The 57699-nt window shown below is 52.2% G+C and overlaps 2 protein-coding genes across 5 annotated transcripts; one reads left to right on the forward strand and one right to left on the reverse strand.

Annotated features, from left to right (window-relative positions):
• Positions 1–13418: 13418 nt before the first annotated feature.
• RAN (RAN, member RAS oncogene family) lies at positions 13419–18041 on the reverse strand. Its single transcript, XM_028503604.2, has 7 exons — positions 17912–18041; positions 17330–17375; positions 16859–16943; positions 16657–16782; positions 15482–15669; positions 15146–15316; positions 13419–15054 (listed from the first exon to the last, which is right to left on the reverse strand). The coding sequence occupies exons 2-7, from the start codon at positions 17363–17365 to the stop codon at positions 15010–15012; spliced, it is 651 nt and encodes a 216-aa protein (XP_028359405.1). The 5' UTR covers positions 17366–17375; positions 17912–18041; the 3' UTR covers positions 13419–15009.
• A 9769-nt stretch (positions 18042–27810) lies between these two features.
• On the forward strand, positions 27811–55776 carry STX2 (syntaxin 2). Of its 4 annotated transcripts, XM_028503611.2 has the most exons (11): positions 27821–27996; positions 36572–36646; positions 37958–38057; positions 41735–41809; positions 43049–43122; positions 43926–44034; positions 45781–45854; positions 45965–46102; positions 48221–48331; positions 50467–50592; positions 53721–55775. In XM_028503611.2, exons 1-10 carry the CDS (start codon positions 27967–27969, stop codon positions 50545–50547), a joined length of 867 nt encoding a protein of 288 aa, XP_028359412.1. In that variant the 5' UTR covers positions 27821–27966; the 3' UTR covers positions 50548–50592; positions 53721–55775. The 4 variants fall into 4 exon arrangements, with proteins under 4 accessions (XP_035870603.1, XP_028359412.1, XP_028359414.1 ...); XM_028503613.2 differs by lacking the exon at positions 50467–50592 and having other exon boundaries at positions 53721–55776; XM_036014711.1 differs by lacking the exon at positions 41735–41809.
• Positions 55777–57699: the final 1923 nt, after the last annotated feature.

Here is a 57699-nt window from a genome sequence, read left to right on the forward strand (position 1 = left end):
TCACCGCTAACGCTGGTGTTGGCAGTACGCTGCTGCCCGAGTTCGGTCTCCTCCTCTCTGGGGGCCTGCTGCCGTCGGGTCCTTTCCCCCAGCGTGGGAAGGGTGCGAGTCAGGGAGGCCGGAGCGGCCAGTCCCACACCTCCGAGAAGGAGGCAGACACAGCACACGCGGCCTGCGGCCACCCGTCCCCACAGCCGCCCCGGCACCCCAGGGTGGGAGGCTCCTCCGCTCTCCTCGGAGCGAAACTGTGACTTCGTCACCACTCCCATCCTGCACACGTCGGCGTGGGGACTCTCGCCCGGCTTGGTGAGACCCCGAGGCGGTGGGGAGGCAGGTGCCGGCCCTGCCAGCTGTGCCGCTTCCGCCTGGAGACGACAGTCATGCATGCGGCGGGCTGTGGGGTCTCCGGCCTCCACGGGCTCCTCCGCAGCACCAGTGTCGGAAACCTACGGCAGCCCCTCCCCCACAGCCCCCCCCCCCGCCCCGCCCTCCGCTCTGCTGCCCCCGTGTGGGGACTCCAGCCCCGGCTCAGCTTCCAGGGCCCACGTGACCCGTGCCCATGCCGCGCGAGGCTGCGGGTCAAACACAGACGTGTCACAGACACGGCAACGAGAAGGGGCTTGGGTCCCCGCCGCCCTCCCAGCATGAAGTGAGCTCGCATTTTCCAACCAGGCGGGGTGACCCAGGCCTTGGGGGACCCCCGTGTCCCGTCAGGCCCCTGCGTCCACTCCACCCTCGGGCCCACCTTGCTCCCACCCTCACGGCGTCCCAACCACGGGGACCTCCCCGTTCGCCCAGGAAACCCGCGGGCCTCCTGCCCCGGTGCCTCCGCACGCACGGCCCCACCTGCGCCAGACCTGACGCCCCTGCGGCTCCGGCAGCCCGCTGACCCCGCCCACCCCGCAGGCCTGTCAGGTGGGGCGTTCCCTCCCAACGCCGACCCGGCTCAGGCCGCGACACATGCTGCTGTGACCTCGGCATCAGCAGCCGCCCGACCCGACCTGTGACTGCTCGTGCCCGAAGCGGAAACAGTGGCCTCCACCGGTCGGGTCCAGTCTCACGCAGCATCTCTCTCCGGGCACCGGGACCGCCGGGCCTCCTGACGTGGGGTGGGCGCCCAGTGACCTCGGGAGGACCAAGACCTCAGGGTCAAGTGTGGTCGCAGAACCAGCGGCCGCGGCAGAGACAGCGGGGCTGGCGTACGTGCCGAGCGGCCGGCCCAGACCCACCGGGTCAGCGGGGGGCTCTGGACAGGCTCCCGGGTGAGTCCACGCCCGCTGACCGTGCGCAGCTCAGATGTCGCCTCGGGAAAGCGCAGAACACCCGGGAATCAGCGGCGGCTGCCGTCTGGGGGCCTCCGCAAGAACATCGGCCTGACTCCCCCCAGGGCCTGGGGCCTGTGCCCCGTCCAGGCTCGGGGCCCGCAAACAGCAGCACCTGAGGGAGCCCTGTCGTCCGCAAGCCACCGGGGTGCCCTGGGGGATGCCTGGCTGCCGGGGGCTTGCCTGGTGACCCGCGGCTACCGTGCCGCATGCCCCGGCCGGGGAGAGCGCCGGGCAGCCGGGCTGGCTGTGCTGGCGGCACGTCGAGGGGCTGGCCTGCCGGAGACGCAGTTCCACTGATCTCGGGGCCCCGGGCCCCGCGTGTGGGACGGCCTCGCGGACGCCCCCCAGGAGGGGGACATCAGGCCTGCAGAGGACAGCGCTGTGCCAGCTGGACGGCGGAGTCCTGGACAGCACTCCCAGCCATGGATGCTGGGGTGGGGTGACGGCACGGCCCAGATGGCCCAGGGCACACACTGGTGGTCCCTGTGGCCCCCCCCCACCCACTGCGGAGTTTGGAATGTGCAGGACCTCGCTGGTGAGGAGCAGGTGGTGCTGGGTGCTGCACCCGCCCCCCAAAGCCCCATGCAGCCCGGGTGACACTGTCTCACCTGCTCGCACCTGACCCATACCCGGGGCAGCCTGGTCCCCTGCTGACCTACAGATCCACACTGAGGGTGCTCATAACGGGGGGCTCCCGTGTGCCCCCTTTTCAAGAAGGTGAACTGGAGGGGCGAGTGCCCAGGACCAGTTTTCACAGATCCCCGCCACCCGTGTGTGGCCACCAGCGTGGAGTGTGAGCGCCCCCGTGTGGCTCCCAGGGAATGTGCCCAGTGTTCTGGGCCCTGGCCCAGAGCCGAAGGGACAGGAGGGTCCGGCAGAGGCGCACCTCCTGGCGGTCAGCAGGTGTCTGGAACAAGCAGGACGAGCCTGCTGCGTCCCCAGGACAGGAGCCGGGGCCCTGGGACAGGGCGGGCGGGTGCCCGTCACGTGCAGTGAAAACACACGGGAAAGAGAGTGGGGCTGGCAACATCCCGGAGGAGGCTGCTGCGGCAGAGGGGGGCCAGGGGAGGGTGACCCGACCCTGGGCCAGAGTCTCAGAGCTCTGCTGGGTCAGGAGAAGAAGCCGCCCAAGGCGGCTAGAGGGCCCGGGGCTCCTTGGGGGAAGGGACAGTCTGTCCCTCGGTGCGGGCCACCGGGCACAGGAGGACGGCAGTGCAGGTGCTCCGTGGCGGCCTGCTGAGCCACGGCCCCGGCCTGACCCGGAACCCGGGAGGCTGCTGCTGCCTCCAGGTCACGGCTGTGCTGGGGGGACAGTCGGAGGAGGAGGAGCCGAAACGACAGGGGGCAGAGGGCGGAGGGCGGAGGGCTCCCAGGGCTGCAAAAGCCAGGGTGTCTCTGGGAGCCGGAAAGCCGAGAAAATCGGTTCTCCCCAAAGCTTCCAGAAGGAACCCACCCTGCTGACCCCTGACCTTTGACTTGTCTTCAAGAACTGGAAGACCCTGTTTGTTTTAAGCCACCAAGAAAGAACAGGAGAGAAAAAGAGAGAAAGAACGAAGAAGAATGCCCTCGAGGCAGAGAAAGCAGGACGAGCAGAGAGGCTGTCGTGCGTGAGTGGGTCCCGGGAGGGGCCCAGGAACGGCCCCGAGGGAGTAGGTCTGGGGAGGGGCCCCACCACCCCTGCAGGCCCTGGGAGGATGGCCCGGGGGTGGGGGGCTTTGTCCCCCGGGGTGGTACGTGGTGTCGCTGCAGAAATAACCTGAACTTCACAAAGATTGCTGCCGAGGTCTGAACTCATGCCCAGGCCCAGGGGAGCACCGTGGGACTGGCCTTGACCGTGAGGCCGGCTGGGCCGCAGCCCGGGGGGCGTCCAGCACAGGAGGGCAGCACGGGCTTGCTCACTGCCGAGCGACCCCGAGGTGAACCGTGGATGAGGTAGGTGAGCCCCTCCCTCATCGTGTTGGGGAGGGGAGTCGTCGTCTCAGGGGTCTTCCGAACTTGACCGACGGGGGAAGCGGGGGGAACTGTGAAAAGTCCGCCCAGGCCCACCCTCTGACGATTCCGAGGCTCTGAGGACGGGCAGGGCCTGGGGGCTTTCCTGTCCCACCGCGGCCCCCACGGCCTAGGAAACGGCACCCGGGCACGCTGACCGTGACTCAGGTCGCTGCCCGAGACACCGGTGGAACCTCCCGGCCGAGAAAGCCCGGGCCCAATGGCCTCGCTGGGGAGTCCCACCACACACACAAAGAAGAATCAGCTCCGATCCTTCTCAGACGCTTTCAAAAACCAGAAGAGGAGGGGAGACTCCTGAACTCCCTACGAGGCCACAGCCAGAGAACAAACACCACAGGGGAAGAAAGCAACAGGCCAGCATCCCCAGTGGACACAGAGGCAACCCCCCCCCAAAAATACTAACAGACCGGACCCCGCGACACACGAACAAGATCGTCCACCACGATCGAGTGGGGTTTGCTCCCGGGAGGCGAAGCGGGCACACTACCCACACATCAATTCACACGACACGCCCCTGAACCACACGCAGACTGAAAACCACGTGACCCCATTACGGACAGGCACAGAAAGGGCGTCCGACGTGACCCAGCTCCAGTGTCACGCTGAAAACACTCAGCGAAGCGGCGGAGCAGGAGTAGAGGGGGTGTGCCACAGTCAGGGCCCAAGGGCTTCCTTTCCAGACCTGGTTCCCTGGCCCGTCACGCCAGGCGCGTGCCCTGGGTTTCGCCCAGCGCCCACCATGGCCCTGTCCGGGCGACCCTCTGAAGCGGGCGCGCCACCCTGGACACCGGAGGAGAGTCACAGTAAGCATTTCAGTGTCCTTCTCTGGTAATGGTCGCCGCGCCCTCCTCCGGACCGCCTCTGGCGGACGGACCTCTGTCCTGGTCACGGGCCGCACGCCTGGTGGCCTCTCACCGGGCGCAGAGCAGGGCGTGTGTCACCCTCGTAACCCGTGAAGACGCTCGAGCTCGGTGCCGGGGTGTGTTAGATTACTGGAAAACGATTTAATCCCCGCAGGTCTTGATTCCAAGCTCTTAGGCAAGATTAGAGCAGCTTTTCGGTCTGAGTCCAATGCTGCACCGCTCGGAGGCCAATCCTTCCAGTGCTCTACTTAATGCCGATAAATTATGACATTTTCCTTCTGGCTGGTGGCAGCGGGAGCCGTTCCAGCCCCGAGCGCGCTGAGGTTTGCTCTGCCTAATCCCTCCGAGGGGTTCTTGGCTCTGGCGGCTTCTCCAGATGCAGGCGCGTACCCGGACACAGAGGGAGCCCGGCGCACCACCCGCTGCGGGCCTGGGACGTGGCCCCCACCCGGCTCTCTGCCAGGGCTCTGACCTGCACCCCTGTTGGGGGGGGGGGGGCTGCTGCTGGGCTCCACCTGGTCCCCGTCTCCAGGGTGCAGCCCAGAAACTCTCTTCAGGGAGAAGTGGAGTATCTGAGGGGCTTGTCCCCTCTCCTTCCCTCTCCGAGTTCACCACTTCTCCTTGCGGGATGTCACAATGCCTTAAAGACCATCGCTGTATCTGCTTTGTCCACTGTTCACTGGTTTCCAGGGTGGGGTGGGGTGGGGAGGGGGCCCAGCTTCTGTCCCTCCGTCTGGCAGAAAGCTGGAGTCCAGACACATACGTAAATACTTTTGATTAAAGCCGCTTTTAGGTTTTGTCTCGTGTGCAGTATTAGGAAAAGTGCCCTCGCCAAGACAGCCATCCACAAGGCACAGTTTCATTTCAATTTTATTAAAGTGTCTTAAATCAAAGACACTCCGGGATTACCATGAATCTTCCCCGAAAGCCAATACCTGCGGTAGGAGGGAGGGCTGTCCACGTTTTCACGTATCAGTGTGGACCGTTTCTGCAGCCTTCCCCCTGGCGGCTGGCCGGGGGCAGCCAGGCTGAACCTGGGAGGTTGAGTCGGACGGAGGGAGAAAACGAGGTCAGAGGTCTGGGGACGGAGCAGGGGGCCCTTGGGGAGAGCGATGCACTGGGTGGCGGAGGGCAGAGCCCTGCCCCGGGGACAGCGGCGGGAATATTGGAGAGCTGGTCCCACCGAACGGCCACTGTGTCGGCCGAAGCGGAGTGCGGGTCCTTTCACGCAGTCCGACCGGAGGCTGTTTTCAACCTTGTGCAGCCTCGCGCCGGCCTCGCTTCCAGGACGCGCAGGAGGGCCCTGTCGGACGGGAGAGCCGTCCGGCGTGCTGACTCGCTCCTCTGCCGCGGTGCCAGCGCCAGGGAGCGGCTGTCAGGAAGGCCGAGGGAGGCCCGGCGGTGCGGGGAGAGGGCGCAGGGACAGCCGTCAGCCCGGAGAAGGACCGGGCCATTCCAAGCCCCTCGGGCAAACGGGCTGGAGCACGTGAAGGCTCCGAAGGGAAAGAGAGGCCTTTTCACGGAGTAAACCACACCACGGCGTGGCTGGGGCGGTGTGGACGCCCCGGTGTATTCTAGGGAACGTCGGCCGTCCGTCCGGCCGTCCGTCCGTCCGTCACCGGCGGTGAGGAAGCCCCCGGTCCCCCGGGTCGGGTCCGGCCCACCGCCGGGCCGCCCCTTCTCCGCACTGCAGACCGACCGGGGCCTGCCCTCCCCACGCCCCGCCTCCCCCCTAACGCGCAGCCGCACACGGACGCCGCCTGCGGGCGGGACTGCGTGTTCGAAACACACGCGGCGGCCCCTCCGTCCGAGGACGGCTCCCTGCGTCGTGGGCGCGAAGACAAGGGCGGCGACTCGCGACCCGGCAGAAAGGAACCGGGAGGGCGACCCCTGACCCCGGAAGGCCTGGGGCGTCGAGCGCGTGTGCAAACGCCCCAGCGGCAGGGAGGCGGCGGCGGCGGCGCCCGGAGCGGGCCACGCGCACGGCCCCTCTTACCACGCGGGGGTCCCCCGAGGAGCGTGTGTCCGCGAGCCGCTGGGAGGTCACACGCCGCAGAGCAGCCGCCGAGAACGCCCGCCCCTTCCGCGGAGGCACCGCGGCCCGGACCTCGCGGGCCGGGACCACGTGTGCCGGACACGGCTGACGTCAGCAGGCACGTCCCCGGCGTGACCGCGCGCGACGGGAACCTGCAAGGGTCCCGTTTCCTGCCCTGGAGCCCGTGCGACTGTTTCTGACGGCGAGTGCGCGGTGTCGCGCCAAGTGCCACACGGACGTGCGACACCCAAGTCCTCGCACCTGCGAGTCCGGGCCAGGAGGTCGGGGGCGACGCGGCCGGACCCAGGCAGTCCGCTCCCGCAGCCTGGCCCCCGGGGGACCCGAAAAGGACGCGGACAACGGGCGGGCTGCGGGGCCGTCTCCGTTAGACACACACATGCACCGAGGATTCGGGAACGCGTCGGAAATTCAAGACTGAGCAATATTAGGGAATCTCTCCACGTTAGGAAGTCACGCCGGAAAAAGGAGAAAAAATAAACGGTGACGACTGGATGCTGAAAAGGCAGTTTATCGAGCAACCACGTTTAATAAAGTCTCTAAAAATAAAATTCTTAAATAGGTTAAAAATTACTGGCCAAAGAACAAGAATAACGATAATTTAATTTGGTAAATATGAATGCTTTTTGCCTTAAAATCAGAACAAGACATTGATACCCATAATTGCACTGGTATTCAAATTAACTCGAAGTTCCAGCATATCCAAAAATACAGGAAAATAAATAATCACAGTAAATATTAGGAACATCACAGTAGGAGTTTTCTTACTGAATCTGATGGAATACCCAGGAAAAGCAAAACTTGTAAAATAAGTTAAATAAATAAAGGAGTACGTTAAGGCCATTGGATTGAAGATAAATACAATTTACAGGTTTTTTTCTGCATATTAAAAATAACCAGCTAAAACTTAAAAAATGGAGAAAAATATTCCATGCGCCTAAGGTGATACAAATTTTAAAATAAAGTTAAAATAAGATACATGTTCAAATACAGTGTCTGACTGGAGGACGTGAAACAGCTTCTTCACAAACAGAAAAGCAGACCGTGGACTCGGGGACGCGGAGGGGAAGGTGGCTGCTGGAGGCGGGTGGTGAGGTCACGCTGGTCAAGGGCACGGGGTCCTAAGAGGAAAGTTGCAGTGAGAGTCGAGTCTAAATGTTTTCGCCACAGTAACAACGACCAAATGGTAATTATGTGTGATGGGAGATGTTCGTACGGAAAACGACACAGTAATCAATAAATAATAATACACGAATAAACTGTTCTGCACACTCGGAACTGTAAACCTACTTTTGCCATACCCTCTGTGCCCATAAGGAATGCCTTCCAAGAAGACACTGAGTCTAATTTTAAATCAAACCCGGTGTGTCCCTGTGTGTCCCAGTCCCCACCGTGTCAAAGGCTCTGTGGGTCCCACCTGGCTGTACAAACTGCAGGGTCCGTCTGTGAGACGCGCAGGTTCCTGTGCCGTGCACGCTCCGGCCGTGTGCAAAGTGTGGGTTCTACTTGCTGCAGTTTCAAGAAACAAAACACTAACTATATACGATTGCCCTTTAGAGCCTAAGAAGGAAACAAACAAAGCTCTTTAAAATAAAAACCCACATTGCCCTGGCCAGTGTGGCTCAGCTGGTTGGAGCATCATCCTGTAACTGAAAGTCTGTGGGTTCAAGTCCCAGCCGGGGCACATACCTAGGTTGTGGGTTCAATCCCTGGTCCAGGCCCATATGAGAGGCAACCAATCGATGTTTCTCTCTCCTTTACTCTCTCTCTAAAAAGGCAATGAAGAAATGTCCCCAGGCGAGGATTAAATAAATACATCCATAAATACATAAAAACAACCCACACTGAAGACTCTGTAATCACGTGTGAGCACTGTTGACAGATCTAAAAATATTGGTCTTCCCAGAGTACCCGTCACAGCTGTACCCAGCATGTGACAAACAGCCCACGACGTGCCACCGTGCCCTGGGTGGAAGGCCTTGGCTGGGTAACGGGCTATCCTGAGATCAAATGACACGCAGGAGGTTCTCACCATCCCATGTCCCGCCCTGCAGGAGGAGGCTGCAGGAGGAGGTAGAAGTTGTCCAAGCACAGCCTCCATCGCAGATGACCGTCCGTGAAAAATCACTGCTCTGCACCCTCCGTCTTGCCGACCTCTGTCATCGCGGGGTCAGGAGTCAACACCACGCGGTGACTCTGAGTAATGGAACCGTAGTAAATGGTCAGTTAAAGGAGGGACTGTAAGTGCTGAAAAGACGTAGGATTTGATAAACTGGCTAAAGGGTCCTGCTGAAGAACTACCCAGATCTCGTGCCGAATTATCAGCCAGTAAGAATCTGCCAGCATCTGAGCAGCTAAAAGGGACAAGAAATCAACAAGGACAAACAGTGATCAAAAGGGAATAATTTGAATACTAAAAACTAAGGCGATCCCCCTGGAAAGCCCTCAGATAGTTTCACACACGCAAAAAAAATATTGTGATTATGCCCTGAAAATCAAGTGTGAAGTGAAGGGCATATTAAAATTCTACCACACAAATGATGTTCCTCCCAAATTAATGCAATTCATTTTGAGTTTGCTCTGAGAATTAGCATATAATTTCAATAAGCTCAGTGGCATTAACTATATACTGCCTCATAAGATTAGTTTCATTTTTCAAAATAAAGCCCTAATCACTTTTTTACTCTTCATGCGGAAATTTGGATCCTTGTCTTAGAATTATTTGAAGTGACTACTCTTCATACCCATTAGCCTCAGATAACAAGGATATTTATCAAACAGCTCTATTAAACTGGAGTATTGTAAGGGTGCACTGTTACCAAACACTGATGATTTCATCTTAAAAGGTCACTAAGCAGCCATATCTGCATCTCTATCTCAACATCTCAGGGACCACACGGCTGCCCAGAGCCCCGGCCCCACCTGTCCTCTTGAGACAGCTCCACGATGCTGTTTTTTCTTTAAAGATTGTATTTATTTTTCCAGAAAGGGAAAGAAACATCCTTGTGCGAGAGACACATCAATTGGTTGCCTCTCATACGCCCCCTACTGGGGACCTGGCCCGCAACCCAGGCCTGTGTCCTACACTGGGAATTGAACTGGTGACCCTTCGGTTCGCAGGTCAGTGCTCAATTCACTGAGCCACACCAGCCAGGGCACGATGCTCACTGGTCGGCATAAAAACCCTGACCTCACCGTGGAGGTCAGCCCAATCCCTCTCCCCCTCCCCACATTATGTAAACACCTCTCCCTCCTGCTGGCCTCTTGCTGAGATAAAGACAGTCCTCCCTCGACCTCCAGCCCCACACACCCTGCACAGAGTGACGACGACCACCACCACCACCACCACGAGACTGCAGAAAGACTTAGGAATTGAACCCCGGGCTGATCGCCACATTCCACAAACACTGTACACTCGGTGTCGAGGCACGCACACACAGCCCACTCCCAAGTGGGGGCGCTGTGAGAACAGACGCGTGTCTGCATCATTCACAGGTAAAGACCCCTTAAAACCTCAAGTACAATGTTATCACCAGACTTGACAGCGCCAACAGTGTGCACACTAACACCTGGGCTCATGCAAACACACCCACCTTTGTCAGAGGGAGCGTGGCCGGGGCTCAGCCTTCCATGCGGGAATGCGGGGTCCCAGATCTTCGCAGCTCTCAAGAGCAAAGGACATCTAGTTACTCTGCATGGAATTTTTAAAAAGATTTTATTTATTTTTAGAGAGGGGGAGGGAGGGAGAAAGCAAAACATCAAAGCGCGGTTGCCTCTTGCGCGCCCCCTACTGGGGACCCGGCTCGCAACCCAGGCTTGTGCCCTGACTGGGGATCAAACCAGCGACCCTTTGGTTCACAGGCCAGCACTCAGTCCACTGAGCCACACCAGCCACAGCTGCCTTTTTATTTTCCAAAAGAAACAGGCAGTGGGAGCCAGCGTTACACTCTGCCAGGCTGGCCGCAGCGTCCGGAATAACAGTCTCTCTCTACTGATTTGGTTTCCCACCTTTCATGCCCGGAGGGTCAGCAACACGGCTGTCTCACCGGAGAGACGGTAGCGTAGTGTCTCTACACTAATCGGTGTTGAATTTGTGCAGCAGGAACTTTAAGGAGAAATGCAGCTCATTCCTGAAACTCGGGAAGCTCCTTCATTTTTTACCCTCGTCTGAAAGGCAAACATTTCCAACCGCCAAGACAATGAACCCACCTTGGGGGACGGGGAAAGCGCAGTATGCACACACAATGGAATCTTATTCAGCCTTAAAACGAAAGCCTGTCCCCAGGTGGATGAATCTTAAGGACATTACACTGTGTGTGCGAAGTAAGGCAGGCGCAGAAACACAAATGGTGCCCGGCAACGACCCGGTGTGCAACCAGGAGAGGGGGACTCATGGAAGCAGAGACTAGAATGGTGGTTGCCGGGGGCAGGGGAGTGGGTGCGAGGTGGCGGTCAAGGGCACCAAGTGTGTTACATGGGTCAGTGGGTCTGGGATGCACGACATGGTGACTGCCGTTACTAATGCTACAGTAATCCCCCCTTAAATGCAGGGATGTATCCCAAGACCCCCAACGGACGCCGGGAACCACGGCAGCACCAAATCCTCTCTGCACATTTTTCCCTACAATAGATACTTCCGATAAAGTTTAATCTGTGAACTGGGCCCAGTCAGTGATTAACAACAGCCGATATCACCCTTGACGTGTGACGAGAACCGACGTGAATGCCGCCACTGGTGCTGCGACACCGCGTTAGGGCAGATCAGGAGGGTCACCGAGCTGTGACGCTTGACACGGGTAACGGACGTGGTGGGAAGGAGGACGGCTGTATATTGCATATTCGAAATCCGCTAAGAGTTGTCTTGACTGTTCTTGCTACACACAGAAGTGAGTGAAGAATGAGGTGACTCGCTGGGCGGGGCGATCATTTCACGTGACTCATCGTATTACCAGCACACCGCACTGCACGTGGGCAGCGTGGCCAGGGTTCGCTCGTCCGTCACACCTGAGCGACGGGGGGTGAGCTCGTGGTCTGGGAGAAGAGGTGGTGCCTGACACTCTCGGTGGGTGTTCACTGGAGTTGTGCCGAGTCGAGCTGGTGTCCTCCCCTTTTCTGGACCTGCAGCGTGGAGAAGGGACTTGAGGGGACACGGCTAGACCGCCATGCTCGCTGGGCACCCCGCTAACCCTCCAGTTCTCCTGCTGGCTGTACACGGGCTCTGAGAAACCTGCGCAGACCCCCCTCCTGCCCCCCCCCCAGACGTCCTCGCCCCAGGGTGTCTCCCCACCAGCTTGTCGCCCTTTGCCTCGCATCCTCCTTGCACACCTTCAGTCCCCGCCCAGGCCTCACCAACGGGTACAGTGCCTGTCACGCTGTAGGGCATCACCTGCGTTGCCACCTTGGCAGGGACCACAGTCCCCACTCACTTCTGCAGTCCCTCGACTGCCCACCTGCCGAGACGCAAGCTTCCTGGCCAGGCTCGGGGCCATCGCCGCCTGCTCGGCACACAGCTGGGGACGCGTGGGCGGCACTGACCGCACCGGATGTGGCCACTCACCTGGAACGGCTTACACTCCGCTTCTCAAAGGCAGGGAATGGAAAGCCAACTGAACTCCGGGTTCCGCTCCCACTGTCCCTGGCTGAGGCGACAGGGACTCCGTGGGCAGGAACAGCATCGCCTGAACTCAGTGGCTCACCCGCCCAGGGTCCCAGCTGTCCACCCTGCCCCCCCTCGGACGGACTCGAGCTGGACTAACCGGCTACGGCTGCCAGGTACCGGCTGCTGGAGGGAAGCACCACCGCGACATCACGGCCGACTGTGGGAACGAAACTCAGCCCGCTCCCCCACCGGAGCCTAACCCCCCAATCCCCGTCCTCCCCTGCGGTCCCACAGAAAAGGCCATCCACACTGGGGCTCAAGCGAGCGCAGCAATTAGACCTAGTGCGTGGGGCTTGCGGGGGGACAACCTGGGCAAGCCCACCCTCTCTGCCCAGGGCTGAGGGGCCAGGGGCCAGCTCACAGGCCGGTCTGAGCGCTGGACGCTGGACTCGCGGAGGTGCTCACCCAGCAGGGATGATGGCAGCGCTCCGAGGCTGCGCCTTCCCAAGCTCCCAGGGCCTCCCAGAGCCCCGGCAGCCTGCCGGCTCCCACCTGCCGCCTCGCTCTACCCTGGGACACCAAGCCCAGCCCAGGAGGGCTGTGGGGACCGCCAGCCCAGACTCCCACGCGGGCCCTGGTCGGGACCGGCAGGCGGCCGCCACAGTCAGACCCGCTTCTGAACAGGACTGAGCCCTTAACTGACAGCAAGGACACCAGGGGTCAGGAAACCTGTTTCTTTCCCAAAACAGCCTCCAGGTCCAAGGTTAAAAGGGGCAGGCTGACACTACAGACGTTGCCAGCACAGTGCCCGCCCCGTGGCCCTGCTGGCTCCAGGTCTTCTGACCGGCAGGCTACCTGCAGCCCCAACTCAGCCAGAAGTATCCGCAAGGTGGACTGTACCGCATGCTCCAGTGAGTGGAACCAATTCCACTCCCTGCTCAATACGGGATTTAAGACGGTTGTGTTCTATCAAAGAAAACCTTCACTACTTGAGCAACTTCAGGTACGTGATCAACCAGCAAATTGGTCGTTTTTAGTTTTGAAAATCTCCGAAGCTATTTTGAGACTGCCAGACCCCAAAACCCACTCTGTGGGGGCTTCTATGTTGACCACACGCGTGAGGAAACGGCTTTCCAGAACACTTGACCCTGAGTCGTAACAGTGCCCCCCATGTTTACGTTCCGCTTTATCAGGAAGCATCTCAGCAAGAGTGGAAAATGACTCCTATCCCTCCCACCCCACACCCCAACGCCACCAGGCTCCCCACTGGGCCCTGCTGACTAGCTCTAGCCCAGTTACGGGGTGGCTGCGTGTACACACTCCTGGAACTACTACATTCGGCGCCCCGCAGGCCACCGCGTGGCTGGGGAACATGGGTGTGACAGCCTGCTCTAACACGTTACCAGTTCACCATAACCGAGGTTTTAAGGGTTTCTCCCGTTCGATACAAGACCTCAAAGTTGAGGACAAATGTGCCCCACTTGTATAAACTGGAGAGAAACGTATCCCCCTCAAGACGATCATCTCTGCTGTTATTTCGCAAATACTAGAGATTCAGAAAATCCAAGCAAAGTATAAGCAATGTATTTTGCAGCAGTATTTTTTCCAATGACTTTTAAATCATTTCCCACCCCATTAAACAAGCAGCTTCCAAAATTTAAGGGTTACATTTGAGAGTCAAGGTACGTTACACTTGCATTCTACACACACCCTTACATCGTTATCGGAGGTTTCACCCCCTTTGGGGAAGAAACGTCACATCTCAGGCTGTTAACATCTGGTTCTGAATTGGATCAAGCACAGCATATACAGCGATTCAAACCTTAAGATAATCTACTGATGTTCGAATTCAATAGTAATTAAAATTTAATCAGTTCTACCCTTTGCACCTTTCTTTTCCGTGTATTTGAGTGATCCTTTCCTACCTTCATTTCTGGTAAGAAAGCAATCAGTTAAGGAAAATCGGACAGTTGAGTCACTTTGGTAAACCTAAACGTAGCGACACTTACATGAGCAAAATAGCTCACACCCTGGACACCTGGATTCTACAGTCCAGTGTCGCTGAGATCAGACTCAGGCCAGGCCGACCGTGGAGGCGGCACGGAAGAGTCGCGAGTGACCCCACGTTTCCAGTCTCCCGGCCACTCGTCTGTGCCCTCGCAGCGCTCACGAACACCGCTCAGGAAAACACCACTAACGCTGCAGTGCTCTCCACCGAGCCCTTGCTTTTTGGCGTCTCTGAAGCCGGGAAGTGCTAATAGCAGTGCGTAAATATATTTAACACCTAACGTCGAAACAAAAGGCAAGTGAGTGTATCGGCTGTGTTCACTGTTAGCCAATCAGACGTTCCGAAGCTCCTGCTATCACTTGTATGGCTTCATCTGGCTCCCAAAGCTCTGCACTGGCAGATGGTCACTTCAGCCATAAAATAAAAGCAACTACAGTTCCTAGAAAGTCTACCTGGAATGTCTAAAACGCGCACCGCTTCTGCTCTGGCGGATCCTAGTCCCGAGCAGGCTCCTCGTGCGGGACACGACCCAGCCAGGAAGCAGGTGGGGATGTGTACTTCAGCGTAACCGCACTGACAACATTTATGCCTCTTAACTTACCACATAAAACACTATTGACCTGTCATTTCATCTGTGTGAAATGATTCAAACGTACACAAACTCAGGACAGAGAGAACGGAATGGAACAGACTCCAAGCGAAGTGACGACAGTAAAGGCGCTCTAACAGCAACAGCGCGGTTGTCCTTGCCGGTGGTCTCGGAATGCCTATTAAACAAGGGAGGAGTTCGCTTGCTTAGATATTTGAAATACAACTTTATTCTGGTTCTAAACGAAAAGGAATGGGAATGACAGTTAACAAACAAAGTTTCACCACTGAATATTGTGATGCGGCTGCAGCAGTCTTAGAGTTGAAACTCAATAAAGAAACAACTGCGTTTCAAAACAGCTAAGTATGCAGGTCCAACAAATGAAGGTATTTTTAAACCGCCACATTCATTCCGAAGCCCATTCATCTCTCTCAGCATCCCAAAGATCAAGCACAGGTTCTGCTTAGCTATATAATAAAGTGGCAAACACGCTGCACCACTGACATCACAGGACAGCTGCCTATAAAACTAGACTTCTGACGCTGGGCTCCAGCTCCCTCGCTCACAGATCGTCGTCCTCATCCGGGAGAGCCGTGGTCTGGGCAACCTGGAGGGAGAGACGGGACACGGTGACACTCCAGACCGAGGCCGGCAGGCACTCGCGCTCTGACGGCATCCCCCGAAACGCAGACACGCACCTCGAGGTCGTGCTCGTACTGTGCTGCCAATGCCGGGTCCATGACGACCTCCGGTGGGGCGAGGGCGGGCATGGCGACAAACTCTAAGTTAGGGTCTCCGATCAGTTTTCTAGCAAGCCAGAGGAAGGGCTTTTCGAAGTTGTAGTTGCTTTTGGCAGAAATGTCGTAGTACTGGTAAAAAGAGAAGTAAAGTGCTGCTTAAACCATTATTTTAGGGTATGTTTTGAGTGAAAAGACAAAACCCTTCCAATCAACACAGATCTCTGAATCACGTTAGTGGCCCCGCACGATAATTTTATCTGAAGGTCAAAACTCAGTGGGCGTGAAGAAACAAACCTGAAGGTTCTTCTTTCGGTGGAAGACAATAGACTTTGCCTTGACTTTCCTGTCTTTAATATCCACTTTATTGCCACACAGCACGATGGGGATGTTCTCGCACACTCGTACCAGATCTCTGTGCCAGTTAGGCACGTTCTTGTAAGTGACTCTCGAAGTGACGTCAAACATTATAATGGCACACTGGGCTGAAAGGCGGATTCACAGTCATTAGTACATTCCCAGCACTTGACTACCCAGATGACAAATACTTATCAAACTCCAGGTCATCTAGAAGTTTCTTGCTCAATTTCAAGGTCTCTTCCAATTCTTAAATCATAACAACATGCAACAACATTTAAAACCCCTGCTTACTTTATAGTACACGACAGGGGTGCAATAGCAGCTTGGAAACCAGCCGACTCGCGTGTCAAACCCTATCAGACCTCTCCCTGTGATGTTTCACCATGGGTCTGTCTCACCCCAAAGAAGCACCCCAAGCAGGTGAGCGACAAGTGAGCACCCAGAGGACTCAGCTCCATTACTCCGTGGATCCGGAAGTGTATTCTTTAAAAGACCCATAAGTAGCTGCACATAGCGGGGTATTTCCTGCCTGTTTAGAAAGGCAGGGGGGTCTGCACGGTGGCCCGGAGAGACAGCCACCAGGAAGCTGGTGAGAGCACAAGCCCCAGTGGGCGGTCCGGCAGGTTCCAGCGGAAGAATCTGCACGTGCGCAAGGAAAACTGAAGGCATGGGAAGACTCCCAACAATCCGTAAACAGAGACAGACAGCAGGAAGGGTATTTTTCTCTAGCTGTTTTTGTTCGGTACAATGAACATCTATTTCCTTTGCAGTTTTTAAACCGAACATTATTTTACACAACTCGGTACAATTAAAAAGAAGTCAGCTGGCCCCACAGCACTTGTGACACACCCAGCCCCCCTCCAGCCTCCAGCCCGCGTTCCCCGACTTGCTAACGGCGTGGGCCACGATCACTGTAACCACCCAAACGCACGCAGACTCAGTTCCCACGTGCTGAGGCTGCTCCCGGCCCGCCTGCCGGTCACTACCAGTAAGTTACGAGGTTCGCTACAAACCAGCTGTTTCTTGGGTGCCCGTCGGGACCCAGCACCCCGTCAACGACCCCCCGGAAGCCACCCCGCCCCCGCCCCGCGCGCACCGCCCCGGAGGCCCACCTTGGATGTAGTAGCCGTCCCGCAGCCCGCCGAACTTCTCCTGGCCCGCCGTGTCCCACACGTTGAACTTGATGGGCCCTCGGTTGGTGTGGAACACCAGCGGGTGGACCTCCACGCCCAGGGTGGCTGCAACGGCGGCACACGCGTCAGTCCCTGGCCCACGCGCCGCCCCGCGCGCCCGCGCCCGCCCGGCCCCACGTACCTACATACTTCTTCTCGAATTCACCCGTCAGATGGCGTTTCACGAACGTGGTTTTCCCAGTCCCCCCGTCGCCAACCAACACAAGCTGTCGGGAAACGGCACGGACATGAGCCCCAAGCGCGGGCCGCCGCCGGACCCCAGACCGCGGAGCGCGGCCCTTCCGGACCCCGCTCCCCCGAGGAGCGCTCCAGCTGCCCCGCAGCCGCGCGGAACAAAGGGCCCGGGGGACGCGGCCCCGCTCCGTCCGGCGCACAGAAGTGCGCGCCGGCTCCCCCGCCGCGTCCGGGGGCCCGCGGAGCCTCCGCGGCGAAGGCGCGCCGGCCGCCGACAAAGCCGCCAGCCCCCGTCCGCGGCCGCGAGGGACACCCGGCTCAGCGAGGCGCCGCGGACGAGCCCCCGCGCCCCCGGGGCCGCCCCCCCCCCCGGACCCGGGCGCTCCCCGCCGCCGGCGCTGCTCCGAGGACGACATACTTTGAACTGCACTTGCGGTTCTCCTTGGGCGGCCATGGCGATGCGACTGCGGAGCAGAGAGGAAGGGATCAGGCCCGGCGCACGTGGCGGGCGGGCCCACGTGCCGCCCACAAAGGCCGGCGCCCCGAGCCCCCCACTCGCACCCGCGGGCAGGGCGGCGGCGGCACGCGGGCGCGCAATGGCGGCGGGTCCCCGCCCGCTCATTCAGCGCCGGGCCTGGCCGCGCGCCCGCGCCGCGGCCGCTCGGAGGCCGGCCCGCGGAAAGCGCCTGGTCACGCGGCCCGGCCGGGCCTCCCGGGCCTGGCTCCCGTCCCCCTCGGCCCGTCCCCGCCGCCCGCCGCCCCGCCGGGCCCCCCGCGCTGGGACCCGGCCCGCGGCCTCCGCCTCCGGGGAGGAGAAGAGCCCGCGCCCGCCCGCCCGCCCGCCGCCGCCTGGGCCTGATGTAACCGCCCGCTCACGGCCGCCGCTCGGCCCGCCGCCGCCGCGACGGCCCCGCCCGGCCCTCGGCCACCGCCCGCGGCCCCGGCCCGCGCCCTCGGCCCTCGCTCCCGGTCGCTGGCCCGGCCCAACCGCCGCCGATACCTTCCAGAAGCGTCTCTCGGGCCGTCTGACTGAGAGCTGGAAAGATGGCGGAAGCGCAATTCAAATGCCCGGAGACGCAGCCGACGCCGGCGCGCGCCGGAGGGGCGGGGCAACGGCGCCGCGCCGCTCCCACGTGGCCCGGCGCGCGCGCGCCCGGACTCCGCCGGCCGCACCCGTCTGCGGACGTGCGGGAAGGGGCGGGCGGCGAGGCGGGCGAGGAAGTCGGGGCGGGAGCGCGCACGCAGGCGGCCTGCGAGCCACGTGCGCCCTCCCCGGGGGCGACTTCCCGTGCGCGCATGCGCCAACGGGAGGGGACCCGCCCGGAGGCCGCCTTGGTCATAGAGCTGGGAGGGGTCACGGGGGGAGGGGTCACGGGGGGAGGGGCGGGGCGGGGTACCCTTGGGCGGGAAATTCCGCGGAGCGGCCCTCACAAAGCCCGTGGGCCTCCCGCTTCGACTCGGGCTGGGCAGTCTCAGGTCTGCAGCACGGTGTCCCCTCCCCGGGCCTCCATCCTTGGATCTCCGACCTTGTGGGGGGATGATATAACTGGCCAGAAGGCTTTGTGGCCGTTTCCTGCAGACAGGATGATCACGTTGGGTGTTTTCAACCTTGACCGCCCATCCTAGTTGCGAACCTGGATGTCGCAGCCCATGAGTATTTAGGTTCCAGGCCCTTGAGATAAGGCTATCAGGTCCAGACAGGAGCGGGCCACTCAGAAGTCACCGGCTCCTGGGATGCCCACCTTCCGGCGCCCTCGTGGCTAGAACTAAGGAGATGAGCCTCAAGCTCAACAAGTGCCAACCAGGTCGCTTTCGGGAAAGTGGGCCGAATGGAGTCCTCCACTCTCCCATCCTATGTCTAAGGTCGGTTTTTGGCCTTTGTAAGGGCAGCCACAGATCTTCACCTGATGCCTTGGCCCCCCTCCCAAGCAAGCATCCACGAGTGGCAGCAAGAGCAGGCAGCCAGGAGCCTCATCAGAGTAGCCACGGTCCTCAGAAAAGGTCCATGGGGACTGCCCGGGTCAGGAGAATCCAACTGACCGAGGATTTGGCCATTAGTCCTCAGCGCATTTGCAGGCAAGTCTGTTGGGAATCCAAGTGACGCACATTGGGCACAACCCCTGTGAGCTTCTGCCTGCTGGGAGCTCAGTGTGGGTGCCCCAGAGGACCCTGGGAAACACCAAGCAGATGGGCATGCTGCTGGTGGGAGTGTAAATTGGCTTGGCCTCTGGGAGAGCAGAAACCAATACAACACAGATGCCCAGAGCCCACGGCCCTGTGTGTTCATTTCTAGGGAGGTGCGTTGGAGTTAAACTCCACCCCGGGCACACGGGGAGACCAGAATCGTAATGCTCGCTGTGTCATCGTAATAACAAGAAATAGACCTTACTGAATGCTCATTGTGCCACAATAAAATGGAATCGACATAAATGTCCAATAGGGACATGTGTAAGTAAAATATGTTCTGTCTACATTGCGGATGACTGTCCTGTGTAAGAAAGGAATGAAGTTCATCTGTGTCTCGAGTAGTAGGTGCCAAAAGGGGGATGTACAGGAAAGAAGTGAACTCAAGAAAGACGTGAAAGTAACTTTATATAGTCTAATAATCCAGAATATAATTTTATGTAGAGGAATTACACATAACCGTATATATGTTTTTTACAGACACACAAAACCATGTTATTTCTTGGGTCTGTGTGTAAATTTGTACAAGTTGCCTGCAAGGATGGAGGCTGAATTCTGCCGGCCGGTGCTTTGGCCAGCGGCGGGAAGGAGGGCGATAGAGCCAGGTGGAGTGGGCAGAGCAGGCTGGAGCTGCCGAGTTCTGGTGTTTCTGAGGCCACGGAAGCCAGTGTGACGATACATGAGCCATTGTGTCATTCTGGGTAGTGACAACGCCAGTGTTCACGCCTTCAGTATTTAAAAAGTATCTCCATTGAAACGCCGTGGGGAAATATCTCCAACCAAGAATAACAGCTGTTCTCACACCCAGCCTTCTGGGTGGTTTGTCCCTCGGCTGCAGGTGTCTGTAACTGGCCCAGCCCGACAGCTTCTAAAGAGCATCATCCTAAGGACTGCAGCGAAAAACAGGAAAATGCACGCAAGCTGCAGACAGAATGCTTTTCCCAATACAACTGCCCGAGCGCCTCCGGCTGCCAACGGTTTAGTTCACAGAGGCGCTTGCTCATGTTTGCTGTCCAACATGGACTGAAAACCCATGCTTAACCTGTAGTCCCAAGTACTGCCAGCAAACACACAAAGAAATGTGTGCAGAAGCACAAAAAAAGTTGCAAAAATAGCGCAGGGGATTTCAGCGTTCGCTACTGCTAACGTCCCCAAATATTGACATTGTTTCTTTTATCATCGTCTTTACCTCTCTCTCTATACACATACAATATACACTTATATGATATGTATATGGTTTCTAAATACATCGCATACATAATTTTCCCCTCCGAGATGCTTGAGAGTAACGGCAAACAGGGTGCCCCTCAGTGCGTCGTTCTGAACACTGTGGACATTCCCTGACGTAACCACCGTGCAGGTCGGAACCAGGACGTCCACGCGGTTGCACCGCAGGAGCGAGTCTGCAGACTTCACCGCCTGTGGTCTCCCGCCTCTCCCTTACCGGGCGCAGGATCCACCCAGTTGTCACTTGGTTCCTCGGACTCTCCCGGCTTTGCAGTCTCTTTCAACCCTGAACAGCCCCTTTGCCTCTGCGGTTCACGACCTCGCCACTTTCGCTGCGCATTTCGTGGGTCGGCTCTGCTGGAGGACGCCCCTCTGTTCAGGCGTGTCTGCTACTTGCTCAGGATGAGAATCAGGCTGTGCAGCTGCGGGGGGGGGGGGCGGGGTGGGACAGCGCGAAGGGGTGTCCTGTGTCTCTCAGCCTCTTATCAGGAGGCACAGAGGTATCTTTGTAAAACCGTCCTCCCCTCTTCAGCTCTGCAATGGTTTTCTGTCACGTGTCACTTAGACGCCTGAACTCCTTGGCCACTTGGGTCCTACATGAGCTTGCTTGTGCCAGCTCTCCTGCCCTGCCCAGGCCTGCCGCTCTGTTGTAGCCACACAAGCCTTTATGAATCCTACCTTGGCCACGTCTGTTCCTGCCACAGGGCCTTTGCACTTACTGGTCCCCCTGCATAAACGGCATTTTGCTCCACATCCTTGCCTGACCGTCTCCGTCTCACCCTGCTGGTCTCAGCTCAAAAGTCACCTTCTCAGGTGGACACACCCTGACCACCCTTTCGGACACACCAGCCATTGCCATGTCAGCCCGTGTTTCACTTTCTCCAAGGCTCTCACTGCTCACTGAAAACATCTTCTTAATTATTCACTGGCTTGCTTTTCTATCTTTCTTTCCCTCATTAGACTAAACAAAGTACCTTGTCTGACCTTGAATACAGTAATTCACTGTATTCAAGGTGTCTGGCACAGCGGCTGGCGTGTAAGAGCTGCTCAGCTGATATTTGTTGAATTGTCCAGTGAATTACTCTTAACCCCATCTGAATACAGAAAGGGTGATTAGAAAGCAGCATTGTATAATAATAATAATAATAATAATAATAATAATGGTGGTTTAAATACACGCGTATTAGAATGTTAATAATGTGCTCTCATGTTGGAGACTAATATTGAGTAAATTGCTCATTTACCAAATACAGGGCTAAGCTTTTCTGCTTGTGTCACTGCCCTGACTGTGTTGAGTTCACAAACCTATAAGGAAACCATTTTCGAGGATTTCATTGCCTGATTCATTCATCAGTCCAGCCGGTGATGTTGGTGACTTATCACAGGAGATACGTCCCTGATCTGACACTCAGTTTCCTACATAGGAAGTGCATTCAGGCAGCGAGTACATGCCACTTCTTGGCTTCAGCATGGAAATCACTTTCTTTAAAAGGATAAATGGAGAGATGTCATAAATTCACGCCACCTAGTCTTTTTCATGTAAAGATCTGAACAGTGCCAGGAATGCGGTCCCGCTGTCGGGCGCGTGGTGTGCCCTGTTCTGGAGTGGGTCACGACACTCTCTATCTGAACTAGGTGCCAGTATTTTAAAACCTCATGGTCTTGAAATAAGTCCACACCCTCTCTGATACTTCTAACTTCGAAAAGTTGTGGCTAACCCTCCCCTCCTCAAGTGTGGGCTGAGTCAGCGACTCACCTCCAACAAAGGGACTGTGTCTGAATGGACAGTGGGACGGCTGAGACGAAGTCACCGAGCCTCTGTGGCTTCCACCTCGCTGTCTGGGGTTGCTCACTGTGGACCAGGACAGTGACCCTGTTGTGGGGACAAGCTCAGTCCCATGGACAGGTTCTTGTGACATGGAACCATGCCCCCCCCCCCCCCAAAGAGCCGTCTGAACTTGCCGGCCCTCGGCGGGCCTTGCTGGGAGCCACTCCTCCAGCTCCGGTCAAGCCTCCGGCAGCTGCAGCCCCGGCCTGTGTCGTACCTGCAGGTTCACGAGACCCGAGGCAGAACTTCCCAGGTAAGTCACTCCTGAGGTCCTGGCTCACGGGAGCTCTTTGCGATAATACTGCTCATTGCCATTTCAAGCTATTAACTTCTCAGGTAATTGGCTGTGCAACAACAGATAGCTAATACAAAAAATTTAGGTTGTTTTACATAAAAATCTAAATGTCTGGTTTCTTTTAAAAACCAGGATTGGAAGGCATTGAGCCTGATTTCTTGCCTGTCCACAACCACCTGGAGGTAAATAGCCACTGACCCTCCCCCTCCCCCTGAACCTCCCCCCCACAAATGAGGCAAACTCTGCCAGTTAGCCTCTGGCTTTGCCATTCCCCATTAAATCTCTGAAGGGACTCTCAGTGCCCTTTGGCCCTTGTCACCTGACACTCGGTCTGCTCTGCTCGCTCGTCTGCCTGAGCTCTGAGATGTTTGAGCTCACAAGCTCTAGTTTATTTATTTTTATTTTTTGTATTAAAGTCTTTTTTTAATTCATTCATCAGTTATCAAGGTTTTTTTTAAAGATTTTATTTATTTATTTTTAGAGAGAGAAGGAAGGGAGGGAGAGAGAGAGAGAGAAACATCCATGTGCGGTTGCTGGGGGTTATGGCCTGCAACCCAGGCATGTACCCTGGCTGGGAATCGAACCTGCGATACTTTGGTTCGCAGCCCACGCTCAATCCACTGAGCTATGCCAGCCAGGCCAAAGTCTTTTTTTTTTTAATTTTATTTATTTTTAGAGAGGGAAGGGAGGGAGAAAGAGAGAGAGAGAGAAACAATGTGTGGTTGCTGGGGGCCGTGGCCTGCAACCCAGGCACGTGCCCTGACTGGGAATCAAACCTGCGATGCTTTGGTTCGCAGCCTGCACTCAATCCACTGAGCTACGCCAGCCAGGAGCTCTAGTTTATTGAGTCTAAGACACAGTGATGAAAAAATACAGGCTCCTTTACCCACCCGGGTAATACTTATCGAGCACCTACTCTGTACCAGGTGCTCTCTAAGGACTGGGGCAGTGACGGAACAGACCTGGCCTCACGGAGCTTTCGTTCTAGAAGGAAGAAACAGGAAACAAACTTGTCAGTAAGCGAAACGTACGAGACAGTGCTGGTTGCCAAGGGGAACGAGGCAGCAGGTAAAGAGGATGCGGGAGGTCAGAGGAAGGGGTGACAAGGTGGATGGTGACCAGCAGGCCTTCCCTGACACAATGACACCTGAGCCAAGGCCTGCTGAAGGGGAGGGAAGGAGCCACACAGACAGTCGGAGGGAGACGGGCTGGCCAGTGCAAAGGCCCTGAGGCAGACCTGGCCTGGCGGTGTCAGGACGGCAAGTGGGCCTATGGCGGGGGAGACAAGCTCAAGGAGGCCGGAGGGGCTCGCATTTGGGCTGGGTGTCTGTGTAGGCAAGGGCCCAAGGGTGAGTGCACGCATGGGGCCCTGGTGTTACAGACCATGGTGGCTCCTTTTCAGCAAGAGGGACTTTGAAAGCAGACTGGTGGCAGTCCGGGGTAGGACAGATGCTCTTGGTGAAAGAGGCTTGCACTCTGTGTCCCGTGTCACTGCAGGAGAGTCTGGCCTGAGAAAAGAGGATAGAAAATGTCACAAGGACACAAAAGTAGATAATGGGACATAGCAGGACTTGCTAGAGGTTGAGAAAGACCTCGGACGCTTCCTAGTATCGATGTATCCATCTTTGGATATCTACATATTTGTGTTTACCTCCAGACAGTGAGATAGAGATAGACCTAGAATCCATATGATACATAGTATAGTGTCTGTATAGTATCTATGTCTGCACGGGTAGGGTACTTATATCCATATACAGATAGAGATATATACATATGGATATATAGATACATACATGATTTGAAAGTATATGTATAAAAATTCCAGTGTATATTTTTGCAGGGTTTCAAAGTTCAGGCATGTTTTCAATGCTTGCTTTCACGAAATGGACTCTTGTAAGACATAGTAATCACCAACGCAACATAACTGCACTATTTATAAGGTAATTACAGGGTGCACTGGTTCACCGGGGCCGCCACAGCAAAATACCACAGACTGGGTGCCCGAAAAGAACAGAAGTTTCCTCTGTCACGGTTCCGAGTTCCCAAGTCAAGGCGGCGGCAGGGCCTCACTCTCTGCGAGGGCCCTGGGGAGACGGGCCCAGGCGCCTCTCTCAGCCTCTGGTATTGCTGGGTGTGGGGGCGCGGCTGCAGCAATCCCCTCTGACAACCAGCACGTTCTCCCTGCGTCCTTACATGGCCGTCCCCCTGCGGGTGTCTGTGTCCGCACCTGCTCTTCTTAGAAGGACCCCACCCTGCTGACCTCGTCCTACCTCGGCTATAAATACACACACACACAGAAATTCACAGTCAGCTTTGTTAGGACCGCTGAGAAGTGGGCGCAAGCTGAAGGCTGTGTGAGGGCTGTTTCCCGGTGTCCATCCCACGGCTCATCCCGCGGCTGCCTGGATGCGTCTCCTCACTCGGATGGAGGCTGGCAGTGCACGGGCCGCTGTGTCTTCTGACATTACTATCCGCCTCACCTGGTCGTCACCCCACAGTGACTCCCATGGTGTTTGAACCTGCCACTACCTGGTGGTGGCAGGTGGTGACATGCTGGTGCTTTTTTTAGCTTTTTTCCCACTGGAATGATGTGGGGTGCATATCCTTAACCTACATATTTGCATGCTGGGCTTTTATTATTATGGTATGTCAGATTCCTCAAGAGGAACTGTAGGTCTAAGGAATGTGTACTTCCTATTTCTGTTTTCCTGGAAGTTGGGAAACATGTCTTGCTTTTCCTGATTAGCGGGCATATGTGCATCTTTTCATGCTCAAGTGCTGTTTCAGCCCCTACGTTTGAAAGATGGCTCCTCGGAAGTGACCTGATTGAGGCATATCGAGTGGTTTTTTTTTTTTTGGTCTTGGATAACATCAATGCTAAAATGAAAGTCATGAGTCATATGTGACAAGGATTTCATCCTGTTTTATTTTCATTCCCACGAATAAATACATTAAATAGTTCTTTGAAAAATAAGCCAAAGGTATGTGTAGTGGGCAGAACAGTAGCCACCACAGGTGTCCAAGGAAACTTTGACTCTGTCACCTCCCGTGGCAAAGGGGCTTTGCAGATGCGATCACCCATAGACCTCGAGGTGCAGAGGTTATTCAGGTGGGCCAGTCTACTCACACGGGTCCTTCAATGTGGAGGGCTGGCTGTGGCCAGTGGGGGAGATGTTCAGCGGAGAAGGGTCACAGAGATGCTGCTCTGTGGGCTTCGAAGACAAGGAAGCGGCTGTGAGCCACAGGACGTGGGTGCCTGCAGGAGCTAGAGGAGGGAAGGAGACAAAATATCTCCTGGAGCCCCCAGAAAAGGCGACTTTAGCCTGCTGAGATATCTGATCCCATGACTGTAAGAGAATAAATCTGTGTTATTTTAAGGCACTAAGTTTGTGATTTGTTACAACAGCCACAGGAGACTAACTAATACAATATGCAACCTCAGGAAGCTATTTCCAGATCATGTATTGCGCCCCATCTTTAAAAGGGCAGCCTATTTACCCTGGCCGGCTAGCTCAGTTGGTGCAAGCATCATCCCAATATGCCAAAGTCGTGGGTTCGATTCCTGGTCAGGGCACATACAAGAAACAACCAATGAATGTATAAATAAGTGGAACAACAAAGCGATGTTTCTCTTTGTCACTTCTCTCTCAAATCAATGAATAAAAATTAAAAAACCCGGGTAGCCTATTTTAATGCTAATGGTTTCCAAAAACCTTAAAAGCGTCACTCTCGTTTAAATTTACATTCTGTATGCATGATCCAAAGACAGTGGATTGGTGGATTCTAACTCAGTCTTCAACTTACAGTGAGAACAAACACTGCTGTGGTCAGTTGACAATCACTCTCAATTTTCTTAGGGGTCTGAATTGAAATGGACCCTTAAAATTTCCCCTATTATCACATTATGTGCAATAAAAATAAACTAAATGAGAACTACAGAATTTTAAAATAGAAAGGATCTATTGCTGGCGATCAAACCCAAACGCTGCTCTCCTGGCCACAAGTGTCATTTTGGGCGAGCTATCTGAAACCTTTAAGCAATAGGTTTCCCGGGGGTGATATCCACAGGGCTCCTCGCAGGGGTGGTGAGAGGCTGATGTCGAGCACTGTGTGTACAGGCGAGCCCATGTAAACCGAAGCCATTAGTATACTGGAGACAATTTACTCATTCTGCAAACAAAGAATGTAAATTTCACCTCGCAGAACTTTTTCACTCATTCAGCACATTTAAGAAACACCTCGTATGTGCTAGGTTCCATCCTAAGTGTGAGAGAAATTCAGTGAAGTGGGCAAAAATCCCTGCCCTCCGTGGATTACGATGGCCTGTTCTTATCCACGGGGATCTGTCCCAAGATCCCCACGCAGTGGATGGTTATCCCTATACCTACATTTACCTATGATACAATTTAATTTTACAAATTAGGCACAGTGAGAGATTCACAACTACTAATAAAATGGAACAATTATAACAGTATGCTGTAACAGAAGATGGGAATGTGTCCTCTAGGTCTCTAAATACATTGTGCGGAACTCACTTTTTCACTTACAGGAAGCACTTCCAGGCTTCTCTTGGGCGTGTCCGGACCGCCAGGGCCACAGATTGGGCCAGAGAGCTCTGCTTGCCCCCCCTCACGCCCTCTGGAGTTCTGTTCCTTAACTTCCTGTCCCTGAAACGTTGTGTGCACTACTTAACCTCGTCTCCTTTGCGCACAAAACCCTGCTTGGGTCCAAGGCGAAGACCTGTTCGGGGCATATACGAAGCAGCGAACCCAGCTCATTTCCATAGCCTGGCTACATTTGTCATCAGAATTGTCACGATTTCTAAAAAGAAATAAAATGAGTCCTGGCAGGTGTGGCTCAGTGGATTGAGGGCCAGCCTGTGAACCAAAAGGTTGCTGGTTCGGTTCCCAGTGGGGACACATGCCTGGGTTAAGGGCCAGATCCCCCGGTTGGGGGTGAGCCAAGGCAACCAATTGCAAATGGATGCTTCTCTCTCTTTCTTCCCTCCCTTCCCCTCTCTCTAAAAATACGTAAATGAAATCTTAAGTAAAAGTGAAATTTCTTTTATTGAGTGTTGAGAGCACAAACACAAAGACAAATCAAGGAGGGTCAAAGGGTACATCAGGCGGGCTCCGCCCAGAGGCTATCTGAGTACAACTTGAGGTCAGCCGCGCCGACCCAGCCACCGGAAAGACCCCGCCCCTCCTCAGGCCCCGCCCCTTCTCCGTCAGCCCCTCTAGCTTCCCTGCCCCAACAAGTACCGCCCCATTCCGCCAGACCCCGCCCCCGTCAGGCCCCGCCCCTCCGGCCGCAGCATTCCCGCTGGGAGGCTCCCGCAGGCCGCTGGGTCCCGGGCGCGGCGCAGGCCGGGCATGCGCAGAGCGCGCGGGCGCGGTTGCCGTGGCAGCGCCGGCCCGAGGGGAGGCGGCGGGCGGGCGCGGCTCGAAGCCCGGCGACCGGCGGGCTGAAGCGGCAGCGCGGGCAGGCTTGAGCGGCGGGGCGCGACGCCCGGCCGGCGGGGATGCGGGACCGGCTGCCGGACCTGACGGCGGTGAGCGGCGGGCGGGCGGGCGGATAGCGGTTCAGGCAGGGCTGCGCGGGGTGGGCGGGGCCTGCCGGGGTCGCCGGGGCCACCCTCTGCCAGGGTGGGGGTCGGGGAAAGGCCGGGGGTGGGGCGGCCTCGCGGGATCTGGGAGTCGGGGTGGGGCGCGTGGCGGGGCCGGGGGGCGCCGTGCCCAGGGTGTCCTGGGCGCTTCAATAAGTGGGGAAGCTGAGTTTTGCGAGGACCCCCCCGGGCGGTGTCCGGGCCGGGCCTTGAACCCTTCTTCCGAGCCGCCCTCTGCCGCCCGCGGGCTGAGTTCTGCCCTAAGCCGCTCCGTCCCTCCGCCCTCCTCTGCTGGGTGTCCGCGCCCCGGAGCCGAGTGCGCCCCGGGCCCTGCGTGTGCTGGGCGCTCTGGGGTCGCGGCGAAGCCCCGCTCGGGCCGGCACGGCCATGCGGGCGCCTGCCGCTGGGCGCTGGCGGCGGGCGGGGGCCCCGCCGGTGCAGAGCCGCGCCTCTGCTGCCGGAGTAAACAGTTTGCTTTCCGCGAGCTGGGCCGTGTTTGCCCAGCCGCCAGCGCGCCCGCCGCGGGGGTGTCGGTGCCCGGGGAGACGCGCCGGCGAGTTGCGGTTGACATGAGTGAGAAGGGCGGGTCACTGAGGAGCGGGGTCGCCGAGGCTTTGTGCGTGTCATAGGTGGCCACAGCACGGGTGACGCCGTGTCGGCGACACCGAGGTGGCCGCTGAGAGAATGCGGACGAGTTAAAAACACGAGCATTAATGAACGCAGTGGTAACGTTTTGTTTCCCGGTGCGCAAACAGAGCCTCCGCGCAGGCTGCTAGGCCCAGCGCCCTCGGCACCCATGGCCGATGCCGGGCAATGAATCGCCTTCTCTGCTGGGCTCCGGGGCTGCAGCTGGTCACGTGCCCGCCGTGCGACGGTGGAGAGAAGGGGCTCTGCGGCCGTCCTGTGCGTCCTGGGGGTCCGGCGAGGGTCCCTGGGTCAGAGCGCCGTCAGCGGGTTATCCCGCGGTCGTGAAAGCTTTGCTGCTCCTATTACGAGACACTTTCTTCATGGCGATTTTTCTTTCCTTCCCTTTTTATCGGCTCTGATGTTTTGACATCTGCAGGGCCAGCGAGCAACAGGTGAAACAGCAAGTTACCGTTGTTACTTCACTCTGGAGAAGGCCCGCCGAGCCGAGCGCGGGCTCAGGTGCTTGTCCGGGGCGGGCTTGCTGACGCTGGCTCCACGCCACCGCTGTAACCGTTTGGTGGAACGCGGCCAAATTGGTGTGCTGTCGGGGAATTGTGAGAAAGATCCGTCAGTGGAATATATAAGCAGCCTTTCTTGGTCTGATTAGCGAAACATGGGAAGGCAGTGGTTTGTCACTCTTTATGGGTGTTCCAGCCCCTAATGCGACGTGTAACGTGTGACCCTGTTTTGACCTAGAATTGTGGAGCTACAGGTGGCTGTCCAGTACCGTCCTGCTCTGGATGAAAGGCCGAGCCCTTGTAGGGCAAATTAGTGGATTTTCTACTGCTGGGAAATAATTTTAAGACTCTCAAAACTTCAATTTCCCTGTGTATAAAATAGGGAGAATAATGTCTGCCCTAGAGGGCGTGCTGAAACATAAGCTGGTCTCTGCCCCTCCGGGGGAAGGTGGAGAGAGAAAACGCCGTGTAATCATAAGTGCTACTAATATTTTCTAGTTTTTAAAAAATGTTTTCAGGGGGTTATAAACAGCAACCTTCCCTCTACTATAAAATATTAAGTTGAAATTGAACTTGACATGGTTGAAGTTTAGTAACTTAATATTTAAAAACACATCTGAAAGATACCAGATATGAGAGTTAAACATTGCCCCCCCCCCCCATGGAATGTGTCCTTTCCAAGTAGTTCTTGGAGTAGTTGTGTGTGTCGCTCACAAGTGTGTTTCTAAATGGCTGGTATATTTTTTCCCCAGGTAACATTTAGTATTTAATTTTCAGTAGTTAAAAATACCTCATCAGTGGTGTCTACACTGACAAAATATTTGTGATGTCTCCCAGAAGTTTCCTTTCCTATCTGTTAGTGCTTTCTCGTGAGAAAGAGATGGTCACGCCTAAGTATGTGGAAAGGCTTAACTGGTTTGGCCAACACAATTTGTCAAGTAGAGTTAGTTGCTTCGACCGATGACTCTCTTTTTGAGCCACCGGTTGGTCTGGGTGCCCGAGCTTTAAGTGGCGTGCCCAACATCTCCTAGACTCTCAGTCCAGAAAGATGTTTCTGATTTTCAAAAAGTAAAATACCACTCATCCCAAGGACCCTTGGGTGCCAGGTCCCGGCGAGGCAGTACACATAATGCAGGGAGACCTCCGTGGGGACTGGGTGCACGCTGTGGGTGGACCAGGGAAGGAAGAGTGAGGGAGGTGTAATGAAGTGCATCGTGGGATGTAAGTCCGAGTGGACCGGAGATTCTACAAGATAATGCCTCAAAAAACCCATTTTTTTTAATGCAAACGGATGTATTTATCACAGTTAAGGATAGAGTACAGGTTTCAACTGGGAACTGTGTGCGGGATAACAAATAAACACATTGGTAGACCTAAGAGAAATGATGAGATTATTTTTATTTTCAATCCCTGAGTTCAAGGTGATGAGTTGCAATTACAATTTTTAAAGGGCAGGAGAGACTGGCCAGATATTTTTAGTTACTTTTTGACAGCTCAGATTGCACACGTAGTGCAGAATGTTATGTAGTAAAGGCTCAGATCCCAATTTACAAAATAAAACATTTTCTAATTACTTCACTGAAACTTAAAATAGTAAGAATTTTATAATATGTTTATAATTTTATAAATGCATATGGTTATAGTTTAGAATTTCAGGGTTCATTCAGTCCTGCCAACATTTTATATTTTATCATCATACAGACAACTCCCACAGTTGGACTCTATAGTTTCTCTATTAAATATAATAAATACTTGTTTGCATATATAATGTGTTGTTTTTAGTTTTTTTTTAAGATAGCAGAACCTCAATGTTCACATGATTAACACTTCCTGTTTGTAACTTCAAGTCCATTCTGAATTTCGGGAATAGAAAACCTGAGAGATAACCAGTGTGCGCGGTGGGGGGGGGGTTTCCTCTCTAGCACACCGCTTCCCACTGGCGCCTCTGTCCTGTCACAAGACAAACTCACGGCTCCTGACGAGCCCCCACCTCCGTGGCTTCGCCCTCGCGGCCCCCACGGGAAGACCTCAGACCGAGGACAGCCGTCTCCCTTCCTCTGCAGCCTCCACCCTGGGAGTCTTCCCAGCCCCTTGCGCCCTGGTGCCCCCAGAGACGGAAGGTCTCTGAGCAGAGGTGTGCTCCCTGTTTCTTGCTGCACCCCCAGACCGCCCATCCTTCCCAGGGCAGACGCACACCTCCCGTTGGGCTCTGAAGCCTCAGTCGGGGTGTCGGCACAGGGCACCCGCTGGTGCCGAGTGAGGCGGTGCGCTCCCGTCTGGAGATGCCGTGGTGAGAAACACGGACCGACAGTGGCACCCGCTGTCTGCAAGGCTCTTTGCGTCGCAGGGGAGAGCTCTGCGCTCAGACGGGGGACAGGGAGGGAGGTGGGTTAGGAGGTGGGCTGGTGCTCAGACGGAGGGCAGACTTGTGCCCCGGACCCCCTGTGGAGTGAGACTAGGACGGGTGGCAGCCTGGCTGGTCTGTGTCTGTCCTCCCACCTGCTCGGTCTCCGTCCTCCATCTCTCTGTCCTGCTCCGAGTGCGTCCTCTCTGCTCCGGCCCTCGCCTCTTCGCTCTCCACGCACTCGTTCAGCCCGTCTTTACTGAGGGGCACTGTTTTGGGTGCTGAGTCCGTGCTCCCGGGAAATGTCGTGGGCCATTTCCTGGAGTGGGCCAGAAACAGCCCAGCCGTGATTAGTTGAGTGTCTTTTGCAGGAGCTGCTCTGAGGGCCGTGAGTCGGGGCCGCTGTATACGGGCAGTCAGGGTGCCGGCTCTGAGCTGAGACCTGCGTGAGGTGTGCGGGCTGGGGAGCACGCTCTAGGCAGGGCTGCCAACCCCAGGGCCCAGAGGTGGGGACAGGGGGCTGTGAGGGAAAAAGGTGACCAGTTTGGAGGTCAGTACTGCGCGGAAGTGAGCAGCAAGGAGAAGTCGATGCGCCCGAGAGAAGAAAGCCCTCGGGCTTGCAGCGGGTGTGTGCGGTGTGGGGCTTCCTCCGCGAAGTCGCAGTCCCGGGAAACGGTGTTTGTGTGTTACTGACACGGAGACAGAGCTGTGGTAAAACACGGATGCCTGGAACAGTGTCCCAGCTACCACAGGGCACAGAACTGTAACTACCCAAAAACATGAGGATGGAATGTTACATCTGGCACCGTAATTACAAACTGGCCAATAGTCACCTTTTTATCCACATTAAATCACAAGTGTTCTTTTATTCAAATGATTTAATTTTGAAAAAGAGAATGTATTCCAGCAGCAGAGGTACTCTAAGCACTGTGCGTGTTTCAAGCTCGGTGAGTTTGTTTCCCCACAGCTATCACGTGTGTGCGAGGCCCTGGAATACGTGTCCATGGAGAGAACAGCCAGCGTTTTGTCCAGCTTTGGATCCTGCTGATTGGTGATGATTCAGCTTCTGCTAAAACCTGCAGTGAGCGTTTCATTTATTTAATTAGTGTGGTGCTTGTACTCGTTCTGTTTTTTATGAGTGGAAAAGCTAAGACAGTGTTCCTGGGTCTGTTTCCCAGTACCTAGTAGTTCTGAGAATTCCAAGTGGAAGTGAGAAATGTAAGTAAAGGTTTAACACGACAAATAAAAGAGACGAGGAGGTAGCATCTCCATGGTCACCTGGCTCTCCCACCATCTGCAGGTAGAGAAACATGACCTAGCAGCAGGCGTGGGACCGAGCGACTGTGAGTGGAGACCCCGGCGACGGGAGGGGTTCCGAGGGTCAGGGGGTGTTGGGAGAAGTCCTTGGGGAAACCGTCCTGCTGGTCCCCGCCCTCCTGAGCGCTGAGCTGGGGGACGACCTCTGTCCTGGAGGGGCAGGGCAGGTCGTCGGCGTGGGTTTCCAGCCGCTTTGTACACTCAACAGGCGTCTTTTGTGGGGGGTTTTCCCTGAGATGGCCTAGAGGGGAGGGGTGGGGGCGCCGTGGGTGTGCGGCACCCACCTGAAGCAGGATAGGGTGATCCTTGTGGAACCCAGGTGACCGGTCCACTGAGGGCTCAGTATGCTGTTCCTACTTTCTTTTTCCTTCTTTCTTTCTTCTTAACATTTTACTTTATTTTTTTACATTTTAAAAGTATGTTTTATTGATTAGGCTGTATAGTTGTCCCAATTTTTCCCCCTTTGCCTCCATATTGTTCCTGTTTTCTTACGTGTTTGTAATTGTCCATAGCAGAGTCAAACAAAAACAAGGCAGGCAGCTGTGGACTGGGAATGGCTGTCAGGGGGAGATGGGGACCCCATGAGGGTCACGTGGGCAGATGCATTTCTCATTGCCCGTGTGTCTGGGCTGCAGGGAGGCTCGCCAGCCTTCAGCGTCACGTGCCTGCCCATCCTCTCCCCTCCCCATGCCTAATGGGGAGAGTTCACAGTAAGGGGACTGCTCACAGGGTGGCCTTTCCCTCTCTCGATTTGGCCCCATCCTTGCCTTCAGAGACACCTTACCCCAGATCAACAGACAGACACACAGGAACGGTGACACCGGGTCCAGACAGCATGGGTATGGAGCACACTGTCACAGAGGTGAGGGTGAGGCCGCCCTGGGCTGGGAGGAGCGCCTGGGGGCCTGCAGCGAGGCTCCTTCCCCGGAGGCTACGGGCCCGCGGGGTTCGGGAGCAGGGCCGTGGCGGTCAGACGGACGGGGCGGCCCCTTCACTCCGTGGTGCCTGATCTCCTCCGGGCAGAGCAGGGGCGATGGAGTGCGTGTGCGGGGTACTTTGCCTGAGACCGCGAGCAGGAGGTCAGGCAGCTCTCTGTGTTTTCCAGGTCGGCATGGTGGAGCTGTCAGGACAGTTTTACAGAGCCACACGGGCCTGGGTTCCGACGTGGCCCTGGTGCTGCTTGGCTCTGAGACTTCGGACACGTTCCTTAGCCACTCAGTGTGCTCTGCCGTGTGACAGGGAGGCGATGGGACACGCTGGGCAGCGGCTGTCAGGGTCAGGGAGAGGGCGCGCCTGCACTCCGCACATCGGCAGCAGGTCCTTTCTCTGCGGGGGAGCGGCAGGGTCCGTGGCCGCTGCTTGTCAGCTGAGTGCCGATCTCTCTGTGAGTGCTGCTTTGCTTCCAGTGGGGAGCACGGGCCAGAAGTGAGTTTAAAAGCCTTTCTTGGTGTGCGTGCCCGCTGAGGAAATGCCCCTTCTCCTTACAGCCGCATCTCTGAGGGGTGTGGGTGGGCGTGGGCGCTGGTTCCCAGGCTAGGGGAGAGGGCGCGTGGAGTCGGACTGTTGTGAGCTGCCAGAGTTCAGGCCTGCTGCCCCACGGCGTGAGCTTTCTGCCAGTGGTCACGGTTTCCACACACAGTGCCACAGACCAGGTGTCTCAAAACAACAGACACGGGAGCTCCCAGCTCGCACAGCAGAGGTCTGGGATCGGGCGTCGGCAGGGCCGTGCTCCCGCAGGAGCTGGAGGCAGTGTGTCCTGACGGGCTTGCTGGGCTCCCCGGGGTGCTGGCGGTCCTTGTGTTCCTGGGCTTGTAGAGGCGTCACTGCAGGCCTGTGCCCTCGTCTCGGCTGTCTACCCCAGTGTGTGTCTGCCCCTTCCCGTGAGGACCCGAGTCCTGTGGTCAGCGTGACCTCATTGCAGCTAATCCATCCACACAGACCCCTTTCCAAATGTGGCTCATGTGTGGAGGGTCCGGGGTCCGGGCTCCAGGGCCCATCTTTTGGGACCCGGTACAACTCCTAATACCTGTCTTGTTGATGGCACAGATACAGGGCTCTCGGCAGCAGCACGGTGTCTTTCTCAACAGCTGTGCCGTGCGAGGGCAGCGGGGGCTCAGAGTAGCTCGGGCACGGTGGGCAGCCTCTCAGGCCGGGCCGGGGCCAGGTGCTGAGCAGAGTGCGCACCATGCGCCTGTAGGCCTCTGCTCTGCCCCAGCCCCCGTGGGCAGTGATCTCGGGGCAGATCCTGCTCCTTCCGTGAGGACTGCCTGTCCCGCGCCTTGTGTGCCCCGGTGAGGCCATGTTGTCGAGATCGGCCCAGAAGGGCCCTCGGATGTGAGCGCACCTCTGTCGTCTTAGAGAAACGCAGTGCTTCCCTTTCCCGCCCCAGAGGTGTCTGACCTCCGTCTGGAGAGGCCCGACACTGAGTGCCCTCCTGAGGGTCCTGAGAGACTGTGGTCGATTGTAGGCCAGATCCACTTGCCTGAGAGCGGGCCCTGGATGGTGAGACAGAGGGTTTCTTGTGCTTTCTGCCACATTTATTAAATTTTTCAGATGCTTCTTAAATTTTAGTAGAACTTCATTTCCAGGTTATTCCTGGGTTGAACGTCAGTGATGCTACATGGAGTTCAGCCTTCCAACAGTTCAAGACTTCGGTTCTCCCAAGGAGGGGCGTTCTAAAACCCATCGCTGCAGCTTCCTGTTGGACGAGAGCCGAGCATCTGGTGTGCCCCGAGGACAGGCCCCTCCCTGAACTGCCCTGCTGGTTTCTGCTGCGTTTCTGTGTCACCCGCCCCCACCTCCAGACTTCCCTCCGCTGCCGTGGCTCACGTTTGGGTGTTCCGAGCGCTTCCTGGGTCTCGTGCGATTGTCTCCTGTCCCCGGTGGCTTTCTTCCTAGTAGAGGGTTTACGCTGTTAGGTCGTTCGCCTGCCTAAAAGGGAGCTTCTCCAAGTGGGGTCTCTGCTCCAGCAGCATCCCCTGAACTTGTTAGAATGCAGCACTATTCTAGAATGCTCAATAACGCATAGAACGCCCCATCCCAGACCTCCCGAGTCAGAGACCCAGCTTTCTGGGAGTTTCTGATGCAACTCGAGGTGGAGAACCATTGGCCTAGAAGGTTCCTCATTCTTTATTCTTTGGTGTGATTTTAAACTTACAGTAAGTGTCATCCTGGCTCTTCCTGGTGGTCATGAGAGTTGCTCTCTCCTGTGGTTTATCTCCTAAGGCCTCCTGCAGTGCCTCTCCCTGGACAGAGCGGTTACTGATGAGTGTGCGCACGACCTGGAGCCGCTCAGGCCGGAGAATGTGGGTGGGAGTCCTGGACTGCTATGGTGTGCTCCGGGACAGCTGGCTACTGTGTCAGCACTTCCGTCTTTATAGGAAAAGGCAGTGTGAGCAGTTTCACTTCTTGTGCGTAAAAGTGGCTTGCCTCACGTGGACAGACAGACAGACAGACGGACTGAGGACGAACGAACGGTGCGGCGCTGCTCCGCGTCCCTCCCGCAGGTCTCCCGGTGCCCACCTGCTCTCACTGAGGCCTGCTGCTCGGTCGACACGTGGCGGAGTCACCTTGTCCTGGAGCGTGGAGCTTGTGGTGGGCTTGGCGCAGTGTGTGCTCGCGGGCTGAGACCCAGAGGACCTGAGCCGCCCTTCTAGTTCTCTGTGGGTGCCCACGGGAGAAGTCTTTAAGTCTGGATCTCCCTTTTCTGCTGCAGTGCAGGAAAAACGACGATGGGGACGCCACTGTCGTCGTGGAGAAGGGCCATTTTATGGACGAGTTCTTCCATCAGGTAAGGGCCATTCGGTGAAGTCCAGTCAGACTTCTTTAAAACCTGTGGGACGCTTCATGAACTCACGTGTCATCCGTGCGCAGGGGCCGTGCTGCCCTGCTCTGTGCCTGCCGTTCCGGCTTTGGTACACGTGCTGCCGGGGCGAGCACAGACTTCCTTCTCCCAGCCGTTGTGCTGCTGCAGCTGGGCATTTGTCCTGTCCGGAGTAATACTAATGCTAGTGTGTTTAATAAGAGTGTTTGAGTTACATGAGTTCTCTAGGAATTTTTAGTGTTAATAAAACAGTCCTCAAATCTACCCAGTCCCCTGCTGGTGTGCTTTGGGGGGGGGTGTCCTGGTTGCCTAGTGACTGCGACTGAGAGTCTGAAGCAGCACAGATGTGTCCTCTCACTGTTCTGGGTGGACCCCAGGTGCGGGCGGGGCTGTGCTGATCAGCAGTGCTGGGAGTTGGCCATCTCCGCTCCCCCCCCCCACCCCCCGTACCCCCTTCATGGCAAAGCCAGCTCTCGCTTCTGGGTCAGGGGCCCCTTCTGGAGCCGTAACTCCACCTTCTTTCTCTTTTAAGTACACTTCCCGCCTTGCCCTGGAGAATCCAGGGTTATCTCCCCTTTCCCTAGCCTTGGTTTAGTCACGTCTGCAAACTTTCTGTTGCCAGGTAAGGTGGCTGTTACTGGTTCCGGGGACTGGGACCTGGGCATTTCAGGGGACATTATTCAGCCTACTGCAGAGGTTTAGGAAGATAATATGACCCCATCTGGACAGATCTTGCTAATGAGGACATTTAGAAATGAGTACTGAATATTTTAACTTCAGACCATTAGAGGTAAAAAATAATGACTGTGAAGGCTCCGCCTTATCAGTGTAAATGCCTCCCCAGGTGAGAATGTGGTTGCCTGCATCTGCTGTGGGCTGTCTCCTCCTCCATGCACAAGTACCGTGTGCGTACTCTCAAGCACTGCACGAGTACTGTGTGAGTACTGTGCGAGTACCACACGAATACTGCTCGAGTACAGGCATCACTGGTAGGATGCTTTTAGTTGGCATCGTTGTGGTAATACTTGGGTCTTGACAGTGAACATTTTTACAACCTAATGGGTTTCGCTGGTGGATGTTGATTGATAGTGCCTAACTTAACGTGGCCCATGTTTTTTGAATTAAGTGAATATCAGTGTGTGATGAGAAGTGGCTTTTTTTCCCATGTGTAATTATTCACTTTTTTCCCTTTGTTATCCTTTTCATAGGCATGAAAAGTGGTGACAAGTTTGAATTTGCCACTTGCCACATGGTGATGACTTTCTCTCTCTCTCCTAGGTTGAGGAGATTAGAAACAGTATATCTAAAATAGCTCAATATGTGGAAGAAGTGAAGAAAAACCACAGCATCATTCTTTCTGCACCAAACCCAGAAGGAAGTAAGTCGTGTCTGTCCGTGGGCCCGTCTCTCTTGCTGTGGGTCACATAGGCTGCAGCCCATGCTGCACCAGCAAGGGAGCGGGAGCTGGTCAAACACACTGGAACCCAGTGGGCCACAGCTCCGACTCCCATGTGCGCGGTCACGTGAGCCGTGGCATTGGTGGTCAGCCGGGGGAGCCACCGCCGGGTACTGTGCACACACTTACAGATAAAACCAGATGTCCAGTGCATCAGAGAGGCTCCGCAGAACTCTGGGCCATGTCAGCGATCGGACCTTAGACCTGTACTGTACTCACAGTTGAACAGAAAGGAGAATTTTGTGTTCGGGTGAATGTTGAGTAGGGATGGATTCTGAAAACCCCACTAGTTACAGCAGGTTCAGGGACGAACAGAGGAAGCGGGGGTGGAGCGTGCTGCTGTCAGCGTCCATGAGGGTGGCGCAGAGCAGGTGGTGGTCAGCAGTCCAGAGCAGGTGGTGGTCAGCAGTCGGTGTCAGGGCGGGCCAGTGAGGAGGAGGGTGTGTCCTCTACCTGCTGGTAAATTTTGGAACCGTGAAGGTGGTCTGGGGGAGCCAGGGATCACAGAGGGGTCCTCAGACCGCTTTGTGGCACCACTGGTATCTTTACAATGCGGAGTCTTTTCGCCCGGGAAAATTCTCGTTCCGTCTCCTGTTGAGTCTTCTTTATTCATAACTCCTAAGAAGGATGGCCTCTTACATAGCGACAGTATAATTATCTAATTCTGAACGCTAACATCAATAAAGTGCTGTTATCTAATCCACAGTCCGAATTCTCATTTCCACAATTGTCCCCATGATGTCCTTTATAACTGTCTGGACCCAGTCCAGACACTTATGCAGATAGAAACTGTTGGTGTGGTGAGCTGAGCCTTTATCAAAAGGCGCATCTTTCTGGGAACTGCGCTTTCAGGCCCCTTCCTCTGCCTGGAGAGCCCCACCCACCAGCTTCCTCTCTCTGAGGGCTGCGTGCCCAGCAGAGCCCCACCCCTCTTCTCCAGGTCCTTCTGCCTCCTCACGGTCTGGATGTTCCTCCTCTCTTGTAAACAAAGTGTAGTGGGGCTTGTCTTCGTATCCAGTGTTAGCGTTTTTTTGGGTCTTTAATCAGTGTTTTTGGTCTACTTACTGGAATTCTTGATATGTTGGGGCTACCACTTATAGCCTTATTTGATTTTTATTTTTCTTGTTCTGTGTTATGTTTTCTCTTTTAATACTTTCTTTTGTGTTGGTTTTAAAGAATTTTATCCTCTCCCCCATTAGCTGGCTTATGTATAGATACTATTTATTGTTTGTTCTTTTAGTGGTTAGTCCTGTAGATTACAGTACGCATTCTTGATTTGTTAAAGTCTAATATAAACCTGTATTTTTACTACTTCCAAGTAATACAAGGAACTTAGGGAACTTGAAGTCATCTCTTTCTATTTATTTGCTATTACTGTCATTTATATGTGATAGATGGAAGTAATATATGTGCATTTATATTTTATATTGTTTTATACAATTAAGAGGCATTTGGACCTATCCACATATTTCCCCCAACAGAGCTAGCTCCCTGTTTTTCCCTGTGTCTCAAAGTTTCCATCTGAGATCATCTTTTTCTTTCTAAAAAAAACACTTTATTACTTCTTTTAACTAGGTTGTAGTATAGTCTGAAATTACATTTATTTAATTGCATTTCTGGAGAATATTTTTACTGCATATAGGAGTCTACTCTGGAAGTTATCTTCTTTTACCACCATGGAGATTTTGAAGATATTTTCCTATTGTCTTTTTTTCCTTTTTAAGGTTAACTGTCTAATTGTAGCTTTTAAGACATTTGGTTTTTGGTCTTTGCATTTAGGAATTTGACTTTGATGATTCCAGATGTGGTTTTCTTTTTACTTATCCTGCTTTTCATAATATTCTTGATTCTTTGGATTGATGTTTTTTGGCAGTTTTGGAAAAATCATGACCATTTTCTCTTCAGAAATTATCTTTGATCTATTTTCTGTTGTTTCTTTTTCTGTGACTTGCATCATATGTATTTTAGACCTTTCCATTGTTCCCTTTATGTCCCTTGTCCCCTGTTTTCTGTTCTCTGTCATGTTGCCTCATATTTCATTCTGAAGTGTCTCTTCAGTTGTTTTCTTTCCAGTCACAGAACCTCTCTTCACCTGTTGAATTATTTTTAGTTACAGTATTTTTCAGTTCTAGAATTTCATTTTGTTCCTTTGTATACTGTGCTATTTTCTGACAAAATTCATGACCTTGTATCTTACCCCTTTGAACCTAATGTATGCCTGTCTGTGTCTGGCAACCCCGTTAGCTGTGCCCTGTGGGTCTGGTCGTGTTGTCTGTTGTGCTTCTTGGGTTTACTTTTGCTTATTTTCACTTGGTTTGCCTGGTTATTTTTGACTGTGTACTGTGCTTTGTACATGAAAACGGGTGACAATAATTTGAGTCCTCTGGTAGTATTTTCTTTTTTCAGCGATGACCTTAAACAGTGTGACGGGTGTCAGGGCACCAGCAGTTCTGACTCCAGTTCCCGCAGTGGCTCAGAGCTTGACATGCCTGCCAGGGCCTGACCTCTTTCCCGCTGCCTCAGCTGCCACCTTTGGCTCACCTCCCTGAGTTTCCCTCTCCAGGATTAAGCGGATTAAACAAATATTTTGTCCACCTTTTCTGATTGTTCTTAGCTGGAGGATTGATCAGACTTACCTAGTCTGTTGGAAAGGGACATTCCCAATGTCCTGTTCTTTTCTCAGTGACTTGAAATACCACCCTTACTAAATATCCCTTAAGACCTGCTTCTGTAGCTTAAAGGATTAAGTGTGTAAGCCCCTTGGTGTTTTCTTAACCCTTGAGCTCCAGGTGCCCACATTAGCGGGAAGTCCTATGTCTCATCTGAGTGCGCCCCGACCTGTTTGCTTCCTTATCCAGAGAGGCAAGTGCCCCTGGACATCAGAACGCCAGCTGAAGAGTGGGGCTCTGCCCTCCACTGTCCTTGCTTCTGCAGCTCTCAGTGGTTCACACCTGCGCGCATTGTCCGGTGCGTCATGTCCTCGGCCAGCGTCAGGTGCTCTCCGGGCCAGGTCCCAGCACCACTCCTCCGGCTGAGTGTGTGCTCTCGCCCAGATGCCCATGCTCGGCTCTCTGTCCCCCAGCATAGCGCTGGGTCTTGGAGAGAGCATTGGCTTCTGCCCCCTCAGCACAGGAACCGGCCTGTCTTGATTACTTAGTGGAGCACAGAAGAGGAATCAAACACATGGGAGACTTTTCCTTTTCCAGAACCTGGTTAAAGTTCTGCTTTCCTTTGCTGAGTCTGGGCATGAGCAGTGGATTCAGTGTGTGGTTTCATCCATTAATGGGTGTAAACCAGCTAGTGTCAGGTTTAGGCATGCGCCAGAATCGCCTGGAGGGCTTAGCTCAGGTCTGGCCCCCACCTGGCAGGTTCTGTGGAGTGGGTCTGGGGGGGAGCCCAAGAATGTGCATTTCCCCTGAGCTCCAGCTGGTGCTAAGGCTGCTGGCTCAGGAACCACACTGAGAACCACTGGCACAATCCATGGTTTTTCTAAAGAAACAAACCCACTTGAGCATTTACCAAATACTCCATTTAAGTTTTTTGGACATTACTGATGTTGGATATTATAGCTCAGATGACTTTTTTTTTTAATTTTAAAGAAATAAAGGAGGAGCTTGAAGATCTGAACAAAGAAATCAAGAAAACAGCTAATAAAATTCGTACCAAGTTAAAGTGTGAGTTTAAAGTTTTTATGTTTAATCACTGATGGTGGGACTATGGGTAATTATCATTTTTCCTTTATAATTTTAAACTTTTTATATTTTCAAAAGTTAAAATTGTGAGCACTTCAAAATTAATTTGTACGTATGTACTTGGGGTAGTAAGCCTTTCATTTAAGCCATTCATTTTCCTAGAATTTTCAAACTGCTAGCTGTACGGATTGCATATGAGGAGCTAAAGCAGATGTTTATTAGCCCTTAAATTTAGAGTTGCACCCGTTCACGGTCAACAGGATTAAGCACTTGCTTACAAACTGTTCATCTCTTATAGTGGTGTATTTTCTGACCCTTGGATAACTTGCAGATCCCTGAGAAGGTGAATAGCCTTTAAAATGCGCTGCCTGGTGCTTGAATGGACCTATCAGTCAGTAAGTTCTTTGAACATTTGGTGCTGTTCAGCTGAGTGCTCCACGCTCATTCCAGCAGCACTGGGTCCTGAGAGGGTTGCAGCTTTCCTGTACGATGCAGACGGAGGTGGTGTTTTCTTGATGTGGTAGAAAGACGTTGTATTTAACTTTTGCAAACTGGCATTCAAGTCAAGAAAATCTCTGAGGATTAAAAAGGACTTTGCATTATGGGAAATTTCCAACCTGTCTCAAAGCAGGGTGATGACTGTCCCAGCCCAGTGTCCACACCCTGCAGTGCTGCCCTTCTCAGTGGCTCCTACCCCACACAGACGGTTTCCAGGCCAATCCCAGGCACCAGCAACTTCATTAGTGTAGAGTTCAGTGTGTGTTTCTAAAACATAAGGGTTTCAAAATCAGGACCATGCACTGTGATTGGTTGGTGTGTCACTTAAGGTTTTGAAAAATCAGATTCTGCTTCCATCTTTGTCCCCATAGCACTTTTTCTTGTGGCTGGAGAAACCAGGATGTTTGTCCCTCAGAATTTGCCATGCTTCAGGGGTTCGCTGATTTCACCCCTACAATGTCATTTCTCAGGCTCCAGTGTCCTCTGTACCTCCTGTAGCTTGATAGTTAAGTTCTGCAGGCTCGATCAGATTCAGGTATTTTTTTCTTTTACATGGTTACATATAACATCTGGTTTTATTTTGTGATATTATCAATAACTAATGATTATTACCAAGATCCATACATTTATTAGGAGTTGAAAAGAAGGAAGAGCACTTTGAGGTTTGGCTTGAAGAAGTCCTTGTTTTCATGTAAAAGGTAACTCTTCCCTGTTTGTTTCCAGCTATTGAACAAAGTTTTGATCAGGATGAGAGTGGGAACCGGACTTCTGTGGATGTTCGCATACGGAGAACCCAGGTTTGCTTCCCAGCCTCATCTAGGCTGTAATGATAAGTCTCCTCACTTTCTTCTTTCAACTGCCAAATAATTTCATCTTTACTGTCATATTAATCCTCAGATTTTTGCATAAAAAGATATAGTATCTAGGGCGGGCTTCGAACCAAAGCATTGCAGGTTCGATTCCCAGTCAGGGCACATTCCTGGGTTGTAGGCCAGGTCCCCCGTGGGGGCCACATGAGAAGCAACCACACATTGATGTTACTCTCTTTTTCCCTCCCTTCCCCTCTCTAATAAATAAATAAATAAATAAATAAATAAATAAAATCTTAAAAAAAAAAGATATAGTTATCTCTTATGAACAAAAAATCTGTTTAGCCCATCAACAGAATTCTATGTGGAAGAGCGGAGAATTATCTGACTTGTTTTTAGTGTTTGAGGCCTCACCTCTCAGAGGTGCATGTGGTGGCAGTGTGGGGTTCAGACTGCTTAACTCTGCTTGACAAGTGGTCATTAAGCAAGCAGGCTCTGGGGACAGTCGGTCAGCCTGTCACCATAGGCTAATTGACCTCTCTTAATCATGGCTTTCACTTTTGTGAAGTGGTGGGTAATGAGTATAGGACGGTTATTGTGAAATTAAGTAAGACAATGCATGGGAAGTTCTTAGCATAGATCCTGTTATACAGGAAATTGCTACCATTCTTATTTTTCATTTGAAGGAGTAGCATAATAGTTTGAATTCTCATAATGTGAGGTTTTAGATATCATTTTTCAATAGAAGAAGTGACTGTTATATGTTAATCTAATTTTTCATATGTTAATAGCATTCAGTACTATCTCGAAAGTTTGTGGAAGTTATGACAGAATATAATGAAGCACAGACTCTCTTTCGGGAGCGAAGCAAAGGGCGTATACAGCGCCAGCTAGAAATAAGTGAGTACATGAAAATGCCACCTTGTTAAAAACATTTTTCCGTCTTAAAGTCTGATATCAAACTACTGTAACTTTAAAGAAGTCATTCCATCTGTTTTTGCCAATCTTATAAAACCTAAAGCCCTTTCATAGCTTCTTGCTCAATGAATCCCAAGCCTGCTACTTTTCTATCCTTCAGAAAATTCTAGGTGAGTGGGCTTTAAATGACTTCTAATTTCCATTACTTTTAGAGTGTTGATCACACTTGGAAAACTTTCAGCCATTATTTCTTCAGGTGGGGAACACTTTCCCGTGTCCCCCAGCCCCTCCTGCCTCATCTTGGGAGATGGCTCCCCATGGGTCTCAGGGCTCTGCTTGTCTGGGGAGCAGGCAATCACTGCCCTTTGGCTCTAGACTGCCTTTTGAGGGTGTCTGTATAGCAGTCAGTCTTGCGAGATGGAGCTCGCATCTCCCTGGACAGACGGCAGTTTGCGCATGCCCATCATCAAAGATCAGTTTCCTGAGCCATGACACACCCACTGTGGGGGGCAGTGTCCATGGACTTGGGGAGTGGGGAACAGTTGTGAAGGTGAACCTCGTTGAATGCCCTTGTAACAACTTCGTGGGGACGTAACTAACATACCATAAGGATGATACTCAGTGCCCAGTGGTTTTTAGTATAGGGTAGGGCAAAAGTGGGTTTACAGTTGTTCACATGGAAGACAATACAATAATTAATGATAAACTGTTTCACGTACTTACAACTATAAACCTACTTATGCCCCACCCCATATATTATTAGCACAGTCAATTTTAGAACATTTTCACCAGTCCAAACAAAAGGCCCTCCCCACCGATGATCAATCCCTCCCGGTTTCCCTGCTCCGAGCCCCAGGCAACCACCTACCTCCTTTTCTGTCTCTGTAAACTGCCCGCTTTGGACGTTGCATATAAACTGGATCATACAACGTATATTCTTTGTGACCGGCCTCTTTCACTTCACAGTTTTTTCAAGGTTCAGCCCCATTGTAGCAGGTGGCAGTACTTTATCTCTTTCTGTGCTGAATCATGTTCCGTCAGGCGGATGGACCATGTTTCGTTTATCATTCATCACCCGGTGATGGACCTTTGGGTTGTTTCCACTGTTTGGTGATTATGAGTAATGCTGCAGTCAATATTCACATCAATGACATTTTAATTATTATGATGTATATTCACTTAATTTTGTCTTTTGTGGCACAAATTGTGAAAAATAGTAATCATCAATTTGTTTTTTCAGAGAGCATTAATACATGAAACTCAAGGTAAAATATTACCAACCAAAACATAGAAAGTATTAAAGCATCTGATTCTAAATATGCCATCTTCATTCACGTCCATTTAAAATATGCTGAATTCAGCTTAACCCCTTTTTCTATAAGCCAGAGTTAAACTTTCTGGAAAATCAATGTGCTGAAAAATTACGTTATCTATTTCCTTATAGTTGTCTCTCATTCATACTAAAATTAGATTTCATTATTCATTGCAATTCAGTTAGGAGGTTTTTCATGAGTGTTTTCCAGCCCTTCTACTTCTCAGTCTTACATTAGTTTCTATCATCTTTAACAAAGAAAATACTTGCCTAAGAAAATATTATATATTCAAAAGGTTAGCAAAACATTGTTTAAAAATGTTAACAACTCAGCTTTCAGTTGCTGACTTAGGGTGGAAAAGTTGTTTTTATACATCGTCGCATTCTGAGTGGAGTTTTAATTGTTCCCCTTTCAGCTGGGAAGACCACAACTGACGACGAGTTGGAAGCGATGCTGGAGAGTGGGAACCCGTCCATCTTCACGTCCGATGTGAGTGCCCCACGGGCCGCGGCCGCAGCGCTGCTGTGCACGTGTGCCTTTCCTCAGCTGCCAAAGCACTCTCAAGTTCATCAGCAGTTCTCTTCTTTTGTTTTTCAAAGATTATATCCGATTCCCAAGTTACTAGACAAGCTCTCAATGAGATTGAGTCACGTCACAAAGACATCATGAAACTGGAGACCAGTATCCGAGAGCTGCATGAGATGTTTATGGACATGGCCATGCTCGTGGAGACGCAGGTACAGTGCAGACACCTCTCCCTCTCTGAAACAGAGAACAGGCATTTCTGACACCCACTGGTCAACTCCAGTACTCCTGGGAAAGCCATTAGTTTGGATGCAGTCTCAAAATTCAAAAGTTAATTGTAATGTTATTGTAACATAAGACTGAAATGCTGGAAACAGCTTAAACTTTTCAGTAACAAGGGACTGGCTCAATTTTCTTTATTATTATGATGTGTCTGGAGGACAGTAGCCTGTTAGGCAACCAAAGGGAATGTAAACTTTTGTTTGTGGACGATTTTTAATGAAATATACAAATATCGTGCTGGAATTTTAAGTCAAGGGAGCCATGAAATCTTATGTGTATACACATACATGTAAAGACATACAACATGTTGCACAGCATATACGTGCATGTCACCCACACATGTGACATGAACTTGACTACATAAAATAGTATTCAGAGAGGGAAAGAAATATACCAAACAGTATGATAACAGTGGGACTAGGAGAATTTAAATTTTCTTTTGTAAAATATATATATATATTTTCAAGTTTTCTATAAAGAGCTCATATTAGAATAATAATTAGAAGACATGTTTGAAAGAATAAGCCCCAAAGGGGACACAATCCATGACACAAATGAATGCTTGTACTCATACAGGGTGTTCTCATTTCCTCCAGTAGCACAGGCAGGGAGTGGAGGGGGTATGAAGAGAGCCCCGTGAGAGGACTGAAGAATTTAATGCAGTTTTCAAAAACTATGTAAAATTTGGGCTAAAGTACAAGCTGCTGTGTACTCTTAGGTATGTGGATGTTTGCTCTGACTCTTGTGGTGCTAAGGGGCCCCGCCATTCAGTGGTTCAGGGGCCTGTTAGAATTCAGCTGAGCACCAGGAAGTGTGCACGTTCCTGAGACCACCGTGGGTAAATCGGGACCTCACTTCCATGGAGACTGCTGGTGGCATCTCTCTTGGCAGGAACAGTCCCCTCAGAAGACCCCTGTGTGAGTGGCTCATTTGCTGTGACTGCCTGGGCCACTAGGGAGAGGGCACAGTCAGGTAGATGGCATTCTTCACAGGCCTCACTGACCTTTTGAAAAACACTTTACTTTGAGGAACATTGTCATGAAAACGTGTGCAAAACTGAGGTCTGCACTTGCTAGGAGAAACCAACAACCATGTGCTGTTTGATTTCGGCGGACCAGTTGCCATTCATGAAACAAGAAATGGAGAGTTGGGAGTCTGGTCTAGCAGCTTCTTGTTTTCAGGAAATGTTCTGAAGGAATCCCAGTAGACAACAAGAACACTATGTTATTTTTGCAATTACTAAAGACTTTACTACTTTAGAGTTTAATTCTAATTGCTGTAATGCCAAATATATGAGCTCCATTAGAAAAATGGCTGTTTTCTTAGCCATTTCATTGTTTCCTTTTTGAAGTTTTAGTATTGCATTATATTGACTTATCCAATTCACAATACGTGTAGAGTCAACTTAGCACTGAGTTTCATTTTGCGAATGAGTGAGTTAATTGTGCGTCCTTCTTCAATGCCCTACTGCTCACTGCTGCAGTTATGTCTGCTGGCGGACAGAAAACCAGGTAATGGGTTCCCTGCTCCAAACGTGCCACTGCCTTCACCTCATTTTATATTCTCGCTCATTAATTTAGTCGACTTAGTGGCAAATGTAAGCTATTCTTAATTTACTGATATTTTAAAGAAATTGCAACAATTTTCTAACCATTAGAAAAGATGTCATTCCTTGTATGTTGCATTTGTGTGCATAGTAGTAAAATATTAGTTCAACCTCAGGCAACTGCCTCTTCTCTGTTTTCACCTTTAAAGATTGTTTCCATATTAAAGCATATCTCACAACCTACCTGATATGTCTTTAATTATCTGTATTGTTGTCCATTCCTTTTAGTTCTTTTTGAAATAAAAATTGATTTTGATTACTTTGTATTACTACATTTATAATGGTCTTATCTTTCCATAAATGTCATAAAGAAATTCGGTATCCATTCCATCCATGCACATTATGTTCATGTGAAACCTTTATTGATGCTATGTGGCTGTCTTAAGATACATAGTTAAGTCATTTGAAAATGTCTTCTAAGTTTGAAACTTTTTGTTTTAAGGGTGAAATGATCAACAACATAGAAAAAAATGTTATGAATGCTGCAGACTATGTAGAACACGCCAAGGAAGAAACAAAAAAGGCTATTAAATATCAGAGCAAAGCAAGAAGGGTGAGTTTGGTTTTTAAGCATTAAAGTGGGTTTTCCTTTTTAGTTTCAAGTTGTAATATGTTAATGTAAGCTGACTTAAAAGGTAATCCAAGAAACATAAATTTCTTAATGTTTCATTTTAAAACTGATATAATTCTTAAAAAAAAAAGATTTTATTTATTTATTTATTTTTAGAGAGGGAAGGGAGGGAGGGAGACAGCAAGAGAAACATCAATGTGCGGTTGCTGGGGGTTATGGCCTGCAACCCAGGCATGTACCCTGGTTGGGAATCGAACCCGCGACACTTTGGTTCGCAGCCTGTTCTCAATCCACTGAGCTACGCCAGCCAGGGTTAAAACTGAAATAATTCTTTTTGCTAAAAAGTTTTGAAGTTTGTTGACAAATTATGTTGGTATAAACCCCTTGTGTTTTAAGTAATATGACCCTTTACAACTAGAAGTGAGCCATTTCCCTTTTCTAGGTTGGATGGGTTTAAATTCTAGAGTTCTGTTTCTTGGGTCATTATCTGGAGGGAGAGAAACTAATGGGATTAAAAATTCTTCTAAGTTCATTGATTACACATTTTAGGCAAAGAACACTTTATTCTCTATTTAGGTTATTTGCTGATCCTTTGATTTGGGGGAATTATTTGAGACTGGACCTAAGATGTTACATAGCCTTCACATTTAAGCTTTATCTGAATCTTACATGTGTTGTCTGTGTGAGCCAAATCTCTTCTAGGAAAACAGTGAAACTACAGCATTAAGTTCTGATTCGGGGACTGGAAAGTTGTGTACATGTGTCATTGTGCCTTTGCCCACCAGTTCTTGGCTATTTCTCTGACGAAGCACCAAACCACTGCTTTCTGTGTGGTTGCCTCCCACTTCCTGGAAGTTGGCCACTTGGGTCTGCGGGGCTGCAGAGCCACTTGCTCAGTGTTGGGCTGGGGAGGGTCCAGTGCCCTGTCAGCAAAGGCTTTGGAGAGAGAGAATTTCCAAGTATTTGGGAGGCATGAAGAGTCAGGTTTCACGTGCAGATTCACCTGCAAGGACTGCGTGCAGACCTTCCCAAACGGGCGCACGTCTGTGCTTTCCGCAGAGCCCCTCCCTGTGCTTTTCCTGAGCTTGTCTTATGTGTTCTTTACCTACGAAGCATCAGGCATGTTTTCTCACATTCCTCTTTTTTATTGCTTGGCAAGTGCTCACCCTTAAAGTAGAACAAAGCGATGAGGTTCATAGGTAAAGTGCTTGGCCTAGTTCCTGGCAAAAAGTGGACTTTTATGTAAAAACAAACAAACACACACACACACACACCACGAAAAGGGGCAGTCCCTTCCTCTTCTTCATGACCTCAGCATTGCATCAGTCTAGTGAACATTTAAAGGGAGAGTGCTGGTTTTACAAAGATAACCGATGGTGGAAAGGTACATCTTCATTCTAAACCTGCTGAGTGAGCCTCGCTTGAGGAGGTGATGACGTCTGTGCATCTCCCGGTTGCTAGCTGGGCAGAAATGTGGTGCCTGGTTCAGAATGGTCCCTCTTTTTTCCTGTTAACTGCCTGATGCCCGAAATCATATAGCTTGTTTGACTTGGCACTCTGCTCCTCAGGTGCTTTGCTGCTGTCTCTTTTCAGACGATGGCCGTCCCCGCTCCTGGTATCTGATTTTTGTTCCCAGGGCAGCATGGTGTGGCCCGAGAGACCAGGTGGCTATAGTGGAGCGACTGATGTTATATGGTGTGGCGGGAGCAGGGAGGGCTCTTACTGCCAACAGCAAACAAATGACAAGAAACGAGAGAGTGTGAGGCGTTCTCAATAGAGCGCTGACTTCTTAGCCGACTGGCTATATAGCTCTATAGATGTGAAAAAATCAGTTGTGTATCTCTGTCCATCAGAAATTGACCAAAATACCGTGATCATGCAGGTCTCTTGCTCATGGAACCCGATATTCTAAGTTCTATAATAGTTCACTCCAGATACTCAGACCTTAAAATTGAAAATCACTCTTTTGATAACTAAAAATTGTCAAACGGAATTAGTCAGATATCCTATAACTTAAAATGAGTTCTGATGGCTAGTTTTATTTTAAATGAGTGATGTCTTCTAATGTGCCAATAGAAAGTGAACCGTGATGTAATCAGCTTGCTTTTCTTTGACAGAAAAAGTGGATAATTGTTGCTGTGTCAGTGGTTCTGGTTGCTGTAATTGCTCTAATTATTGGTTTATCAGTTGGCAAATAATGATGTGGATAACGTCAGTGTGTATGCCTCTCTGCTAGCACAGCAGTAAGTAATCAACTAATATGCTTATTAACTTTCTCAATTAGCTAACAGTAGTGCTTGCCCAATTTTAATATGCCCAAACGCGGTACAAGCCCACAGTGGAGTGCATGCACTAACGTCCTCTAGGCAAGCGCATGTGCCGCTCGCTGAGTTTCAGTCTCCAGCCATTGTACGAGAAGAACCAGGCAGCATGGTCCCTCATTTTAAACCCAGGACTTCTCACATACTTCTTTTTTTAAGTGTCTAGGTTTCCTTATATTACTTGGACGTGACAGTACAGCAGCTAACAGCTAGGTGTCTCTCACCTTTTGTTTTCCATCTGGGAAGACAGTTTCACTCCTTCATTAAGTGTAATAACCATAGCAGTGAAGGTTAATTCTCAATTAAAAAACTAACACTTAATATTTTAATTTATCTCCTAAATTTTAACTTTTTGAATAATTGTGACAACTGAAACTTGCTTTGGGAATATATTTACTCATTGTTTTACTGTGGGATTACAGGGATTGGCACTAAAACTAGGAAGAACATTCAATGAAAATAAAACTTCCCATCTAACCTCATCCATCTAGTTTGTTTAAAAAATTCCCTTATTAAATGAAGGCATGCTATTTTTTAGTTAGCATGCCTTTTAATTCTTAAACAATTCTGACTGTAAAAGGCATTCAGTTATTTAAAGTGTCTGTCTTTTTCACTATTTATCACCTTTTTCCAAACTTCTGTAGGTTTTGTGTTTTCCTCTGGTTTTCTTATGCATTTGGTGTCCTCCTTCTTGCACTGCCCCTTAAATTAGAATGTGCTCTGGTGTATTAAATTAGAATACACCAGTTGGTTATTTCTCTTCCATTTTTTTTGGCATAATCATTGTGATTAAAATTGTGAAAGGTCCCAGGGTATCTAAGATTGTGACAAGCAGCACTGGATGAATTCACTGTTTTGTCATGAAAGTGACTGCCAGCTTGATGGACACTCAGTAATTTATTTAAAAAAAAATAAGATAATAGAAAGGGATCGTTGGTATGGCCAGGTTTCACTGCTGCTGTTCAGTTTTTCAGTTTTTTTCTCAATGTGACATGTACTCAGCAAGCATAGTCAGCACATGAGACCTCCCAGTCAGTGTTCACACATTCATAAAGCCACAAAATTGCCCTTGACATTTCTTCAGCAGTGAGCTCTGGGATGTTGAGTCTATTAACGGTTCCTTCTTTAGCAGGCAGAGGGGACTCAGAGCACGCTGCTTTTATTAGGCAGGAAGTGTATGTGTCACTCTTACTGCTTTCCTATTAGCTCTGCTCAAAAAATGGTGTATGTGATTTTTTTTCCTAATATAATGGTTGTTTCTTATTTTTTCCTAGTGGCCATACTATGGTCAGTTGAATGTGGTTATATTAAGATAGAATTAATTTTTAGATTGGACCCAGTGAATGGGCTGCTTTTTCATGGGTGCTCATTGGCAATGTTGATGAATAAAAGGTTCCTCTCAGTGTGACTGTTGGGGAGCAGTGGGATTGTTCTGTACTCTAAAGCCCGTAACACGAACGGACACAAAACAGTCCTCATTGATAAAAACACACATGAAAGTGCGTACCAACAATTTTTTAATACAAATGCAGTGGTTGATGTCTTTAATTATAATTTTTGAAAAATTAATTTACTCTTTCAGCAAATAGTTCAGCAAAGCCTCCCTATGGACCAGGCATACTATAGCACTTTGTGGAAGTGACCCAGATCTCCCCAGAGCATGGGTGGGACGCCCGACTGTCTATGAGGATACAGGCTGGGGAGCTTAGGACATGAGTGACTCTCAAGGGTGTGTTCTGTCCACTATGGAGACATCACGGCATTTGGCTGGAGCAGTTAGCAGGATTTTAGACAAGAATAATTGTAAATATATGGCACTTAAGGCAGGAATTCAGAGCATCACTGAAGCCAGGTGTAGAGAAAAGTGCACGTCTGAAGTACTGGACACTTGGCAAACACCAGGAGCAGCAAAAAGCAGAGCACATGTCCAGGGCAGCTGGCTCTCAAAGGTGGTTACAGGTGGAGTGGAGTGAACAGGCACCTGCGTAGGTGCTGGAGCTGAAGGCTGGGTGCTGATGGGAAGGAGGTATGGTAGGATGAGGGAAATACTTATTCTACTGAGAGAAGTTCATAGGAAAACATGTGAAGAGGAGGCTGGGTGGTTGGGACTGAAGTCCCGCTTTCCAGGGTACACATAATAGTAACAAGTAACATGAAATTTGAAGGAGAGGCAATATCCTGAAGGCAGTGCTCCCCGGGTCCTGAGTAACTGACTTGAGAGTTACCGAGGCACCTGGCCACACTGTCTTCATAAATCTCGAAGTAATTAATTAAGCTCTGAGTGCTAACGCTAATTCAGAGCTGCACAGTTTCAGCAGATAGGATTTCTTAGATGAAAGTGCAGCATGAATTTGGTAACTGTAATTTAAAATGACAAATCTCTGCTTTATGAAGAGAACTCCGAGTCATTCAGTGTGGTTGTACCTTTCATCTTTGGGACTTCCTTCTCTTCCTGCAGACAAGTTTCCTGGAGGACACTAGGTTTCTTAAGCCAACGGTTGTGTAGCTTTCAGCTGTGCAAGGATGCTTGTTAATTACAACAAAAGTTAAATGCTGTGTGGCCCTGCTTCTGGGCTGTGGGTGCAATGGAAGATTGAGTGAATGGGCTGTTGGGTTCTGACACCCATGCATCATACCTCAATGTAAAAAATGTATAATTAGACTTTTTCAACAAAGAAATAGTCATTTAAAGTTTTACAGTGCATCTGAGAAACAGCCGTTTGGAATTTATTATGATCAATAGAAAGTGTCCTTAAAGAACCCATGTGGTGCCAACTAGATTTGCCTTTTCCCTTCAGGAGCAAATAACTTTTGATAACACATATTTTAATGTATTAATTTAATTTCATGCACATGTGTCTGTAACTCAGTGTTTTGCCTTTGGAACTTTCCTTCTCTGCCTCTCTCTTTTGTGTGACCTCTGAAGTTCTTCCTTGATGATGGGCTTGTATTTTAAAGTATCCCAAATTCCAGGAGAATTTTGTTAGGAAATGATGAGTGATTTCTTTCCTTCGATATCTTGCAAATTAATGTTTCTCTTTATCTTGCAGAAAATGATGTTCATTATTATTTGTGTAATTATTTTACTTGTGATCCTTGGAATTATCCTAGCAACAACACTGCGATAGCAACCATAGCCCAAGAGCCATTTGTCTTTGGAGTCAGACCACATCTGCAGCAAATCAGCATCCTCCCATTTCATGAATGAATCCTAGACATTGTGACATGTGGCATTGAGCGCTGACTTTATTAGTGGATTGAAAGAGAACCCACAATAGAGTGTATTGTTCAGTGAAAAAACCATGAGCAGAATGGATATGATGAGTCAGCCCAAACATTCTTGGACTCTAAATAACACATTCACAAAACTAACAATGTGAAACTTGTTTCAATGGCCTTAAAATAAGGAATTATTGAAATTTTCAGTTTTAAAAATATTTCAGTGTTAAAATACATGTTATGTGAAGTTTAATAACTTGGAATATTTTACATTCTGAAGCCATTGGAATTGAGGTCTAAGACTTTCTTCCCTTTCCTTCTCCCAGCTAACAAGCTAATTGAGACTTTTTTGTATTATGTTTAATTTGTGTTTGTTTACTGTTAGCAAAAATAATTTTATCTCAGCTGTTTTGTAAGATATCTGTAATTTTCAATGTTTATAAATTGTTTAATATATTAACATCTTTACTCCATTTTTATATATTAAATATTGCCTTTTAAAGACATAGGTAACTTCGTGATGTTAGAGCCATCTTTGCACAGTTGTTTACAGAGTTTGCCATTGGCATAGAAAATGTTGGTTACAAAGCACCGTAAAAAGCCTTTCAAGTGCCTTCTGTTAATATTGGTTTGAATGTGCCTGAGGCCCTCCAGAAAAGTCTCAGTTATTATACTCAGCTCCATTTCCACTTGTTCCATTACCCAGATAATAAATTAGTTACTGCACTGTAAAGACAATGGTCTCTTCTCTCTGTTCATTAAAAATAAGGTTTGTTTTCCCTGTTTACATTAATAAAGTCTGAAGTTAAGATGGTGATAAAAACCAAGATTTAGTACTTTCTAACTCAAGGAAATTATTCCTAGACATTAAGTAATTCTCTTAAATTTAAACTGCTGTATAGATCACTTCAATGTTCTTGTTAAGTACCTACTATTCTGCTGAACTTTGAAGTTCACTCCCCAAGTTTATAGGACTCTACCAGTAATTAAACATTTTTATTGCTCATGAATGTTATTACAATAATATGCTTTAGACTTGTAAAATGTATGAAATCTTATTAGTGAATCAAATAAGGTAGCAACTAGTCAAATTTTTAAATGAAGGATACCCAAAATATAGTTACCTTTTGTTACTTCTGTATCTGACTGTATGAGCATGTGACTGTATTTTATCATTGCTTGATGTGAAAACTTATGTAGATACCCTTAATTCCAAACAATAAGTGTGAATTGAACAGTTGAGAAGCTGTGTTCCTTATTGAGTACAGTAGGGAACTCAGTTATAATTTCTACATCTAACTGCTTGGATGAGACTCAGATCTGTATTTATGCATTTCATGTACTTGCCGATCACCGCTGTCTACTCAGAATTACCCTCGGAGCCTTCTCGCTCGCTCCAGCTCGTCGTGGAGTCCTTAAGTAGACTGTCAGTGGGGTGCGCTCACTGGTCCGCGCGACACCAAGATGTGACTGTCCCGATGGATGTCTGACTACAGATCATGCTTGTGCGCGTGCACCCTTTGCACACCTGTTGTCTGAGATTGTGCCCACAGGTGCAGCTCTGTGCTGAGGACCTGCCCCTGCTGTCCCCCTTCCTCTTCACATTCAGGCTGTCCGCGCCTCCCAGGATTCTCACCGCGTTCTCCAGTCAGTCACTCTTCCTAGGTTCGAAGTACTCCCGGAACTTGTGTTTTTGTAGTTGAAGTTATGGAACTGCTTTTTGATTTCTATTTATTTAAGTCTTTTATCAGATAATACGTTTGTACGTGTACGCCTCATGTACCTATTTGAAATTGGACTTTTAAAACTATATTTACAGATTCATTTGTTACCTTTTTATTACTCAGATATCCCATGTTTACATTAAAAGAAAAAGGAAAAACAAACCACTTTCTTTCTGCCTTGTCATTCATTTCTGGGGAGATATTCGGGGGGCATTTCACCGCGGGGGGACCACTAGGTCGCTGCCCCAGGAAATCACTCTCGCCCGCGGTCGTCACCCGCTCCGCGCGTCAGCTCCGGCCGACTTTCCCGCGGTCTCGAGCTTCCCGGCCCGGGTCTCGGACGGCGGGGCCGCTGCGGCAGACGGTCCACGGTCGGTGGGCCGGACGCCGGCCTCACAGGCCCGCCGCTCTCCGTCCCCCGGGCGTCTGTCCGCCCGCCCGGCGCTGCCGACTCCGCGGCCGGGCTGCGCTGGGACCGCGTGGGGAGCACGCTCCGCGGCCTCCGCAGCCCTGGTCCCGGGAGCCCTTCCCTGGCCTCCGGCGGAGCCGCCCCCTGGGCGCGGCGACCCAGTGACCGTCGTCCCTCCCGCCCCCGCCCCCACGCGCCGCGGGATCTTACCGGGTCCGGAGGCCTCCGCGGGCTCGGGTCGCGGTCCCCACGCGTTGCTCTGTCGCCGCGTCCTTGACGCCGGCGCCCACGCGACACTCCAGGACCCGGCCAGCTCGAGGGTCCCGGGTCACGTCCTCTCCGTGGCCTCCTCCCGCGCGTGTCTAGGACCTGCGTCACCACGTGGGAAGTCACGGCCTCGCCCGGGTTTGCGGGGCAGGAAATGGCGGGGCGCCCGCCCGGGCCCGACGGCGCGGGAACGCGGCGGGTCAGGGGTCAGGGGTCAGGGGCGCCGCCCCGACACGTCTCGGCCGTCCAGCGCAGGGGCCTCGCGGGCGGAGCCGACGCTGGACACGGACGCGGCGGGCCCTCGCGGCGCTCAGTCCGGAGCCAAAGTGCCGGGAGCGCCCGCGGCCACGTCGCCACGTCCGGTTCTCAAGGTTCCGGCCTCCGGGTTCCTGCGAGTGAGTTTCTGGGTTCCTCCCGGTCCCTCGGGGTCGCGCCTCAGGTTTCCTCAGGGTCACGCCTCAGGTTCCCTCGGGGTCGGGCCTCAGGGTCCCTCGGGGTCGGGCCTCAGGGTCCCTCGGGGTCGCGCCTCCGGGTCCCTCGGGGTCGCGCCTCAGGTTTCCTCAGGGTCACGCCTCCGGGTCCCTCGGGGTCACGCCTCAGGTTCCCTCGGGGTCGCGCCTCAGGGTCCCTCGGGGTCGCGCCTCAAGTTTCCTCGGGGTCACGCCTCCGGGTCCCTCGGGGTCACGCCTCAGGTTCCCTCGGGGTCGCGCCTCCGGGTCCCTCGGGGTCGCGCCTCAGGTTTCCTCAGGGTCACGCCTCCGGGTCCCTCGGGGTCACGCCTCAGGTTCCCTCGGGGTCGGGCCTCAGGGTCCCTCGGGGTCACGCCTCCGGGTCCCTCGGGGTCACGCCTCAGGTTTCCTCAGGGTCACGCCTCTGGGTCCCTCGGGGTCGCGCCTGAGAGTCCCTCGGGGTCACGCCTCAGGGTCCCTCGGGGTCGCGCCTCCGGGTCCCTCGGGGTCGCGCCTCAGGGTCCCTCGGGGTCGCGCCTCAGGGTCCCTCGGGGTCACGCCCTGGGTTCCTGAGCCGGCCCCCAGGGTCCCTCCGAGTCCTCGCGGGGGCGCCCGTCCGCTGTCCCTGAGGCGCCTGCGGGACCCGGGGAAGGAGTCCCGACGGCAGGGCGGCGGGCCCGCACCCGAGCCCCGACGGGACGCCGGGGCGGCGCCGCTGCCGTGGCGCAGCCGCCCTGGCCGCACCTCCCCGGGCTCCTGCGCGTCCGGGCGGCCCCGCGGACACCGCGGCTGCTCCCGCGTGGCGGTGCGGAGGCTCTGCCGCCCCCCGTGCCGGTGGAGCTGGGTGCGGTCTGCTTGCACTCGCGGGTGAGCGGAGGGCTTCGCCGAGGCGGCCCCGCCGTCCGCGGGGAGGCGGCCGCGGCAGACCCGTCTGCGCCTCCGCCGAGAGGCGGCGTCGGGC

Source organism: Phyllostomus discolor, chromosome 13 (assembly GCF_004126475.2).
Source record: "Phyllostomus discolor isolate MPI-MPIP mPhyDis1 chromosome 13, mPhyDis1.pri.v3, whole genome shotgun sequence".
Lineage (NCBI taxonomy): Eukaryota > Metazoa > Chordata > Mammalia > Chiroptera > Phyllostomidae > Phyllostomus > Phyllostomus discolor.

Excerpts from the sequence above, each read along its gene's own strand:
- RAN (XM_028503604.2), bottom strand. The coding sequence starts at position 17,365 with ATGGCCGCCCAAGGAGAACCGCAAGTGCAGTTCAAA. Across the intron at positions 16,944-17,329 it reads AACCGCAAGTGCAGTTCAAA|CTTGTGTTGGTTGGCGACGG; the intron begins GTATGTCGTCCT and ends GTTTCCCGACAG. Across the intron at positions 15,055-15,145 it reads AGTACGAGCACGACCTCGAG|GTTGCCCAGACCACGGCTCT; the intron begins GTGCGTGTCTGC and ends CTCTCCCTCCAG.
- STX2 (XM_028503611.2), top strand. The coding sequence starts at position 27,967 with ATGCGGGACCGGCTGCCGGACCTGACGGCG. Across the intron at positions 27,997-36,571 it reads GGCTGCCGGACCTGACGGCG|TGCAGGAAAAACGACGATGG; the intron begins GTGAGCGGCGGG and ends TTTCTGCTGCAG. Across the intron at positions 48,332-50,466 it reads ATCAGAGCAAAGCAAGAAGG|AAAAAGTGGATAATTGTTGC; the intron begins GTGAGTTTGGTT and ends TTTCTTTGACAG.